The following is a 71400-nucleotide window of genomic DNA, read 5'->3' on the forward strand; positions in this document are numbered from 1 at the left end:
TCAAAGGGGTTTGTTCACCCTGTCCTCTAACTCCCTCATTTCTGAGTGAAGCAGCTGCTAGGTCTCTCCCTTACTCTGACTCCCTCCCCTTGCCCAATGTTGCCTCCTCTCTCAGTGGCTGTTGCCACAAGGTTGAGAGCTGTTGGACTCTAGTTCCCTTTTGCCTTCGCTCTCCATGTGTTAACATTTTTCAGCTGAGCCAGGTGTTCATTAAGCTGCCCCCCACCTTGCGGATGGGGGTTCCATTCACAATGCAGAGGAAGGGCCTACTGAGCTGCTGCTCACTCACAGTAATGCAAGTGTTGCTGGCAGAAGCCTAGTTCCTAGCAGTCAGAAGTCAGTTATGGGAAACTGGCATTTGTGGGGACAGTGTAAGTGGGGAAACAGCTCTAAAGATGGTTCTGCTGCTAATGCAGTTCACTGGAGGAGGATATAATGAGAGAAAATGGAAGTTAAGACAGAGGTAGGATAGCTGGTCTAGTCTGTTATAAAGCCATTGATCTGGTCATTGCTCTTGACTGGGAAGCTGGGTGAAGGGGTAAGCTCATTCCAGTGATCTTTAGGTCCAGACCCATGGAAAGGAAAACCATCTTAATTTCACTCAGGTGGCCAATGGAAATTCCTATTCCCTCATGTTTATCTAAATGGTGATTTTAATTTTTTTTTCCACCCACGTCAGAGGACATAGTAAATATACAAGCTAAGCTCTGGTCAAAAAAACCTTTGCCTAAAGAGTACAGGAGCAAAAATATGCAGCCCAATCTTGCTGTTCCTAATGAAGTATATTTCCTACTTACTTCAATAGTACTTCCAGTGCAGCCAGTCCTGCAGGCTCTACTCAGGCAAATCTCCTATACAAATGTCTTTGGTATTGCAGAGGAATTGGTAATATTATTTTATATAGTGCTTCATCGTTACAGCATCTGAAAGACAGTCAGAGGTTTTACTTTTATTTAAAGGGTAATTTAAACAAAAAGAAATACACATGATACTCCCCAAGTTCAGTCACGACTTGATTTATTGCTTCCAATTGATTCAGTTGTTTTCTCAGAAGTGAATGCATGGTGTTAGCTTGTTTTAGAAAAGGGGGAAAAGTCTTTTATTTCTCAACAGAAGCTATTTTTAGATTCTGCCCAAGTTACAGACATTATATCTGCAGATCAGGCCTGCTCTTTATTCTTCATCAGGTTACCATCTTGCCTATCTCAGTGGAAGGGCATGGAGAGGAGGGAGATTAGATGCATTTTGTGCAACACTTCGAAAATAAAAATTGCAATAAATTCTAATTTATTAACATGAGATTAACTCAGCAGGGACTAACACACAATCAATACTTGCTTACCTTATCTACATCACATCTGTGTTACAATGAACAAGTCTAAGACTAAAACAAAAAAAAGTTCTCTAGCAACTGAAAAAAAGGGTTTCCACTTTAATGTACACAATAATACCCCTACGCTGTACTAAAGAATTCAGTGCCCACAAAACACAAGCTCATCAAAACCTTTTGTTTTCTTCCTACAGCTTGGAGACAAATATCAAATAGCTAAGAGCTGGAAGAGCATTCTGGGTATTGGCATGCAAATGAACATACCAAGCATCCCACTTTGCTTAAGAATTCCCATGTCTGAAAAAAGTAGACATTTATCAAACAACTTGTCCTCAGGCAGCCTTAACAGCTGTACCATTTTTATAGAATATTTTTAACATTTTATTTCTTTTTGTTTTTTGTTTCAGTTCTTCAATCCAGGTCACTAAAAAAACAAAGTTAGAAAGAAATAGTTGCTGCATTTGCCATGGAAAGAAACAGTTGCTCTATTTACTATGGAATCTCTAATATGTATGCGAATGGAAAACTGTGCAGAACTAATAACCCCCTCTAAAAATACAGGAATTGATAGGTAATAAACTCCTGTACATTTTGTTACTTTAAGGATAAACAGATGTTTTCCAATAAACAAATTTTCTTCCAATTCTATTTTTTAAATTTTTTAACTTGAAGCATTTTGGCAAACATGTTATAAATGTTTTTATTGGAACAAAAAATATATTAAAAGTAAAATATTGCCTGCCACCACATTTTTAGGTGGAAGGAAGTGGGGGTAAGATGTTATAGCTGGTATGTCTTGCAAGAGGGCTGTGGTCTTCTGCTGGTGGATTTGTCACCAGTTCTGATGTGGGTGAGACAGTCTGGATTTTCTTGTGGCTGTGCCACATTCCAAAGATATGTTTGCCTTGTTTTCCTCCCTCTGGATCAAGTGTGTCATACTAGAACAGAGGCCAACATTTGATGTGACCCAGTCAGCTAATCCCACATACAGAAGACAATTGTCTAATTATATCAAGGGATCTTCACAATGGCTTCTGAACAATATTCTTGAGTGAGATTTCAAGTGCTAGCCTTACCAAATGGGAGGAGACAGGTCTTTAGGAGGTGTGACCTCCTTTACAAAGAAAGAAGAAAGAGGTTTTAAGACTCCTAATTATTTATCATTTCTATAGCGCCAAAAAGTCAAACAGCAAGTTTATATATGGAGAATGCAAAAAATGTAATCCCTGATTTGTGTGGGGCGGGGGAGGGGGGGCTGGCTATAATACAGTGCAAAACCAATAATGCCAAGTTAATCAGAGGTTGGTGTGGTCAGTGTAGTTTGAAGGCTTCCCAGAATAGGTATGTTTGTAGGAACTTTGTGAGGCAGGAGCCTTGTCCTGTATTAATGGAAAACTATTCAAGACATATGGTAGTAAAATTGTAATGAGAGAGAAGTTACAAAGACATGAGAGGTGGAATGATCAGAGAGAGGCTTGGGTGGGGCTAAGGACAAGAGAAGGGATATAGGAGTAGATAGTATGATATGTAGGTAGGCACAAGTGCTTTAAGGTTAAGATGTTTTAAACCAGTTTTAGAAGAATGGAAGCCAATGCAGAGACTCAACAAGGGGCAAGACATACCATAGACTAACGGGAGAAGATGTTGATCTTAGCAGCATTCTGGATGGCTTAGATCCTGGGGGACCAGGACTCCAAAGAGCAGGAAGATGCAAAAGTCAAGTCGGCAGATGACAAGAATTTGAGCCAAAATATTGGCAGGTAGCAATAGAAGTGAGGGAGACTGCCTGGACTGAGGACAAGAGACACTGGGTGAAAAAATAAATTTGATTTCACATAGTAAAAGTGAGATGGGAATGAATAAGTTTACCTTGAGAGAGAGAGCACTGAGGGAGAGAAAGGGGCTGAGGATTGAGCTCTCAGGAAAACCAACAGATGGATGGAGCAGAAACCAAAGGGAACCAAGACAGAAGTCTGGTCAATGAATGAGAGCAATGAATGAGAAGGGAGTGGTCAGCAGTGGCCCAGGCACCACAGTGACCTAAAGATGAGGACAGAGAAGAGGCCATTAGATTTGACTAGGAGAAGGCCATTTGATACGTTAATAAAACCACTTTTTGTAGAGTGTGGTGGGCAAAAGGTCAAAAAGACAAAAGCAACAGAGGATCATAGAGCTGGAAGGCAGGACCTTGCAGGCACAGGAACAGAATACTTCCTTGAACAGTTTAAAAGCCTCGGGGAGAGGGGTGGCCTCATTTACACATCAAAGATAGAGAGGCCTTAGGGGTGTGGCTTTATTTACATATCAAAGAAATAAAGGCTTTTAGCAGGGAAGGTCTTAGTTGCATGCTGCTTACTCTGAACTTTCTAAGCGCACACTTGACTTTTTATTCTTTCCTTTAGTTGTAAATTTCATTTCTGCTGACAGCAGGAGTAAATGCTTTTATGGCAAATAAAACTTATTGCTTTAAAAGGTTGTCAGTCTTCCTGTATGTGCGCTTACAGACCTAGATCAAAAGGAGAGAGAAATTCTTGGTGTGTTTTTTTGTTTTGTTCTTTGTTTTGTAAATTTCTGGTGCCAAAGCAGATAGAATAAAGTATGTACTACTGTAGCAATGTAAAGGGGAGTTAAGGCTTTCTGAGAGAATAAGCATCTTGTTTACTTCCTATTCCTTTTTACAGTTATTGCTATTAAACTTTTCTGTCCTTTTTCAGGGAAAGGGGCATCAGGATTACTGTGTTTTTTGGGGGGGAGGTGAGGTTGCAAGTCAAGCAGTTTTATTGCTCAGTTTTAAAATTAAAGTTAAATTAAATTTAAAATTGATTGCTCAAATTTAAAATCTCTCTGCTTGAGAGAGAGAGAGAGAGAGTTCAATTGCCTTTGCTTTGAAAGAGTGGCAGGAGCTAGTCCACATGCACACAAAAAAGCATCACAGCATTTCCCATAAGGGGCAGACTTCACCGTTGCTTCTTACCTTCATCCTCCTGCCATTATTGGGAGAAGAACAAAGTACTGAACCGAGCAAGAAATCCAAAAGCAAATCTGAGTCCAGCATGGGGCTACTCATTCTTTTTCCAATTAGGCTACACCTAGTATAACTCCAGCAGTTCCGACAAACAAATAGGAAAGCACTGAAATATTCCCAAGCACCATGCATGCATTGTCAATTATTCTATATTACTTTTTAAGTGAACATAAGTATTCTGGGTACCTTGCAAAAACAATTAAACCTCTTTCTTCAAAAAGCATATATTTGACATTAAAGAACTTAATTTGTATTCAGAACATAAGGAATTGCAGCACCAATGTACATAAAATAGCTTAATTAAGTGGTCTGCTGAGCAGACCAGAAGGCAGAAACTTCCTAGTTTTAATCCCAGTTTGCCACTGCCTCACTAGATGATCTTGAACAAGTCTCTGTTCTCTATGCCTCAGTCTCCCCTTCAGTACAAATGGGAATAGTATTTTCTTAGCTCCCTAAGTGGAGGGTGATATAATGATTGATTTGCAAAGGTTTGTTAAGATGCTTTGCAATAGTAAATTCTATGTAAACAACAAGTATTATCAGACAGTGCCAGCTTGTGTAGCCTTCTGGAGTGTGGAGAAGCCATCCTGAGGTGAGAGAATGAAGACTTTGAACCTGGGACTCCTCTGAGATGATACTATTTGCATGATAGGCAGGAAGGAGGACTGTAGCAAGAATAAATACATCCAGAAAGCAAAGCATTTTTTTCCCCAAAATAGACTACAGCCTCTCTGTTAAGGTCATCTATGGTGAGCTATGGAAGTAGAATTAGAAAAGTAAACTAGAAGGCATCATTATGCCTCAAGGTCAAGCATCAAGATTAGACCCCCATAGGAGGGAACCCTAGGAGGTTAAATCCTCTGAGGAAAAGGATAACCTAAGGTGCAGTGGTGAAATTCCTACAATGGGGATGGTGCCTGAGCATGGCTACCAGTCAGTATGAGGCTCATGGACAAAACCTCAAAACTAGGTCCTCCCACAGTGCAGCTAACCAGGCTAACTTAAAAACTAGTGCCCCACCCACCCATTCATAGCCCACATAAAGAATGCAGGATCAGCATAATATGATTGTAGCAGAAGTGGGGCTGTTCTGTAGTAATTTATGAACCCTGTATGTTGACCTGGTTATCGGGATGTCTACTGTATAACTACTGGGTTAAATCAATAGGACTGTTGGGAAACAAACAAGAAGGCTATACAATGGCTCGAGATGTCCACACTGAAGCGACAATGCAAGAGCCTCTGTCCCTCTGCTGAGCTCCCTGGACTAATTTGTCAAGGGGAGATCCAAGCTTGTGAACACCTCAGAACAAAGACCCTGTCTAGATTGAAAAGGTCACACTCCCTCAAGCAGAAGAAGAGATTGTTAGGGGAAACAGACTGACAACCAGACCCTAGAGGTGAGGCAGGGACGGATTAAGACCTTTAGAGAACCTAAGCACTGAAAAGATTATGGTGCCCCCCCATATGTAATTCAAAATAAAAACAATACTATACTGTAAAATAAAATTTTATTTTTTGAAATGACACAACTTACATGTATGCTGAATTTAAAATAGCTTCTTTCTAGATTTTCTGATTGCAAAATTCTGGATAAGTTCATCGAAGCTGACTTGACGAAGCATGTCCACTTCCATACACAATAGGGAAAGTGAATCAAGTCTGTCCTGACACATTGTTGTTCTCTGAGGGTTTTTTTTAATTCTTTTCAGCTGAGGAAAAAGAGCATTCTGCGGAGTTAGTAATTATCAATGTTAGAAAAATACATAGTATGATCTCTACATTTAGAAATACATATTGTATTCAGTCTTTCAATATTGTGTCATAAAGATCAATGTGACTGAATTTCATTTTTCTTGTTTCATTAAACTTTGCGCACATATAACAGTGGAACTGGTGTACTTCTCCACAGAGATTCATGTTCAAGTCAACAGGGCGTGAAAAAGCTCTGTCCTGGCTTCTGTGGGTCCTGCGTTTCCTGGCGGATTTCGCTAGCCTCAGAGGCTCACTGTGACCCTCCACATAACCCTTCTTTCTCTAGAGACAAGGGTCACAGTCTACTGAGCCATTTTCCTCATAAGCCAACGAGGGAAATGAGGAGAAGTTATCCTTCCTTGCACAGTCTCTGTTGTCTCCCAGTCTCAGTGATTAATCAGGGGCAAAGGTGGGGGGCGGGGGGGGAACCCAGGCCCACCCTCTACTCCGGGCTCCAGCCCAGGGACCCTAATAGTATCAGCTATGGTAGCTGACCTTTTAGAAACATGACACGTACAATTCTCTGGGCTACTTCCCCCACAGCAGCCCTCACTTCCTCAAGCTCCACTTCACCCTAACCTCAGGGCCTCCTTTCTTATGCCTGATATGGTGTGTACTACTCAGCCTCTCCTACAACACAACTTCCTTCCACAGCTCCTGACATGCACACCCACCTGACTGACTGGGAGGCTTTTAAATAGTTTCAGCCAGCCCCTGATTGGCTTCAGGTGTCCCAATCAACATAGCATTCTCCCTGCCTTCTGGAAAGTTTGGCCCCAGGTGTCTTAATTGACCTGGAGCAGCTGCCATTTAACTTATTCTGGTACCAGGGATTTGTTTAGCCTGGAGCGAATCTCTCTCTTTCTCTCTCCCACTCCCACTGCTCTCCCATAGCCTTCTAGCTTGGAGGGAGGTGGGAAGTTGCTACTCCTGCTGCTGGGCCCTGAGCTCTCCCTGCTGCTCCCCTGGCTGGGCCAGACACCCCCATTCTCTGCTACTTGGCTTCTGGACCCCCCACTCTTGGGTGCTACTACTGCTGCAACTGCAGCCCTGGGGGGGGGGGGCTGCTAGCCCACTCCCCAGAGAGGAGGAGTGAGGGACCCCAGCCACTGCTGTTGTGGATACCACCACCACCATCACCACCACCTGAGAGGGGTCCATTCTGCCTGCCTGGACTACAACCTGGAGTTCCTGCTGCTGCAGAGGCCGCTGCCTGGAGCTGCTGAAGCCCGAGGAGGAGAAGAAGAGGATCATCTGCCAGTGGGGCAGCACCTAGAGACTTTGCAGACCACCGTGGAGGGGGCCCTAAGACTGAGTAATTTTCAAACTGTGCTCTTGTGGTGGGGGTTTTGACTGTGTTTATAGGGACACAGGGGGTGTGGTGTGGAGCTGCCCCCCGATCCATCTGTGTCCCCCCCCCCAACCCCCACCACTACTACCACCACCGCTGCCCCCTCCACCACCCCCACTGGCTGTATACCATCTGCCTCAGCTCCTGCCTCTGGACTCAGCTGCTTGCTTGGCTTGCCACGCCCTATTTCCACCCTTTGGGCCAGAAGCAGCAGCAAGCTAAAAAAGACTTGTGCAAGTGCACATGGGCACATGTGCCCCCCCTGGACTGCCTACCCCCCAGCTTTGCCCTTTACTACCTGCCCCATTTGCCACTTGCTTTGCCTCCTCTTTTGCTCCAGCCCCCCTTACTAGCTTCAGTTTGTTTGCCTGCCCCGCCCATTTCCTTCTGCAGCCTTTGTTTGTTTGCCCCGCCCCAGCCTCTGAAGCTAGCCCCTTGGTTTCCCTGTTCTACCCCCAGACCGCTTAGCCCCTCGCTCCATGTGCCCATGCCCCCTCCCATGCGCTTGTGCAACTCCCCATTTCAGTTGCAACCCTCTTCACTGCACCTTCAATGTTGTTGAATCCCCCCCCCCCCATAGTGCACCAAGAGGAGCCGGAATTTCCACCTTGTGTCGGTGACTGACCCCAACCCCTGATTGCCCCCCGTCCAGCCCACCCCTTTTGGCGCCCTTCTCCCCTGCCTGCAGCCTAGCGGGGAGGAGTGGTCGACCTGCTTCCCCTCTCCCCTCCTCCTTTTGGTGTCCCCCCTTTCCTCCTTGCTCATGATGGCGGGGGATGAGACGGGTGAGACCCCTCCAGCAGCCCAAGCTCCCCCTCCCCCGCCTACCCCTCCGTCACCCCCTCAAGCTTCTACCTCCGCTGCCAAACCATCTGCCATCGCCCCCGCTGGGGCACCAGCAGCGACAGGCACCGGGGTGACCTCCACTGCTACCACATCTCTCCCCCCCTCAGATTTGGGGGGAGTCCCCCCAGCCGGCGGGAAGGGCCAGGGGAAGAAGAAGGGGAAGGGCCCCGCTAAAAAGACCAGGCCCTCCATGGCAGGGGCTGTCCCCGATGCCCCGGCCCCATCTCCAGCTGAGGCGCCCCTCCCCGCTGTTCCCTCCACCAGCTCTGCAGGTGTCCCTCCCCCGGCCCCGAGAGCATACGCCCAGGTGGCGGCAGCCCCCCCGCCTGCCGCTACATCATTTCTCCAGCCCACCGCCTCCGCTACCATCTATAGCGGCCGGGGCCCCTTTCCCACCATGACTAGGAAGCACGGCGTCCGTTGCCTCCTGGTGCCCGCATCACCCCACGTGGAGACCTATGTGCGGGCATTGGCGAGGGTAGTGGGGCCCACGACCATTGTGGCGGCCTCCAAAATGTATGGCAAGGTCGTCTTCTTCCTAGCATCGGAGGCCGCCGCCCAGGAGGCGGTGGAGAAGGGCCTGGCGGTGGGGGGCGTGTTCGTCCCCTTAGAGCCGCTAGAGGACCTGGGCGTCCGCCTGGTCCTGACCTCCGTCCCTCCCTTTCTCCCCAATGCCACCCTGTTACCCGCCCTTTCTACCTTGGGAAAGCCCATCTCTGTCATCAGCCCTCTCCCGTTGGGCTGCAAAGACCCCGCCCTCCGTCACGTCCTCTCCTTCCGCCGGCAAGTGCAGCTTCAACTGCCGCCGGCGGCGCGCAACGGAGAGGCACTCGAGGGGTCCTTCCTAGTCCCCTACAAGGGGACCCCTTACAGGGTTCATTATTCCACGGGGGAGGCCCGGTGCTACCTCTGCCGGGCGATGGGGCACGTCCGGAGGGACTGCCCCCTGGCCCGGGAAGAAGGGGCACTCAGAACCCCCGAGCCCCGGCAGGGCACCGGCCCCGTCATCGCCGACGCCCCTGGCTGCCCGGCACCTGAAACGGCCCCTCCTCCTTCACAATCCACCATTGCTCCCGCTCAGGCCCAAGGGGCACCTCCCCCACTATGCCCAGACGAGCGGGACAACCCCGCCACCGCTGCTTGCAATCTGGCGAGGCCTGTGGAGGAGGGTGCGGCAGGGACAGCGCCAAGCATGGGAGAGGGCCCGCCCCAAGGGGAATCTTCCCTCCCTTGTGCTGCCCCACCGTTACCCCCTCGAGTCCCTGAGCCATCGCCTCTGCCCCCTGACACAACCCCTGCTAGCCAGCCCCCGGATGATGCCATGGAGGGCTGGGCCTTAGTCAAGGGGAAGCGGGGCAAGCGGAAGGCTCGAGCTCCGCTCCTCCCATGTGACGCGGAGGCCCCCCGGAAGACCAGGAAGGGGGGCACCGATGCCGAGCCTTCCGCTCTACCCACGGGTGTGTTCCACCCACCAGAGCCGGCTGGGGAAGACGTGGCAGCACTAGAAGGCGGTATCTCCCCTCCACGGGAGTCCCTCCCCTCCAAGACCCCCGAGGCACCATCTGAAACCCCAGTGTGCCCCAAAGTAACCATCGCGTCAGGTGCCGGCGGGGAGAATCCCGGGGTAGCGGAAAACAATTTCCCCTCTATATATGAGGAGATCGAGGCCCTGGGTCTGACCCTGGTCACCCAGGGGGAGGACGATCCTATGCCAGCGGGCCTCGATCTGGGCGACTTCTTTCCAGCCCCCCTTTCCCCATACTCCCTCCCCCTAACCGTCGCTTCTGCTCCCACCTCCGAGGAGCCCCTGGACTCCTCCATCAACCCGGCTGCAGAAGGCACCCTGCTGAGAGCCACCGAGCCAGTTGAGGCGACGGCCAGTGCCACGCGGCTGGAACCTGAGCCACCAGGGGCATCCCTCGCTGGTGAGGAGCATTCGACCTCCTTTCCGGGAGAGGACCCTACAGAAGAAAGTCCACCTCCTGATGCCGTGGCTGCCAAATCCACCAGACAGCTTGCGCCCGGCATCGGTGAGAGCCCTCTCCCGACCCAGAATCTCACCTCTACCCCTGCCCCTGCCCTTCTCCCGCCCACCTCCCGAGATATTATTGCCACCCCTGGAACAGTCTCCTTCCCCTTTCCAACAGATGACTCCCAGGGAATGGCCTTTGTGTTTGCCCGTCCCGACCCACCAGGGGCTGCTATCCTCCCTCCGCCGCCCCCTATCGCCCCAGCATTCAGGTCAACCCATCAAGAGCCCCGTCGGGGGTCCGCACCCTGTCTGCCCGTCTCGCTGGGCCAGGGGGCTGTACCAAGGGCCCCATCGGGAAGCAACCAGACCATAACCCCAGCCCCCCATGCGCTGCGAGAGGAGTTGCGGGAGTTCCTAGAAGACGTCCGTGGCTCCCGCAACAAAGTCCAGCTTGCCCTCCAGCGATGGGGGGACTTTAATCAAATCCTCCGGGCCGCAAGGGCCCTCATGGGGGAGGGGAAAAGGACCGGGAGACAGGGCGCCGCGGCCTACCAGCGGGTCCGCCACTTCCGTGACTCCTTACTCACCTACGGGGTGGGTCACGGACTGCTACGCGGCCCGCCGGGAGCCACGAGCATCCCTGCCGGCGAGGATCCCCCCCAGCCCTCCTCATGGCACCCTTTACCATCGCAACATTGAACACCCGTGGCTGTAAGATGGGTCTCCGCAGGTCCCAGGTGCTCTCCTTCCTTCGAGAGGGGAGGTACTCTGTGGTTTTCCTGCAGGAGACCCATACGGATCCGACCGCCGAAGACAGCTGGCGGCTGGATTGGGGGGACAGGGTCTACTTTAGCCACCTCACAGTTCATACGGGTGGAGTGGCGACCCTGTTCTCCCCCGACCTACGGCCCGAGGTGCTGGGGGTCGCCGAGGCTGTGCCGGGTCGCCTGCTGCACCTCCGGGTCCAAATGGAGGGGCTCGTAGTCAACCTCGTCAACATCTATGCCCCAGCAGCGAGCCCGGAGCGGCTGCAATTCTATCAGCAGGCATCCGCCTTCCTCGGCACCTTGGATCCTCAGGAGTGCCTGGTCCTGGGAGGGGACTTTAACATCACCCTTGAGGAACGGGACCGCTCAGGAACCGAGAAGAGCCAGGCCGCCGTGGCCGTCCTCCAGGAGATAGTCGAACACCACTCCCTGGTGGACGTCTGGCGCGACCACCACCCGGATGACGCTTCCACGTTCACCTTTGTCCGGGTGGAGGCCCATCGGTCGCGCCACTCCCGGTTGGACCGCATTTATTTATCACGCTTTCATCTTACACGAGCCCACTCCTCCAGCATCCGGCCGGCCCCATTTTCTGACCATCACATAGCCACCGTGACAGCCTCCCTCTGCGCGGAGAGGCCGGGGCCGGCCTATTGGCATTTTAACAACAGCTTGCTGGAGGATGCGGGCTTCGTGGCGTCCTTCCGGGAGTTCTGGCTGGCCTGGCGAGGGCAGCGGCGTGCCTTTCCCTCGGCACGGCGGTGGTGGGACGTAGGGAAGGTGCGCGCCCGGCTCTTCTGCCGTGACTACACCCGGGGCACCAGCCGACGGAGGGATGCAGCGATAGAGCAGTTGGAACGGGAGGTCTTAGAGCTGGAGAGGCGTCTGGCCGCCAGCCCCGAGGATCCACCCCTCTGCGGAGCGTGCCGGGAGAAGCGGGAGGAGCTCCGGAGCCTCGAGGACCATCGGGCCCGGGGTGCCTTTGTTCGATCCCGCATCCGTCTCCTTCGGGAGATGGATTGCGGCTCCCGCTTCTTCTAGGCCCTGGAAAAAAAGAGGGGGGCTAAGAAACATATCATCTGCCTACTGACTGAGGATGGCACCCCCCTCACGGATCCGGTGGAGATGTGCAAGAGGGCGAGAGCCTTCTACGCAAGCCTTTTCTCCCCGGAGCCGACCGATCCTAACGCTTGCAGAGTGCTGTGGGAGGAGCTCCCGACGGTCAGCGTGGGCGACCGAGACCGGCTAGAGCTGCCTCTCACTCTGGCCGAGTTCTCGGAAGCCCTCCGTCGCATGCCCACCAATAAATCTCCGGGCATGGACGGGCTGACCGTGGAGTTCTACCGCGTGTTCTGGGACGTCCTGGGCCCAGACCTAGTCACCGTCTGGGCCGAGTCTTTGCAGAGCGGGGTCCTCCCTCTTTCGTGCAGGCGAGCCGTGCTCGCCTTATTGCCGAAGAAGGGGGACCTCCGCGATTTACGAAATTGGCGTCCCGTCTCGCTCCTCAGCACGGACTACAAAATCGTGGCAAAAGCCATCTCCCTGAGGCTAGGGTCCGTGCTGGCGGACGTGGTCCACCCAGACCAGACCTACACCGTCCCGGGCCGCAGTATCTTCGACAACCTATATCTGGTCCGGGACCTATTGGAACTTGGGTGTAGGGATGGTCTGTCGTTCGCCCTCCTGACTTTAGATCAGGAGAAGGCGTTCGACAGGATGGATCACGGGTATCTAATGAGCACTCTGCAGGCATTTGGCTTCGGACGCAGGTTTGTGAACTTTCTCCGGGTGCTGTACGCTTCCGCAGAGTGTCTGGTAAGACTCAACTGGACCCTGACCGAACCGGTCAACTTCGGGCGAGGAGTACGGCAGGGGTGCCCCCTCTCAGGCCAGCTCTACGCTCTGGCGATCGAACCCTTCCTCTGTCTCCTCCGAAGGAGGTTGACAGGGTTGGTGCTGAGGGAGCCGGAGCTGCGGCTGGTCCTGTCGGCGTACGCTGATGACGTGCTCCTCATGGTCCAGGACCCGGGCGACTTGGTGCGAGTGGAGGCTTGCCAGGCCATCTATTCAGCAGCCTCCTCTGCGCGGGTCAACTGGGTCAAGAGCTCTGGCTTGGTGGTAGGGGACTGGCGGCAGGCGAGCCCCCGCCCACCCGCGCTTCAAGCCATCCGGTGGAGCACGGGTCCGCTGCTCTATCTGGGCGTTTACCTTTCTGCCACGCATCCCTCTCCGCCGGAGAACTGGCAGAATTTAGAGGGCGGGGTGATAGAGCGGCTCCGGAAATGGACAGGACTGCTCCGGTGCCTCTCCCTTCGAGGGAGAGCGTTAGTGCTTAATCAACTAGTCCTGTCCATGCTTTGGTACCGGCTCAACACCCTGGTCCCGGCCCCGGCTTTCCTGACCAACCTGCGGACATCGATTCTGGAGTTCTTTTGGTCAGGACTGCACTGGGTCCCTGCAGGGGTTCTCCATCTACCTGTGGAGGAGGGAGGGCAGGGCCTCAAATGTCTGCTTACTCAGGTCCATGTCTTCCGCCTCCAGACCCTGCAGAGGCTCCTTTATGGTGCAGGTAGTCCGGCGTGGAGCATACTGGCGCACGCCTTCCTGCGCCGCTTCCGAGGGCTCCGATACGACCGACAGCTCCTTTATCTCCATCCGAGAGGTCTTCCGCGAGACCTCTCCGGGCTGCCGGTCTTCTACCAGGACCTCCTCCGGACCTGGAAACTCTTTACAACGAGCAGGTCCGTGGCGGCCACCGAGGGGGCAGATCTCCTCGCGGAGCCCCTGCTACACAACCCCCAGCTCCGTTTGCAGGTGGCGGAGTCCCGCTCGGTGCGCCAGAGGTTGGTCCTGGCAGAGGTCACAAGAGTCGGAGACCTCCTGGACTATGACCGGGGAGACTGGCTGGATCCCCTAACCTTCGCTCAGCGCATGGGGCTTTCCAGACCTTGTACTCCCCGATGCATACTTCAGGAGGTGAAGGCCGCTTTGCCGCCCGCTGCTCGGGTTTATCTCGACCGGGTCCTGCACGAGGGCACGCCCCGCCCACCCACTACCCCAGGCCCGCCGGACCTTTTAATTGGACCCCTCCCCCGTGGACCCAATCGATCCCTTCACCCCTTCACTAGAAGCCGGCTGCACGAGATGCAGCCGGTCTGTTTTCAAACCGTGCCAAGAAAACATCTCTACACGCTCGTGTTCCACACCCTTCACGCCCGCACCCTCGTGTCCCGCCCCGATACAAAATGGCGGGACCTCCTGCCACCTTTGGAGGGTGAAGAGCCCCGGTGGGCCAGCCTATATTCCATCTTAGTCCCAAAGCCCGCCGGGGATGTCAGTTGGCGGCTCCTTCACGGAGCCGTGAGCACGGGCGTGTACTTGGCGCGGTTCACCACAATCCCAGACACCTGCCCCTTTTGCGGCGTGAGGGATACCCTGGCACATGTCTACCTGGAGTGTGCCAGGCTGCAGCCCCTATTCCGGCTCCTCACCAATATCTTATTACGTTTTTGGTTGCACTTCTCCCCTCACCTTCTCATTTATGCACTCCCTATCCGTGGCCCCACAAAGCCCCGGGATCTCCTGGTCAACCTCCTCCTGGCCCTAGCTAAAATGGCCATCTACAAAACCAGAGTAAGGAGGTTGGCCGATGGAGTCTCCTGTGACTGTGGGGCCTATTTCCGATCCTCGGTCCGTTCACGTATCCGGGCAGAGTTCCTCTGGGCGGCGTCCTCTGACTCCCTTGACGCCTTTGAGGAGCAGTGGGCTCTGTCCGGGGTTCTCTGCTCGGTGTCCCCGTCCGGTTCCCTTCTTTTGACCCTTTGACCGCACTCCTGTCCCTGTTATTTTATTAGTTGTCCCCCGGAATTTTTTGGGTATCTAGGTCCTGTAGATCCCCCTTTTAGGCTGGGGGGGACCCTTTAGTAGTGGACGGGCTTCGCCCGCCCACTTCCCGGATCCCAATAAGACTCCCACTGCTCTCCCATAGCCTTCTAGCTTGGAGGGAGGTGGGAAGTTGCTACTCCTGCTGCTGGGCCCTGAGCTCTCCCTGCTGCTCCCCTGGCTGGGCCAGACACCCCCATTCTCTGCTACTTGGCTTCTGGACCCCCCACTCTTGGGTGCTACTACTGCTGCAACTGCAGCCCTGGGGGGGGGGGGGCTGCTAGCCCACTCCCCAGAGAGGAGGAGTGAGGGACCCCAGCCACTGCTGTTGTGGATACCACCACCACCATCACCACCACCTGAGAGGGGTCCATTCTGCCTGCCTGGACTACAACCTGGAGTTCCTGGAGCTGCTGCTGCTGCAGAGGCCGCTACCTGGAGCTGCTGAAGCCCGAGGAGGAGAAGAAGAGGATCATCTGCCAGTGGGGCAGCACCTAGAGACTTTGCAGACCACCGTGGAGGGGGCCCTAAGACTGAGTAATTTTCAAACTGTGCTCTTGTGGTGGGGGTTTTGACTGTGTTTATAGGGACACAGGGGGTGTGGTGTGGAGCTGCCCCCCGATCCATCTGTGTCCCCCCCCCAACCCCCACCACTACTACCACCACCGCTGCCCCCTCCACCACCCCCACTGGCTGTATACCATCTGCCTCAGCTCCTGCCTCTGGACTCAGCTGCTTGCTTGGCTTGCCACGCCCTATTTCCACCCTTTGGGCCAGAAGCAGCAGCAAGCTAAAAAAGACTTGTGCAAGTGCACATGGGCACATGTGCCCCCCCTGGACTGCCTACCCCCCAGCTTTGCCCTTTACTACCTGCCCCATTTGCCACTTGCTTTGCCTCCTCTTTTGCTCCAGCCCCCCTTACTAGCTTCAGTTTGTTTGCCTGCCCCGCCCATTTCCTTCTGCAGCCTTTGTTTGTTTGCCCCGCCCCAGCCTCTGAAGCTAGCCCCTTGGTTTCCCTGTTCTACCCCCAGACCGCTTAGCCCCTCGCTCCATGTGCCCATGCCCCCTCCCATGCGCTTGTGCAACTCCCCATTTCAGTTGCAACCCTCTTCACTGCACCTTCAATGTTGTTGAATCCCCCCCCCATAGTGCACCAAGAGGAGCCGGAATTTCCACCTTGTGTCGGTGACTGACCCCAACCCCTGATTGCCCCCCGTCCAGCCCACCCCTTTTGGCGCCCTTCTCCCCTGCCTGCAGCCTAGCGGGGAGGAGTGGTCGACCTGCTTCCCCTCTCCCCTCCTCCTTTTGGTGTCCCCCCTTTCCTCCTTGCTCATGATGGCGGGGGATGAGACGGGTGAGACCCCTCCAGCAGCCCAAGCTCCCCCTCCCCCGCCTACCCCTCCGTCACCCCCTCAAGCTTCTACCTCCGCTGCCAAACCATCTGCCATCGCCCCCGCTGGGGCACCAGCAGCGACAGGCACCGGGGTGACCTCCACTGCTACCACATCTCTCCCCCCCTCAGATTTGGGGGGAGTCCCCCCAGCCGGCGGGAAGGGCCAGGGGAAGAAGAAGGGGAAGGGCCCCGCTAAAAAGACCAGGCCCTCCATGGCAGGGGCTGTCCCCGATGCCCCGGCCCCATCTCCAGCTGAGGCGCCCCTCCCCGCTGTTCCCTCCACCAGCTCTGCAGGTGTCCCTCCCCCGGCCCCGAGAGCATACGCCCAGGTGGCGGCAGCCCCCCCGCCTGCCGCTACATCATTTCTCCAGCCCACCGCCTCCGCTACCATCTATAGCGGCCGGGGCCCCTTTCCCACCATGACTAGGAAGCACGGCGTCCGTTGCCTCCTGGTGCCCGCCTCACCCCACGTGGAGACCTATGTGCGGGCGTTGGCGAGGGTAGTGGGGCCCACGACCATTGTGGCGGCCTCCAAAATGTATGGCAAGGTCGTCTTCTTCCTAGCATCGGAGGCCGCCGCCCAGGAGGCGGTGGAGAAGGGCCTGGCGGTGGGGGGCGTGTTCGTCCCCTTAGAGCCGCTAGAGGACCTGGGCGTCCGCCTGGTCCTGACCTCCGTCCCTCCCTTTCTCCCCAATGCCACCCTGTTACCCGCCCTTTCTACCTTGGGAAAGCCCATCTCTGTCATCAGCCCTCTCCCGTTGGGCTGCAAGACCCCGCCCTCCGTCACGTCCTCTCCTTCCGCCGGCAAGTGCAGCTTCAACTGCCGCCGGCGGCGCGCAACGGAGAGGCACTCGAGGGGTCCTTCCTCGTCCCCTACAAGGGGACCCCTTACAGGGTTCATTATTCCACGGGGGAGGCCCGGTGCTACCTCTGCCGGGCGATGGGGCACGTCCGGAGGGACTGCCCCCTGGCCCGGGAAGAAGGGGCACTCAGAACCCCGAGCCCCGGCAGGGCACCGGCCCCGTCATCGCCGACGCCCCTGGCTGCCCGGCACCTGAAACGGCCCCTCCTCCTTCACAATCCACCATTGCTCCCGCTCAGGCCCAAGGGGCACCTCCCCCACTATGCCCAGACGAGCGGGACAACCCCGCCACCGCTGCTTGCAATCTGGCGAGGCCTGTGGAGGAGGGTGCGGCAGGGACAGCGCCAAGCATGGGAGAGGGCCCGCCCCAAGGGGAATCTTCCCTCCCTTGTGCTGCCCCACCGTTACCCCCTCGAGTCCCTGAGCCATCGCCTCTGCCCCCTGACACAACCCCTGCTAGCCAGCCCCCGGATGATGCCATGGAGGGCTGGGCCTTAGTCAAGGGGAAGCGGGGCAAGCGGAAGGCTCGAGCTCCGCTCCTCCCATGTGACGCGGAGGCCCCCCGGAAGACCAGGAAGGGGGGCACCGATGCCGAGCCTTCCGCTCTACCCACGGGTGTGTTCCACCCACCAGAGCCGGCTGGGGAAGACGTGGCAGCACTAGAAGGCGGTATCTCCCCTCCACGGGAGTCCCTCCCCTCCAAGACCCCCGAGGCACCATCTGAAACCCCAGTGTGCCCCAAAGTAACCATCGCGTCAGGTGCCGGCGGGGAGAATCCCGGGGTAGCGGAAAACAATTTCCCCTCTATATATGAGGAGATCGAGGCCCTGGGTCTGACCCTGGTCACCCAGGGGGAGGACGATCCTATGCCAGCGGGCCTCGATCTGGGCGACTTCTTTCCAGCCCCCCTTTCCCCATACTCCCTCCCCCTAACCGTCGCTTCTGCTCCCACCTCCGAGGAGCCCCTGGACTCCTCCATCAACCCGGCTGCAGAAGGCACCCTGCTGAGAGCCACCGAGCCAGTTGAGGCGACGGCCAGTGCCACGCGGCTGGAACCTGAGCCACCAGGGGCATCCCTCGCTGGTGAGGAGCATTCGACCTCCTTTCCGGGAGAGGACCCTACAGAAGAAAGTCCACCTCCTGATGCCGTGGCTGCCAAATCCACCAGACAGCTTGCGCCCGGCATCGGTGAGAGCCCTCTCCCGACCCAGAATCTCACCTCTACCCCTGCCCCTGCCCTTCTCCCGCCCACCTCCCGAGATATTATTGCCACCCCTGGAACAGTCTCCTTCCCCTTTCCAACAGATGACTCCCAGGGAATGGCCTTTGTGTTTGCCCGTCCCGACCCACCAGGGGCTGCTATCCTCCCTCCGCCGCCCCCTATCGCCCCAGCATTCAGGTCAACCCATCAAGAGCCCCGTCGGGGGTCCGCACCCTGTCTGCCCGTCTCGCTGGGCCAGGGGGCTGTACCAAGGGCCCCATCGGGAAGCAACCAGACCATAACCCCAGCCCCCCATGCGCTGCGAGAGGAGTTGCGGGAGTTCCTAGAAGACGTCCGTGGCTCCCGCAACAAAGTCCAGCTTGCCCTCCAGCGATGGGGGGACTTTAATCAAATCCTCCGGGCCGCAAGGGCCCTCATGGGGGAGGGGAAAAGGACCGGGAGACAGGGCGCCGCGGCCTACCAGCGGGTCCGCCACTTCCGTGACTCCTTACTCACCTACGGGGTGGGTCACGGACTGCTACGCGGCCCGCCGGGAGCCACGAGCATCCCTGCCGGCGAGGATCCCCCCCAGACCTCCTCATGGCACCCTTTACCATCGCAACATTGAACACCCGTGGCTGTAAGATGGGTCTCCGCAGGTCCCAGGTGCTCTCCTTCCTTCGAGAGGGGAGGTACTCTGTGGTTTTCCTGCAGGAGACCCATACGGATCCGACCGCCGAAGACAGCTGGCGGCTGGATTGGGGGGACAGGGTCTACTTTAGCCACCTCACAGTTCATACGGGTGGAGTGGCGACCCTGTTCTCCCCCGACCTACGGCCCGAGGTGCTGGGGGTCGCCGAGGCTGTGCCGGGTCGCCTGCTGCACCTCCGGGTCCAAATGGAGGGGCTCGTAGTCAACCTCGTCAACATCTATGCCCCAGCAGCGAGCCCGGAGCGGCTGCAATTCTATCAGCAGGCATCCGCCTTCCTCGGCACCTTGGATCCTCAGGAGTGCCTGGTCCTGGGAGGGGACTTTAACATCACCCTTGAGGAACGGGACCGCTCGGGGACCGAGAAGAGCCCGGCCGCCGTCGCCGTCCTCCAGGAGATAGTCGAACACCACTCCCTGGTGGACGTCTGGCGCGACCACCACCCGGATGACGCTTCCACGTTCACCTTTGTCCGGGTGGAGGCCCATCGGTCGCGCCACTCCCGGTTGGACCGCATTTATTTATCACGCTTTCATCTTACACGAGCCCACTCCTCCAGCATCCGGCCGGCCCCATTTTCTGACCATCACATAGCCACCGTGACAGCCTCCCTCTGCGCGGAGAGGCCGGGGCCGGCCTATTGGCATTTTAACAACAGCTTGCTGGAGGATGCGGGCTTCGTGGCGTCCTTCCGGGAGTTCTGGCTGGCCTGGTGAGGGCAGCGGCGTGCCTTTCCCTCGGCACGGCGGTGGTGGGACGTAGGGAAGGTGCGCGCCCGGCTCTTCTGCCGTGACTACACCCGGGGCACCAGCCGACGGAGGGATGCAGCGATAGAGCAGTTGGAACGGGAGGTCTTAGAGCTGGAGAGGCGTCTGGCCGCCAGCCCCGAGGATCCACCCCTCTGCGGAGCGTGCCGGGAGAAGCGGGAGGAGCTCCGGAGCCTCGAGGACCATCGGGCCCGAGGTGCCTTTGTTCGATCCCGCATCCGTCTCCTTCGGGAGATGGATTGCGGCTCCCGCTTCTTCTACGCCCTGGAAAAAAAGAGGGGGGCTAAGAAACATATCATCTGCCTACTGACTGAGGATGGCACCCCCCTCACGGATCCGGTGGAGATGTGCGAGAGGGCGAGAGCCTTCTACGCAAGCCTTTTCTCCCCGGAGCCGACCGATCCTAACGCTTGCAGAGTGCTGTGGGAGGAGCTCCCGACGGTCAGCGTGGGCGACCGAGACCGGCTAGAGCTGCCTCTCACTCTGGCCGAGTTCTCGGAAGCCCTCCGTCGCATGCCCACCAATAAATCTCCGGGCATGGACGGGCTGACCGTGGAGTTCTACCGCGTGTTCTGGGACGTCCTGGGCCCAGACCTAGTCACCGTCTGGGCCGAGTCTTTGCAGAGCGGGGTCCTCCCTCTTTCGTGCAGGCGAGCCGTGCTCGCCTTATTGCCGAAGAAGGGGGACCTCCGCGATTTACGAAATTGGCGTCCCGTCTCGCTCCTCAGCACGGACTACAAAATCGTGGCAAAAGCCATCTCCCTGAGGCTAGGGTCCGTGCTGGCGGACATGGTCCACCCAGACCAGACCTACACCGTCCCGGGCCGCAGTATCTTCGACAACCTATATCTGGTCCGGGACCTATTGGAACTTGGGTGTAGGGATGGTCTGTCGTTCGCCCTCCTGTCTTTAGATCAGGAGAAGGCGTTGGACAGGATGGATCACGGGTATCTAATGAGCACTCTGCGGGCATTTGGCTTCGGACGCAGGTTTGTGAACTTTCTCCGGGTGCTGTACGCTTCCGCAGAGTGTCTGGTAAGACTCAACTGGACCCTGACCGAACCGGTCAACTTCGGGCGAGGAGTACGGCAGGGGTGCCCCCTCTCAGGCCAGCTCTACGCTCTGGCGATCGAGCCCTTCCTCTGTCTCCTCCGAAGGAGGTTGACAGGGTTGGTGCTGAGGGAGCCGGAGCTGCGGCTGGTCCTGTCGGCGTATGCTGATGACGTGCTCCTCATGGTCCAGGACCCGGGCGACTTGGTGCGAGTGGAGGCTTGCCAGGCCATCTATTCAGCAGCCTCCTCTGCGCGGGTCAACTGGGTCAAGAGCTCTGGCTTGGTGGTAGGGGACTGGCGGCAGGCGAGCCCCCGCCCACCCGCGCTTCAAGCCATCCGGTGGAGCACGAGTCCGCTGCTCTATCTGGGCGTTTACCTTTCTGCCACGCATCCCTCTCCGCCGGAGAACTGGCAGAATTTAGAGGGCGGGGTGATAGAGCGGCTCCGGAAATGGACAGGACTGCTCCGGTGCCTCTCCCTTCGAGGGAGAGCGTTACTGCTTAATCAACTAGTCCTGTCCATGCTTTGGTACCGGCTCAACACCCTGGTCCCAGCCCCAGCTTTCCTGACCAACCTGCGGACATCGATTCTGGAGTTCTTTTGGTCAGGACTGCACTGGGTCCCTGCAGGGGTTCTCCATCTACCTGTGGAGGAGGGAGGGCAGGGCCTCAAATGTCTGCTTACTCAGGTCCATGTCTTCCGCCTCCAGACCCTGCAGAGGCTCCTTTATGGTGCAGGTAGTCCGGCGTGGAGCATACTGGCGCACGCCTTCCTGCGCCGCTTCCGAGGGCTTCGATACGACCGGCAGCTCCTTTATCTCCATCCGAGAGGTCTTCCGCGAGACCTCTCCGGGCTGCCGGTCTTCTACCAGGACCTCCTCCGGACCTGGAAACTCTTTACAACGAGCAGGTCCGTGGCGGCCACCGAGGGGGCAGATCTCCTCGCGGAGCCCCTGCTACACAACCCCCAGCTCCGTTTGCAGGTGGCGGAGTCCCGCTCGGTGCGCCAGAGGTTGGTCCTGGCAGAGGTCACAAGAGTCGGAGACCTCCTGGACTATGACCGGGGAGATTGGCTGGATCCCCTAACCTTCGCTCAGCGCATGGGGCTTTCCAGACCTTGTACACCCCGAGGCATACTTCAGGAGGTGAAGGCCGCTTTGCCGCCCGCTGCTCGGGTTTATCTCGACCGGGTCCTGCACGAGGGCACGCCCCGCCCACCCACTACCCCAGGCCCGCCGGACCTTTTAATTGGACCCCTGCCCCGTGGACCCAACCGATCCCTTCACCCCTTCACTAGAAGCCGGCTGCACGACATGCAGCCGGTCTGTTTTCAAACCGCGCCAAGAAAACATCTCTACACGCTCGTGCTCCACACCCTTCACGCCCGTACCCTCGTGTCCCGCCCCGATACAAAATGGCGGGACCTCCTGCCACCTTTGGAGGGTGAGGAGCCCCGGTGGGCCAGCCTATATTCCATCTTAGTCCCAAAGCCCGCCGGGGATGTCAGTTGGCGGCTCCTCCACGGAGCCGTGAGCACGGGCGTGTACTTGGCGCGGTTCACCACAATCCCAGACACTTGCCCCTTTTGCGGCGTGAGGGATACCCTGGCACATGTCTACCTGGAGTGTGCCAGGCTGCAGCCCCTATTCCGGCTCCTCACCAATATCTTATTACGTTTTTGGTTGCACTTCTCCCCTCACCTTCTCATTTATGCACTCCCTATCCGTGGCCCCACAAAGTCCCGGGATCTCCTGGTCAACCTCCTCCTGGCCCTAGCTAAAATGGCCATCTACAAAACCAGAGTGAGGAGGTTGGCCGATGGAGTCTCCTGTGACTGTGGGGCCTATTTCCGATCCTCGGTCCGTTCACGTATCCGAGCAGAGTTCCTCTGGGCGGCATCCTCTGACTCCCTTGACGCCTTTGAGGAGCAGTGGGCGCTGTCCGGGGTTCTCTGCTCGGTGTCCCCGTCCGGTTCCCTTCTTTTGACCCTTTGACCGCACTCCTGTCCCTGTTATTTTATTAGTTGTCCCCTGGAATTTTTTGGGTATCTAGGTCCTGTGGATCCCCCTTTTAGGCTGGGGGGGACCCTTTAGCAGTGGACGGGCTTCGCCCGCCCACTTCCCGGATCCCAATAAGACTCCCACTGCTCTCCCACAGCTTTCTAGCTTGGAGGGAGGTGGGAAGCTGCTACTCCTGCTGCTAGGCCCTAAGCTCTCCCTGCTGCTCCAGCTGCTCCCCTGGCTGGGCCAGACACCGCATTCTCTGCTACTTGACCCCCCACTCTTGGGTGCTGCTACTGCTGCAACTGCAGCCCCGGGGGGGGGGCTGCTAGCCCACTCCCCAGAGAGGAGGAGTGAGGGACCCCAGCCACTGCTGTTGTGGACACCACCACCACCACCACCACCTGAGAGGGGTCCTTTCTGCCTGCCTGGACCACCACCTGGAGTTCCTGGAGCTGCTGCTGCTGCTGTGGAGTCTGCTGCCTGGAGCTGCTGAAGCCCGAGGAGGAGAAGAAGAGGATCATCTGCCAGTGGGGCAGCACCTAGAGACTTTGCAGACCACCGTGGAGGGGGCCTAAGACTGAGTAATTTTCAAACTGTGCTCTTGTGGTGGGGGTTTTGACTGTGTTTGTAGGGATACGGGGGGTGTGGCGTGTAGCTGCCCCCCGATCCATCTGTGTGTCCCACCCAAACCCCAACACTGTTACCACCACCGCTGCCCCCTCCACCACCCCCACTAGCTGTATACCATCTGCCAAAGCTCCTGCCTCTGGACTCAGCTGCTTGCTTGGCTTGCCACGCCCTATTTCCACCCTTTGGGCCAGAAGCAGCAGCCAGCTAAAAAAAAGACTTGTGCAACTGCACATGGGCACATGTGCCCCCCCTGGACTGCCTACCCCCCAGCTTTGCCCTTTACTACCTGCCCCATTTGCCACTTGCTTTGCCTCCTCTTTTGCCCCAGCCCCCCTTACTAGCTTCAGTTTGTTTGCCTGCCCCGCCCATTTCCTTCTGCAGCCTTTGTTTGTTTGCCCCGCCCCAGCCTCTGAAGCTAGCCCCTTGGTTTCCCTGTTCTACCCCCAGACCGCTTAGCCCCTCGCTCCGTGTGCCCATGCCCCCTCCCATGCGCTTGTGCAACTCCCCATTTCAGTTGCAACCCTCTTCACTGCACCTTCAATGTTGTTGAATCCCCCCCCCCCCGTAGTGCACCAAGAGGAGCCGGAATTTCCACCTTGTGTCGGTGACTGACCCCTAACCCCTGATTGCCCCCCGTGCAACCCAGCCCTTTTGGCGCCCTCCTCCCCTGCCTGCAGCCTAGCGGGGAGGAGTGGTCGACCTACTTCCACTCTCCCCTCCTCCTTTTGATGTCCTCCATTTCCTCCTTGCTCATGATGGCGGGGGATAAGACGGGTGAGACTCCTCTAGCAGCCCGAGGTCCCCCTCCCACGCCTACTCCTCCGTCACCTCCCCAAGCTTCTACCTCCGCTGCCAAACCATCTGCCATCGCCCCCGCTGCGGCACCAGCAGCGACGGGCACCTGGGTGACCTCCACTGCTGCCACGTTCCTCTGGGCGGCGTCCTCTGACTCCCTTGACGCCTTTGAGGAGCAATGGGCGCTGTCTGGGGTTCTCTGCTCGGTGTCCCCGTCCGGTTCCCTTCTTTTGACCCTTTGACCTCACTCTTGTCCCTGTTATTTTATTAGTTGTCCCCCGGAATTTTTTGGGTATCTAGGTCCTGTGGATCCCCCTTTTAGGTTGGGGGGGATCCTTTAGCAGTGGACGGGCTTCGCCCGCCCACTTCCCGGATCCCAATAAGACTACTTTTCTATAGCCAGCTGGCCTTGCCCCGTCACAAGGGTGTGAGTCAACTAGCTTTTGGGAACCTTGTGAATATTGTTTGTCCGAAGTCCATATCATTTAGAAAAGAAAATCTTCTTGATACTACTTTGTACACTTCCTCTCCTCTTCATATGAGCTTCAAGTGTATCAATTATAGCATAGTAAGTAGATACATGAAATTTGTCTCTAGTGCTGTTTCTGTTGCACTGCTATCATTTGCTTGTTTTTTCCTGATTTGCTTATGGGACTGGGCTTCTTTGTAGTTAATATCAGGCAAGATATCTTTTGATATGTCTTCAAATCTTTCGAAATCATTTCTCAAAGTGTGTAAGTGGTCTGCTAATGATTGACAGAGGTATGCACATGTGTTCAAATCCAGTTATTTTTCTTGGAGAATTTTACTTGTGTGGTAAAAGTGTTGTAAAATATCATTCCATATGGTCAACATGAATACAAATTCCAGTTCTTGCATCTTGTTTGCAATATTTTCTGACTCTCGTATAGTATCTCCCTTTTTGTGATTGGTCTTCAGCTATACTTTCTAATGCATCCACAATCTTTGAATAGGACTCCAGAATTGCACTTGTTGCCACTGCATGTGCCTCCCAGCGAGTATTAGAAAGAGATTTCAACAAACGATCATTGCCCAAATATGTTTTAAGAACTGCCCATCGGTGTGTTGAGGCAGAGAGAAATGTATAAAGTAACTGGACTGTTGAGAAAAAACTTACTGCCACTGGACAACAATCAACAGCACTGCAGCCAACAAGATTGAGAGAGTGTGCAGCACATGGTATGAATATGGCATATTTGTTCTGTTCTAAAAGCTTCTTCTGCATTCCTTGATAATGCCCTGACATGTTGGCAACATTGTCATAAGATTGACCTCTGCACTTTGAGAAATCTGTTTTGCAAACTTGGCACAGATAATGCAGTACTTGATTTGCCATTTCTTCAGCAGAGTGGCTTTTCAAATTGAGAAATATTATAAATCGTTCAACTCGTTTTCCATCTGTGGTACACACATCTTAGTACAATACTCAATTGATCAATATGTGAAAGATCAGGTGTAGAGTTGACAGATAAACTGAAGTACCCAGCAGTACTTATTTCATCCACAATAGCTGAACGAACTTTGTCACTCATTAGACCAATGAGTTCATCACGTATTGTTTGTTTGCCATTGGTAAAAGTCTGACATGATTTCTCAAATGGCCCAGTGTGGTGGTGACAGTCATTTGGTCCACGATCTATCCAGTAAGCTACATCATCGGTACTGAAATCAACCCACATACCAGGATCTTTTCTCCTATTATTTACAGCATGAGCAGGTTCAATCTCTGACACATCCACACTTTCTAGAACAATGTCCGTTTTACCACCAGGAGTAGGATGATCAGTTACAGTCTCTGACACATCCACATGTTCTGGAATGGTGTTTGTTTCACCAATAGAAGAAGGGTCAGTCTCTGAAACACTTACAGGTTTTGGAACGAAGTCTGTGCTACTGAGAGAAGATGTTGCTTCTAATGGATTCGCTTTGAAAAACGATGTCAGCTTTGGAAGATTTTGGAAAATGTCACTTATTTTTGTTTCTTTTCTTCCGCCAGTTTAAGTTTCTGTGCTCCACTCGGTTACATTTCATCCTGCCCCTTATCTCAGTTAACTGAACTTAAAAAAACAAAAACAAATTACACAACGTATGCTATTTTTCTGTGTGTGTGTGTATATATATAAAAAAGAAAAAACGAATCAAGTACATATAACTTGGAATAATGTATCAATAATAAAACATAAATTTATTGCAATACATGACAGGACCTGATTTCCTCACATTATTTCGATCTACGCTAGTAGGACGCCCCCCTGGTTTAGGTGGGGGTAAGTAATAAAAAGAGAAGAGAAAAATGGGGGAAGAGCGTGGAGCGTAAGGAAGTCTAACAAATTTTCTGATTTTTCCCATGATGACTACTTCGATGGTTTTTTTGGTGGTGGTGTTTTTTTTTTTGGTGCCCCCTGCTTTACTGGTGCCCTAAGCACGTGCTTAGTCTGCCTATTGGGTAATCCAGCCCTGAGGTGAGGGGTCGCTGGAAAAGTGAGGCCTGTGTAGGGTCTCTATCCAAGGATAGTAGGACTCTAGGTAAGATAGACATATGTGTAGACCACTTGCTGTATTAATATCCGTTCTCTCTTTAAAAATCCTTATGCTTTTGTGACGTTATATGATTAAAATATGACCATGTAGATGACTGTTGCTACCACGGTTATACGATTGCAACAAATCTTGTACAAAGTATGTCCTGTAAGGTGTCAATGGAAAAGTTATGGTTTGCTGAATATGATTATCCTATTTGCATACATCATTTTTGTATCAGGAGTTATGAATATTGACTATGTACCTGTATTTCAAATGTTTGCTCCTGGGTAACACCCGCAAGGTACCTACATCTAGTTTAGCCAGCAGAGTGTGAAGGGACTATTCAAGTTGAATGGCCCATTGAAGAACACTTAACTCGCAATGCACTATAGAAGAGGCTTATCCCTACCTGGTGGGCCTTCCTGTGGATGTTCTAGCTAGAATATGGGTAATGGCCTCTGTGACTCATCGAAGCATGCAAGGGCATGTGACTAGACTGAACTCCATCTTGTGTGGCTGTAACTTTCCACAAACTGAAAATGAGAGCTTTCCCTCCATGTGGCAGAAGCTATAGAAGGCTCTGGAAACATCTCCATTTTGCCTCTTTCCTGCTCTAACCTCTGGACTATGGATTTATACTAATGGGAGCATTCTAACCAAGGGACTAGGACCTTCCAATTATTTGGAAGCATCCACAGACTTGACTTAAGCCAGCAGTTTATTCCTTTAACCAATTTTAACTCTCACCTCTTTCTTTTTTTTATAAATAAACCTTTAGATATTAGATACTAAAGGATTGGCACCAGTGTGAATATTGGATAAGATCTGAGTTGTTTATTGATCTGGTATGTGGCTGGTCCTTTGAGATCAGAACTCTTTGCTTGATGAAATTGATTTTAAATAATCACTCATCATTAAATCTGGGTGTTCAGTCCAGAACTGGAATACCTAAAGAGGCTTCATTTCTGACCTCTTGTTAGCTAATGTGGTGTGAGAGAAGTTTACTTTTATTGTGGTTTGGTATATCTTATGGAAGAATAACCACCAGTTTGGGAGTGTCTATTTCTCAGCAGTTTGTTCTGAATTTGGTATTCTCAGTTGTGACCCACTGAGTCACGACGACAGCTTTAGTCCTACTTTCAAGATTAAACAATACTTTTGGTTTAAGAAGGCTGTCTGGTAATTCTGTTCACCACTGGTCACAGATTACCAAGCATAATAATCGTAGGTAGTATATCCAGCCAGATCTGCTGGGTAACCATGCTTGACATACAGAGTACTCGCAAAAAGAAAAGGAGTACTTGTGGCACCTTAGAGACTAACAAATTTATTTGAGCATAAGCTTTCGTGAGCTACAGCTGTCTGATACAGCGTACTGTTAGCCCAGGACCTGGTCTAAGAGTGGGAGAATCAAGTGATTCCACCTCAGGAGCGGTAAAGGCATGGGGACTGACATCCAAAAGGATGCACTCAGAGGGATCAGAGAGGGGGCAGACGTGCAGCTATCCCTGTAACTGTGACGGTGATCACTGTGGAATTTAAAAACAAAAAACAGGCATGTGTGTGCATTCTCCGTTAGCTTTTTTGAAAGCCTTGCTAAGAAGGCATTAAAATAATCAGACCTTATGGTTCCAAGGACATGTGAGGGTCTTATATGCAGATTTAGTCCTTGAGACTTGTTAATAGTGAGGGTGCAAATTGCAGCCCCAGGTGGGCCCGAGTTGTGAGGCTGGAAGTGGCAACAATAAAGTAAGTATTTCCTCCCCCTTTTCTAAATAGGAAGAAGATGGAAAAAAGGGAGACCACTGGGAGCTTCATAGAAAGAAGTGTGTGTGTGTAAATGCAGAAGCCACTTGGCAGGGAAGATGAGGAGAAATATTAAAGATGATGAACCAATTGCCCATATTATTGCAAACTGTGAAAAAGCTGGGGAAGCAGTGATTTGTGCAGGAGAACAAATAAGTTGTGTTTTTATTTTCCCCACAAAGAAAGTGGGAGTCCATCCATTTGCCCCTCATTATAGGCTGTGAAGCATGGTAATCCTTTTATTGGCCTGGGAAAGTTGGACATAGCTCCCTCTGGAATCCTCCTACCCTATTCCATATACAGGAAAAGCTGTGTTATCTGACACTTCACAAACCGGAAAGCTTTATAAACCGCCATTTTGGCAGGAGATGCAGGGCACAGGCTCTGGCAGAGGGTTGGGGCACAGGAGGGGTTTCGTTGTGCCAGATTCGGGTGGTGCTCACCTCGGGCCACTCCCCACAAGCAGCGACATGTCTGGAGAGGTGTGGGCCGGTGGCTCTATGCACTGCCTCTGCCCACAGGCGCCACCCCTGCAGCTCCCATTGGCTGTAATCAATGCTCCTAGGCAGAGGAATGGCCACAGGGGCTCCATGTGCTTCCCCCACCCGAGCGCTGGCTCCGCAGCTCCCATTGGCTGGGGACCGCAGCCAATGGGAGTGTGGGGTGGCGCCTGCGGGTGGGGCGGCGCGCAGAGACACCTGGCTGCGCCTCTCCGCACATGACGCTGCTTGCGGGGAGCCGCCCAAGGTGAGCACTGCTTGGATTTGGCACCCCGAAACTCCTCTTGTACCCAAACTTCTTCCCTCTTAGTTAACTGAAATTTTTGACTTACTGACACCCCTCCATTCTCTCAACATGCTGGATAACAAAGCTTTTACTGTAGTAGCTAATACTGAAGTCACTCAAAATCCCATTTTAGGGCTTCCTTGAACTAGATATGGGCAAATTCCTTACATATGAACTATAGGATCTTGCAATAACTTTCAACTTCAGAATTATTTTTTTAAGTCTTTGTTCAAATATTTCCATATGAAGAGGACACAAATAAAAAAAAACACCTTTTTTACATAACTGGCAGTGAGCATTTAGACAAGATTCACTGAGCAAACTGTTATATATTGCTTTGATGCTGTTGTTTGCTCAGATGCAGCTTTCTCTCTCTCTCTCTCGCAAAAATGTTATTGGAATGCTTCCATGAAACATCATAATAAAGCCTGTACATGAGATGATCACCAGAACATTTGAGTCATGGCTAAAAAATAATCCAAGAACATGCATTGCAAACAAAATATATTTCATTGGAAATGTCTGGAACAACAACAACAACAACATGAATACAATAAAATAAAGGTTAAAAGACCCTAAAACCTAAAATACAAGATCTTTCTCAGTATTTTTAGGGAAAACATCACTTTAAACAGCAAATTGCGTATGCACCTGAGAGAGAGGACTCTGTTCTCAGTGCCTGGACTTAATTTCTAACCGTAGTGAGCATAATAAAGAGAATTTTGGAAAAGTCATGCCCATGGAAGGTGCCAGAGTGACAGCTCAGGACGCTAAAGTCTGTATTTATCCACATAATGTGTTCAGCTTCTATAATAGTATTACCATGCTACTGTGCCTCCACCCTGATCTGGATGGATTTCCTTGAAAGAAAGCCCTGTGCAAGGGAAGTTGTGTGGCCTGTGATATACAGAAGGTCAGATTAGATGATCACAATGGTCCATTATGGCTTTGGAATCTGTAACTCCATGCCATGTCAGTCACCTGTCTTTTTATGAAGACTGCCAGCTAGTGTCCATTATGATGGGATTTTATGATATGAACACTTGTCCATTTGGAACTGGACCGAGGTCACTAAACTTGCTCCCCAGACACTAGACCATTTGAAACAAATGTTGTGAAGTGGAACTGTGAATATTATCTTATTTTTCTACTGGTATCTAAAGTTAATTTTTTTATTTTCCACTGGTTATAACTCTACATCACTATAGCCAGCTAACAAGATGTAGAATTATAAGAGTGTGGGAAGTAGAAGTTCTTTACATACAAGAATTTCTCCTAGTCTTTCCTCAATGTGTGAGCAGCACTCCCGTTAACCCATCTGACACCCCATGTATGTTCTATCTTTGACCATTCAAATGCAGTAATATTCTATGGTGGTTTAGCATACGTTGTCATGCAGCAAGGCCACACTTGAGAACCAAAGGATTAATAGGCCCCACTCAATAACAATACTTTCAGTACAGGACTGGTAATAAAGAATTAGATGTGGATTAAATGTGAAGCCCTATTGTCTTGTGGAACAAGACTTTCCTTTTTGTTGGTGTTATTATTTAAACATTTCCACTGTGGTCCTTTAGTGGGACTCAGAAAAGAGATCTGTTTACAGCCCATCCCAGAAAAAAAGATTTCAAGAATATCTATTGGGGGTGGGGAGGGAATGGTTATCAGAAATCAACAAAGTTCCATTACCACAAAATCAGTAATAAAACCACACTTCTTAACTTTAAACACAGAGTTACACAGTATGAAGAAGCATAAAGAGCCAAATACTGTGGTCAGAAAAAAATATCTCAGTTTGGGGTTAAAAACGTTTACTGAATGTAATTGGTTGCACCCCATTTATGTGCAGGGAAGCTTTGTTTTTGTAGGATGATTGGTGATGCTGAAAAGTATACAGTTTGCTCTCGAAGTTAGGCAGTTTTTAAGTGAGGTAAGAAATAGTAGGGTGTGCCACAGAGACAGAAGGTGGGGTTGGGGGGATGAGGAGAGAAAATTTAAATTACGTGTTTGGAATTGTTTTGTTTTAATACTCTAACAGGATTAAAAACATAGTTAAGGACCTTTTTAAAAAATATATACCAACTTTTTAACCTGAGAGTGTCATTTTAAGTGATTTGCCTAGGTCACACAGTGAGTCAGTGAAAATATAGGGGAAATCCAGAAGTCCTAAATCTCACTTCCCACAGTCTAAACATAAGATTCAAAGTGCATAATGGCACCCGGAGAGCCACAAACGGGTATATTTCTGAAACCAATCTCCAAAAGTTAATTTTTCTAAAATGAAAAACAGAAATAAAATCTCCATCTGGTGTTTCTGGGTGTACATTTTAATAGAAAACTGTAATAATTTGTTGCAATACCTTTAGGACTGGATTCTATAGTCACCCTGCCCATCAAGCTGCAACTGATGTAAAAACAAAACTGGACCCTTTACTAATATAAAAGATTAGCTATTTATCTAATGCCCCTAAGACACCACTGCATTAATGATTCAGAGGACTCAAAAAGGTGAATTAAGAACAAAAGATTAGGCTTCATCTCTCAATATTCCTAATGTATACCAGTTTAAACTAGACCCATGAAGTTATTTTCACATAGGTGCTTAAGTGTCAGTTTCCTTTGGGTTTTTTTTGTACTTCATGTATTGTTAAAGCTCCTTCGATGTTTATTCTTTCATTTCTGCCTTACTGGCATCATTCAGAGAGGCCTTTCACCTTATCAAACCAGCCCAACCAAAGATAACTCACTAAAAACTGGACAAAAGAAACAGTTCACTCCTGACTCGGACTCTGCTGTTTCATATGTGGGCATTTGTCTCGGGTGGGGGGGAAGGGCACATTATAGATGCCACTTTACAGAATAGAGCAATGAAAATAAATAATAGAATAAGAGTTATGATATGAAGTAGATTTTAGGTGTCTATAGTTCCTGGCTATTTGCAGACTCCAGAGCACAACTCTGCATCATATTCCATTAGAAGGTTCACAACCATAAAGGCAAGAAGTCATAATTAAAAACTCTGTATTTTAAAGACGGAATCCTAGATTTTTGACACTAAATTCAATGGGAGGGTGGATTCAGTAGCCAGTCCAGCAGTGAGGGGCTCATGGAAAAGACCAAGTCCTGCCTGAAGTTACGTACTGTTAACACTAAGTAGGGATGGATGAATTTCATGGAGTTCAGCTTTTTGCAAACTTTTCAAATATGTTCTTGTTTGCAAAACTAGTGGGAGTTTGTGAACCTTTTCTTCCTTGAATCCTTATTCTTCCTACAAGGATGCTTCAGTTTAAACCAAACATGAAAACATTCAAATATGTTTTTCTACCTACAGGGAAGCTGTGCTACGCAGATTAGGCTAAAAGGATCCCCAAAAGAGGCTGGTACAAGTGGGTGGCCTGGGTATGTGGTATCTATTTTTTTTATTAAAATGTTTACCTCTTCCCCATTTCTTCACTCCCACTTCCCTTGCCCCAGTCTCTCTGTTTCACAGTCTCATTGCAATTTTTCTCCCTATTATTTCACTGGCTTTTTTTTTCTTGGCTCCTTTTTTCAGTCTCTCCTAAGCAGAATGTGAACCCAATAACATTCTAATTCCAGTCAGTCTTTCCAACCACAACTTTTAAGTGAATTTGACATTAGGCAAAACAGGCCAGACACTCAGCTGGTAATAATCATCATAGCTCCATTGAAATCAATAGTTACAACTATTTATACCAACTGAGGTGCTGGATCAATTAATTCTCCCATCAGTAGTTAAACTGCCTGAGTGTGAGGTGAGAAATGTAATCGTACAAGAGCTCAATAGTTTTTGTTTTTTTATCTCAGAAATAGCGTTCTCTGAATCCAATGTCATAAACAGGTCGCCCCCTTGAACCAGTTTTATACGCTGAAGAAACTTGCATCTTTGCTGCCATCTTCTGACAAAATAAAAGTACATTTTTCTGCCAACGTTAACATTTAATTATCTTTTGTCCATTTTTTACTGACCATTGCACAGTTTTTCTTTTCCTTACTTGTCAACATAATTTTTGGGGATGTTACATTAAAGTTTTTATCTTTTAAATCAGCTGTCCTGATCGGTTTTAGTCTGAAAGGCCACCATCAAACTAAACATCAACATTTTAAAAACTTCATTTCTTTTCACCATTTATGCTATATATCTGGCATTTGGTCAGTGATAAAGTGAAGGGGTTGATTGTTTTTGGTTCACGTGTTCTACTCAGTGAAACAATTTTGGGGTTGTAAACACTGCAAGAGAATGTGTAAATCCAAGCCACTGCCCCTCCCCCCAACCCATTTTTAATTAAAAAAAATGCAAAAATATCTGTATTCTTCTCAGGTTCCTACATTTATGGCTAAACTATTGGATAGTAGTCTTATTAATTGCCTTTTTTTTGTCTGTGTATAGATAAGTATAATTTTACTAATGTTAATCCTCTTGGATTGTCTTTTAGCATTTCATTAGGTCTGTAACGTCCAGCATGGTCTAGTGCCTATCACAGTAAACTTTACTTCTGAATCAAACACCAAAAATCTAGAACCCCAAATCACTGCTGCAAGGGGCCAGAAAGCAGCAGACACAATAAGGATTCTCTGTGCAATGTAGGACTTGCATAACAGCCCTATCCCTATCTTATGGTTCCAGGGCGAGCTGTATCTTTGAGACCTCAGGCCTCGTCTACTACACTACAAAGTTAGGCTGATGTACGTTGTCTTGCATTGACCTTATTTGTGCATATGTCTGCTCTAAAGCTTGTTGTAAATGCCCCATTACAATGATATAGTAAAATCACCTCCCTAAAGGGTTAGAGTCACAGTCAACCTACTGAGGTCATTACAGTGCAAGTGGGATTCAACCCTAACAGTCTTCCAGCTGTTGTCCCACAATGCCTATTCGCTGGGATAGTGACTGCTCTGGTTACAATTGAAAACTCCATTGTCCAAGAGTCATAGAGACGGGAAGCCATGCCACTAAAAACGTCCCATGCATTTTTGAAATGTCTTTTCTTGATTGCCATCTTGGCAAGTACACCTAGCAGTTCTCCCTTGTTGTGTGCAACTGCCCAACTGACCATGCCAACTCCACACACTTGCAGTGCTCCTGCCTGGAGAACACAGGAGATATATTGGCCTGTGGGGAGAAGAGGCTGTGGAAGCACAGTTATGGACCAGCTGTAGAAAGGTGGGCATCTAGGAAAAGATTGCACAGGGGATGTACATCAAGGGTTACAACAGGGATTATCAGCTGTGCTGCATGAAAGTGAAGGAACTGCAGCAGGCATTCCACAAGGCCAGGGAGGTCAACAATAGATCTAATGCTGAGTACACGATTACTACCTTTACAACAAGCGGCATACTATTCTCAGCAGAGACCACACCAGCACCCCCCAAACTACTGTGGATTCCCTGGAGGACCACAAGACAGAGACCCCTGCTAAACAGCAAGGAGGAGGAGAAGAGGTGGCAGACATGGGGACTCAAGCCATGCCATGAGCCAAGACCTGTTTGATAGTCCTCAACAGTCTAACCAGCCAAACGTGGATGAGACCGATAAAGGGGAAGGGACCTTTGGTAACTGTGTACAGTACATACAATTTTCCTTAGCAAATTATAATTTAAAGATGGTGCCTGGCCCATCCCCAAGTTAACAAGCCGTGGTATCGGCTTTCAATTGTTTTGCTCATACAAGAAGAGGTAGAATAGGTATCTACTTCCCTGTTGGGTTAGGCTGGGGGAAGGGGAATAGGGAGCAGTTTGTTTATGTACATGGTGATGTCCCTTTTATCTTTCTGAGAGATCTCTACGAAACTTTCATGGAGATACTCTGCAAATTCTCTTAAAGATTTCTAGGCATGGTTGCCTTATTTCTTCCTCTGCCATAGGACACTTTACCATGCCACTTTACAATATCTTCAGCAGGCACCATTGCAGTTAACAAGTTAGTGACATGTGGGCACAGGTGGCTTTGGGATGCCAGTAGCAGCTATGCTTTCTGTGCCTCTATTACCCTCAGGAGTAAGATATCATTAGTGATCCTAGTTTACCAGCATTAAAAAAAGAAATCAAAATTCTAAAAAAAAAAACAAAAAAACCCCCAACCATAAAAATCCATGTTTTTCCATGATTAAAATGAAACGCTGAATTTTACTTTAAAGTTATGAAAAGATGCCACAATATATATAGTTATCAGTTGAACACGGTGCGTTATTGATATATTTACAATTTTTAAGAAAGTTCAAAGCCTACCAGTGACATCAATTATTATAATCAAATTAATAGAGTTGCAATTTGTATTTGTCTGCCTTCAAACATAATCTACAGCGTTGTTGCATACAGTACAGAACAGAACATTACCGTCAACTTGAAATTTGACCTTGACAAACTCAGTGACATGGTCTTTAGGGGTGATTTTAAGTTTTTGGCATCTTTTCATAACTTTAATTATTAACATCTGGAGGCTGAAGTGAACTTTGAGATGCATTGAAACACGAAGCCCTATACGCCGCAAGCAGTTTATTGGAATATGTTTAGCTATGTAAATTTAAAACACATTCAAAAATCAACCTCAAGAGGGGAAGTTGCGCGCATTGAAATAAGTGACACTGGTACTTACAGTAAAATGTAGTTAATAGTTAATATATGATTTTATATTTCAAAAATTATAAAAACTAAAGATTCTCTATAAAAATGCAAATTCCATGCTTTTCCGAGGCAAACAAGTTTCTAGGATCTCTGGATATCAGCTAGAACCAGCCCTGACTGCGGAAAATAGTTGCAATGTTCAGTGCTGTTGCCCTATGCTTGCACCTGTGGAATAGAGACTGAAATTTTATTGTTTCATGCAGCCAAAATGTCTTTCTGCCCCCTCATCCCTAATGGGCACCACGGCTGGGACTGGAGAGAGATGCTGGGCAGAAGTGCTCCAAAGCTGAAGTGTCAACAAACATGTCTTATTAGAAGTTGTTATGGGAATAAGGGAAGGGAGTTTTGAAACTTATCTTTCTCTTTCTATTGTGACTATAAATCCAACAATATATCTGTGTATTTTTATCAGCAGCTGCTGCCTTTGCAGTCTTGAGGGGTGCCTCCTCCACATCTGTAGAATGCAAGACCCTGTTGAAGCAAAGAAAGAAGATGACAAAGGAGGGCATGTTTTGCAAGATCCTGCAAGCCAGTACTGCATCAGACCTTGAATGAAGGACCTGGAGGCATAGGCGCCAACTTTTGCCGGTGCTGGTGGGTGCTCGCCCCGGTCCCGCCCCGCCTCCACCCCTTCCCCGCCCCCACGCCAATTCCAATCCCTTCCTCAAAGTCCCTGCCCCAACTCTGCCCCCTCCTGCCCCTATTGGACTCCTTCCTCAAATCCCTGCCTCAGCCCTGCCTCTTCCCGGAGCGCACCACATTCTCCCTCCTCCCCCCTCCCTCCCAGCACTTGCCGCCACAAAACAGCTGTTTGGCGGAGGCAAGCGCTGGGAGCTAGGGGGAAAAGTGGAGACACAGCATGCTCGGGAGGAGGTGAAGACGGAAGTGAGCGGGGGGGGAGTGGGAAGCTGCCGGTGGGTGCAGAGCACCCACCAATTTTTCCCCGTGCGTGCTTCTGCCCCGGAGCACCCACAGAGTTGGCGCCTATCCCTGGAGGACCAATATGACCAACAGCATGGACAAAAGCTCAGGGGTCCCAGCAGGAAAAGGACAGGGAGATGTACCAGGACATAATGTGACAGATTTATGTTACCAATCTGCCTGGCGCGTCAGGTGATCAGGCTGAGGCCGCAGGATCTTTAGGGAGGAGATGACGGAACACACCATGTAACTGAGTTTTAAAGCTTTATTGATAACAGTGGAGAGTGATGGGTGCTCCTCACATCACTCAGAAGAAGGAAGAAAGCGTTAGCGCTCCAAGCCCAAGTTCATACTCACACATTCACTACCTGAGGCTGGCCAGGCGTGGGTGTAACGTAAGAAGAGGGGGAAGGGTGGTTGAGAGTTCTGTCCTGTGCACACAGGTCATCCAGGGTTCGCTGCCAGTCTCCGAATTGCTCCAGCTCTCAGGAGGGTTTTAAGTCCTGGGCTCCTTTTGGGGGTGTTCCATTTCGCAACCTCTGTTCCTGGTGCTCTTTGTGCCAGTCCAAACTGGCTTTCTGTGATCTTCTTTGCTTTCCCAAAACACAACGGCTCCATGGATGTGAAGGTCTGCCCCCCCCATCGTCTCACCTGTGTTTTCCATCTCTGCAGCCCTGGTTTTCTCATGGCTGGCTGTGGCTGGGTGAGGGATAAACTTCTTGTCTAGTGCCGTGACCTTGAACTGGGACCAGCATCTTATCGTTGGACTGAGCTTGCTAGCTGCAGTGTTGAATTAACCCATTCTCTGCTCTCTTTCTCCTTCCCCCTTTGGTCTCTTGCAGCCTGCAAAAGAATCTTCCATTCCTCACTCACACCTTTGACCCTTCCCAAAATGCTTTGCAATGCTTGCAACAGCGTTAGCAACATGCAGTGCTGATCTGCCTTCCTCAGGGGAACCCCTGAGGTTGTGACAGTAATGGGTCCTCTCAGGCAGAAAGCCCAAATGCTGCAGACCCTGGTTGACCTACTGGTTTAAAAATCAGACTCCCCACTCTTTACAATCTTTGGAGAACTCCATGGTAGCAGCTCATTACCCCTCCCAACATACCACGTGACATCACGATGCATGTAAATATCCCCATCACTCCACACCAGGGGACAACAAGGAAAACTACAGATTCATATACACTGACCTGTGAGAACCATGGCAAGTGTACGTATAGCCACAAGGGACTACATTTGTGGACTGATATGAATAGAAATGTTTGCTGCCTTTCCAATTTTTAAGTTCTGTAAATATGTTAAAAGTTTGTATTGCATTGCCTTTTGCACGTTGTTCTTCTATCCTGGTTTTGCCACTCAAATTTCTATTGATAGAAAATAAAATTATTTTTATTAGCTTGCAACACACTGTGGAATGCATAGTGGTACTCAAAGCACACAATACTTGTACTGAAATAAAAAGGTCAGGAAAACACCCAGTCACATTTATAAATGTACAGAAAGCACCACATAATTCATAGCTTCACTAAAACATACAGTAATAGTTATAACTTTAAGTACCCAAAGCTTCGGGCCCAGAGAACAGTACAGAACACAACTGTGGCTGACTGTTCTGGTGCTCTTTTAAAGTTTCCCTCAAATGCATAGCTCCAAATTGAGCCCTTGTGGTTTGTTGCTCTGTGTCAGCAGACAAATGTTCCACCATCATCCATCTGGTGGCAGCTTTCCCCTCTTTGCCTCACAGGTTATGCAGCACAACAAAAGCAGCTATAACCATTAGCATATTTTTCTCACTGAAATCCTATCTAGTATCCCTTCAATCTACCAAAAGCACATTAAACTGTCATTCTGTACCTGCAGAGCCAGTATTCAAACCAGTGTATGGTTTCATGAATGAGGTAAGCAAGGGGTAGGCTGGGTCCCCCAGAATAACTATTGGCTTTTCAATTTCAAGTGGTAAATGATCAGAAAAGATGTCCCTTGCTTGCAGCTTTCTGAACAGTCCTGTGTTCTTAAAAGTTGTGATTGTGCTATACTTTCCCTGACCAGCCCATATTAATATAGGTGAAGTGTCCCCAGTGATCCACCAGTGTTTGCATAGCCATAGAAAAGTAGTCCTTTCAGTCTTTTATCCATTATAAAGTCCCTTTGCATGTCCTGGGACACTAGAACCTAGTTAATCTGGTTTATGCATCTCCCCAGGTGGGATAGAAGCAGACTTCCAGAAGTGGATTCAGTGAAGTCTCCATCTGAGCAACAGCAATTGAATTAGAGACACTGCCTGTTTCCTGGGCTACATGCGGAAAGTACCAGTGGGAATTAACCCTTAGTGTTTCATAGAGCCAGCCACACCACAGTGCTCAAGCAAACAGAGATACACAAAAATATTTATAAAATATAATGCAGAATTCTCCTATGTGCTTCACAACCTTCCCTCAGTCTCCAGCCCCAAGGCATGCCCAGGGCTAGCAAGACATATTGGTGGAGGGCGGTGGTGGGTGGAGTGCTCCAGCTATGCTGCTGGATGGTTCTTTGTGGACTTCCGCAGCTCAGGTGTAAGTTAGAACAGCCCCTCGGGCCACTCTAGTTTATGCCTCTGGCCCATGCAGTATCCTAGTGGTGTAAACCACCTTGTCCCTCATCCTCTGGACTCAATCAGGGCACGTGATCATGGTAGTTCAAAATGGAACAGTCCTAGTACAAGAGAGTAGTTGTAGCCGTGTCAGTCTCAAGATAGTCTAAAGACAAAGTGAGCTGTAGCTCACGAAAGCTTATGCTCTAATAAATTTGTTAGTCTCTAAGGTGCCACAAGTCCTCCTTTTCTTTTTGGTGGAGGTAATATCTTTTATTGGACCAACTTCTGCTGGTGAGAGAAACAAGCTTTCAAGAGCTCATCTTCAGCACGGAGCCAGGTTCCAGGGCGAGGTCACACACAGGCCTAGCCAGCTCAGGCAACAGAGGCACGGCTGCTCCCATCCCCGAGCCAGGAGGTGGGGCAGGCAGGCCATGGCTAGGCACGAAGAGCTGTGCGGCTCAAAAGTGTCTCTCAGAATCATAGAATCTCAGAGTTGGAAGGGACCTCAGGAGATCATCTAGTCCAACCCCCTGCTCAAAGCAGGGCCAATCCCCAATTTTTGCCCCAGATCCCTAAATGGCCCCCTCAAGGATTGAACTCACAACCCTGAGTTTAGCAGGCCAATGCTCAAACCACTGAGCTATCCCTTGGGCAAAATACCATTATTACCTCATCCACCCTGTCACTGGAGTACAATAGAGTCCATCTCCCTGACAAAATGGGTCCAAAAGAGGCCAGGCCAAAACATCTTTTAGTAACCCGAGTTTGGTTTGGAGTTCAGCTCTGCAATCCCACCGTAGCATGACGGGGTGGGAACAAGGGAGAGGAAGGGGCCAGCTTAAGAAGCTCCCTGGGCAAGGATCTCTGCGTAGCTGACAGGTTTCAGAGGAGCAGCCCCGTTAGTCTGTATCCGCAAAAAGAAAAGGAGGCCTTGTGGCCCCTTAGGGACTAACACATTTATTGGAGCATAAGCTTTCCTGAGCTACGGCCCACTTCATCGGAGGCATTCGGTGGAAAATACAGTGGGGAGATTTTATGTACACAGAGACCCTGTTACCACACCCGCTGTAACCAGAGCGATCAGGTAAAGTGACCTAGTCTGGCCTAGTCAATCCTCTGCTCCCGCTGCCGGCCTGGCTCCCTAGTTTGTCATCCCCTAGCCCAGGGGCTGGGGTCCTCACGCCCATGCTGCGGCAGGAGGCTGTGGCCGGTAGGGTGGGAAAGACAGGCCCGGGCCCCAGGCCGGCGAGGGGCTCGCCCCGCGCACACCTCCGGGCTGGCCACGCCGCTCAGGCAGGAGGCCGGGCGGAGCGATGGCGCCGGGCCCGGCCCTTTGACAGGCCAGAAGCGGCGGGGCGGTGCCCACGCGGGGCCGGGCAGCCCCGGCCCGTGCGGTCCCCGAGGTCACCCCGCGCAGGCTGGGTGTTCCGCCCGGCCCCAACCCGCTTCCCGCTGCCGGGGCGGGACCAGCCGCGCCTCCGCTTGCATCAGCTGCCAGATCCGGCTGGGCCTGCGCGAGGGCCTCGCTCCGACCGGCACCCGGCCCGGCTGCGTGCGGAGAGCGGCATGGCGGAGGCAGGGAGCCTGGTGAGCGCCGCGCCCCTCCCCTGCGCTCTGGACTCGCGGCCCCTCTGACCCCGGGCTGGGTTTGAACCGGGGGCGGGCGAAGAGCCCCTTCGCCCCGACCCCGGCCCCGGCCCCGGCCCCGGCTCGCCCCTGGGGGCCGGCCCACCTCAGGCAGCTCTCCCCCGCCCTCCGCCCGGCCCCGTGGCGGGCTCCCCTCTCGCTGGCGCCGGGCGTCCCGCCGCGGCCCCTCTCCTGTGGGGCGGCTGGCCGTGGCCGGTAGCGCCCGGCCGCAGCACGGTGCGGTTCCTGCCCCGCAGGGTTAGGGGCTCCCCTGGTCCTGCCAACGTGGATCCCTGGTAAAATCAGTGGGGCTCGGTGCGGGCACAGGGGCTGCGCGGGACCCGCCCCGAGGAAATCAAAAAGCCGATGGAAAGCCTGCTAAACAACACGTACAGGGTATGGCCAGGGCACAGCGAAACCTCCAAGTAACTGTCGTGTCTGTTTCTATCCCCTCCAACCTTATTCCCCTTTCCCGTGTAAATGGTCATCTCTTAACCAGTGATTTAAAAGTGATGTGAGCTTGGGACTCTTCACGCTGGCCCTTCAGCTCTAGGCGGCACTAACTTTTAAAAATGCCTAGAACCATAACCGTGCAAGGTGCCTTGCAGGTGGATAGAAAAAGAAAGTCCCTGCCCTGTGGAGCTTGCTGCCAATTATAGTGGCACCTTGCCTAGTTCGTCAAGGGTAAAGCAAAGCACAGAAAGTGTGTCTCTTAGAAATGGGGGGTTACTGACTGTTCTTCACAGCAAGTTGGTAAGTCTTATAGGCCCAGTTAGAACTGGAGAAACTGAGGTAGTAAGATGAAGTGACTTATCTGAGGATATGCAGAGTCCTTGTCAGAGCTGGTGTTCGGTTTCAAGACTTTCTGAAGCCTTTGAATTGTGCTGTGCTTAAACCAATGGGCATCTTTTCCCTCACCTATACAGTTAGATACAGCTATAAACTTGACATTGAGAAAGGAGAGTAAAGTAAGATTAGTTTATTTGTCTTTTTAGATAGCTGCTGGGGAAGAAAAGAAGGAATGGGGAAAGAAGAAAACCAAAGAAGGATCTGGTGATGGAGGTTGCACAGAGGTAAATTTCCAGTTCATTTATGTGCTTTTAAACGGTTTAATTTCATTGCTGGATATTGGACCGAGGACCTCAATGTATTACACCAGGGTTCTCAAACGTAATTGCACCGCGACCCCCGTCTGACAACAAAAATTATATCACGAGCCCAGGAGTGGGGGACCAAAGCCTGAGCTCAGCTGCCCCAGGTGGCAGGGCCAAAGCCTGAGCCCCACCATCCTGGGCAGGGTGGCCAAAACCAAAGCCCAAAGGCTTCAGCACCAGGAAGGGGGCCTGTAACCTGAGCCCCACCAGCTAAGGCTGAAGCCGTTGGGCTTTGGCTTTGGTCCTGGACAGTGGGGCTCAGGCTTTGGCCCCACCCCCACCAAGTCTGAGCTAGCCCTGCAACCCCATTAAAATGGTGTCGCAGCTCACTTTGGGATCTCAACCCCAGTTTGAGAACCGCTGCATTACACCTACTATTGTAGGTGCTCTTGTGCTCCAGCTGATTTATAGTAATGACATGCAGCTGCGAAATAGTTACAAAATAGTTTTTGTTTCTTTGATGCTATTACAACAAGTTACATTTGCAGAGCAGTCTGTAGTAATTCCCTTTTTACTATTAGTCCTCGGGTTTGCACCAGGATGAGGGATGCATTTGTAATGATGATGTAACCTTTGTCTTTCTAGTGGCTAAGTTTTCTAACTTTGAGTAAATGAGAATGCATAGTAGTATAGACATGAAAAGCATATTTTTTCTTAACCATGTATTTTCTGAAATCTTTATTATTTGGCATATTAGAATTTTAAGCAAATTATTATAAATGAGGTACAAGTCAATGTTTATTTAATTTAAATAATCTTAATCTTAATTTAGCTAAAGTTTTTTTGTCTTAAAATTAATTATGATTACTTAGTGTTTAAATTACATTAGCCACACTTCTGGAGGCAGACTGTTGAAGGAGTAAATGGGAAGAGTGGAAGAGTAGCAGGTTACAGGTGAAAGTGGGAATGGAAGAAGGAAGTGGAGATGGATAGGGAAGGTAGAGCATCAGTACAGGTTAGCTGTGATGTTAGTAGGATTTGATTTATTAGAATAAGGTCAAGTCAGCATTTGTATACCTCTAGGAGGCGGAGGTAGGAGATCTTGAGATGCATATGATTATAAACATTTTTTGTTTGTAATTGAAACAGTGTGCTGTTAGTTCCCCCCCACCCCCATTTATTATTGTGATGATAATGTCAGCAGCTTGCTTTTTCTAGTGTATTTTAAGCTACAGTAGAATTTGTGCTTCTCAAACTCTTGTTGCATTGCATTAGCTGCTTTTTTTTTTTTTTACCAAGAAACTAGCCTGGCCCCTCTCTCTCTCTCTCTCTCTCTCTCTCTCTCTCTCTCTCTCTTTTGAAAAAGGATACTGACTAAAACTTTCATAAGGACCCAAATGACTTGAAAATCAATGAGATTCAGATTCCTAAATCACTTAGACACTTCAGAAAAATTTACCTTCTTTGCTTAATTTTTAAAGTTATTTGTCATTAGAACTGCAAGTCTTTGCTAAATGCTCCTCCTTCTCTCCATACTTTTACATGTAGCTGAATCCCTGGCCTGAATATATCGGTGAGCGTCTAGAGAGGTATCATAAACTTAAAGCAGAACATGATGCGCTTCTAGCAGAAAGAGCTGCCAAAGACAGCAAACCCATTAAAGTGACATTACCTGATGGCAAGCAAGTTGATGCTGAATCCTGGAAGACCACTCCTTATCAAGTTGCTTGTGGAATTGGGTATGACTGACTTCTGTGACCTATGCTATCACTTTCAGACAGAACTACTGCAAATTGCATCTGTGATCTTTTATAGTCCTTAACGTGATGGGTTATTTATTTCTTAGCACAACTTAATTTTCTTCAAGGCATTATTTTTAGCAATCTTGCTTTTACTATAAATTCAAACTAAACAGCTTTCTCATTTCAAAACGTAATTCTTTGCCTTATGAAGATGCTGTTTCTAAAATTAAATCATTTATGGGCTAGATCCTGTAAATAAATAAACATGTGAGTAACTTTTACTAAGTGACTACTCCTGTTGAGTTGGGAACTAATCAACTATGCAAATAATGTTACTCACATGCTTGAAATGTTTGTAGGATTGGGTGCTAGTGTATAACTTAATCTATTCTGCATTGACATGTGGAGGACTGGTGGGTGAGAGTCACCCATAAAAATATCTTAATTAAACCATTTTCCTACATATGTGTGGCACACATCAAAAAGAGCACTACCTTAACTTTGGATGTATATCAAATGGTTAAACTTTTATTGTAGTTTTGGGCAATGTAGTAGGCATCTTGGAAAACTTCATGATCATATTTTATGATGCTCAAAATTAAAATGAGAAGACCTTAAACTTTAAAATAGAAACACTAACCCTATTGTGGCTATGTTATTCGTTGTACTTAAAAGCTTATCTCTTTGCTTTCTTGGTACATATGTTTAAGGCTGTCAGTTCATGCCCATGCTGTTTGCATGCTTATTCATCTGTCAGAACCGTTAGTCTCTGAAAATTTGGCCTCAAACTTTAATTTAGTGCCCTTTATCATAAAAATAAAGATTGTACCTAATGTTCATTTAGTGTTTCCATTAAGGTCAGGGTGAGTTCGATATCAGTGGGTGTTTCTGAACAATATTGGTAGGGTTCTTAGACGTCAAATAATCTCCAGTAGAGTTGGTTTCTTCTAGGTTGAGATGAAATAAACTAAGAAGGAAAGATTAGTTCTTTCTTGGAGACTTGTTCAGCTCTAAATGAAGTGTTTTAGAAACACTCATGGTGTGCTTCTTCTCTTGCAGTCAATCCATCTGAACCGCTGATCTGCTCAAACATTTAATAATTTCAGTTTAAGGTTCAAATGACTGCCAAATTTATCATCTTTAAGAATTGTTGGGGGTTTTTTTGTTAGTGGAGTCAAATGTAAAAGAAATAGTACCTACCTGAAGTTTAAAAAAAAAACAAAAACTGATCTCATTCATGTACTTGCTTAAAAGAGCTGCATCTCCTATTGCAGAAGGATCATATTAGCAAAGTCAGCAAATACAGCCCTAAGTAAGTCAAATATGTTAGTAAGAGTACTTCTCAATGGGAAATTTGCTAAATAAACTACATTTAGTTTCTTCCTGCTCTTTGCCAAAATATATATATATATTGTGGGGGGGATTTTCTTAAGTGCTTAATGTTGGTCTAACTTTGCTTCCATTGACGTCAGTGGGTGTTCTACCACTGACTTCAGTGGAAGCAGACTTAAGTCAACACTAAGCATCCTGAAAATCCCATCCTGACTGTGCAGGGGAAAGGTTATGAGGGTGTGTCTCCATTTGTTGATTCCAATAGCTGACATACAAATTATTTATTTTATAGTCAAGGTTTGGCTGACAACACTGTTATTGCTAAAGTGAACAAAGTGGTTTGGGATCTAGATCGTCCCTTGGAGGAAGACTGTACCCTGGAACTGCTTAAGTTTGATGATGAGGATGCTCAAGCAGTAAGTATCTTCCACTAAACTGTTTCTCCCCTCCCTTGGATGACAACTTCAAAACCTGAATTTAGTCCTCAGTGAGCGTAACTGCCTTTAACATTTGTAGAATAAAGAATGAAAATCGTTGTACAGTACGTACCTTATTTTGTACTAACTAATTCTTAAGAAAGGTGTGTGCTTCTGCAGATATATGTATGCTGGCAATTGTGGTAATTAAGCCTATGTTAGGACTCTCCTGGTGAGAATAAGACTCTAAATCTGTAATCTTAATCTTAATATTACATTAATGTTTTTTGTATTAGTATCTTTTTGCACATCATAAAAATGTAGCTCTTTATTTTAATGCTTGCTTATTCAGATTAATGTATATGGAAAGTAGTATTAAGTACACTTTAAAAATGATATTCAGTATGAGCAGCACTCACACTATAGCTGAGATCTTAAATTCATACTTATTGTTCCCATATCAACTAACTCTGCCATGTTGCAGACATGTAGTTTACATACAAAATAATGCTATTTATGTGCAACATGGACAAGTTACACTTATGGTGAGATGCATAATTTTGCATTTTCAGGTATGTACATTTAAAAACATGCTGCAGTTGTATAGATTTGGTTTTAATTTATCAACAAAACTAAAAATAGTACCTTTGTAAAATTAAAGTGCAAGTGTAATTTTTGTCTTCATTTGATTTTTAATTGAAAACATAAACTAACAAAAAAATCTTATCATGTGGAAAGACTGTTTGCTATGTATCCCATGTTGTATGTGTAAAACTTATTAACAATTTAGACCCTGATTTTGCAAACTCCTGCACAGGTGCAGGATCAAGACCTTATGTTCCAATTGTATCTTTCAGACTAAATATTGTGGGGGTACAATACACAAAGTAACAGAGGTGCTTAAACTCCAGTATTAAGCACCTAGTTCCTGTGCGCAGCACCGCTGTGATCCATGAAACTCCCACTTGGCTGCTGCCTAGCCCTCTAGGCGCCTAAATTCACTCAGTGTTTTAACTTTCAACAGTAGAAGTTCCCTAACTTTTAGGTCCTGTGGCATGAACACTGCCGCCACACTCTAAGGGTCCAGACAACTGTCTCCTGCCTTAGCCCCAGAGCAATTCATGAACCTGGGAGGCATCGGGGGGAAGCTTAGTGTTTGGCTTCCTAAGTCATATGTGGGACCCAATCCATTAGGTGTCCCTTGAGCATGCCTAGCAGATTGGGTCCCATTCAAAATCTTGGATGGAGTGGGAGGATGGGGAGAGAGAGAGAAATACTGAAAGAGGGATTGGAACAGGGGGACTAGACTCAGGGGCTCCCATCTCCCAGGTGGGTGCCCTAACCACCGAACTACAGAGAGTGTCTCTCTCTCACCCACCTAGTCACACTGTCAGTATTTATCCTCAGCAGAACAGCTTAAACGGGCGAGACGGAGGGTGCCCCACATCAATCTCCCATTGCTCAGTTGTGTCAGCACATTCCTGAGAGGTGTGGGAGACCCTGTTCAAATCCTTTCTCCCCTTCAGGCGGAGAGGGGGGAATTGAACCTGGGTCTCCCATATCCCAGGTGAGTGCTCTAATCACTGGGCTAAAAGGTATACCACAGATGGCGGCTCTTCCTCCTCCGGCCTTTTTGTGTAGAGTGAGGCAGGCACTTAACTCATTCCTGCAAGACGCAGCATAGGTGCCTAAACCACCTGACTCTCCAGGAGGTAGGTTCCCATTTGTGGAAAGAGAGGCGTTTCCCTGCAGTAGGGAGGAGCGGGATTTGGCACACTCTCTGTCATTGGCATCTCCTGTTGGCTAGCTTGGGAGGCTCAGCACCAAGTGTGCTGAATTTTTGTGGATCACATTCTAAGGTGCCTGTCTCTCCCCACTCATTGTATAGGAGCCTAGACACCTAACTTGGCTATGTTAATCACAGTGTAGTTTTATGATTTTCTGGGCCCCTAAAAGTTAGGTGCTGCAATGCTGTGTCACAGCACCTAAGTCCCTTCATGGATCCCAGCCTGTATTACCACTCCATTGCTGCTATTTTAAAATAGATTGATGATATCTGAATGGAGTAAATGAGGCTAGTCAATTAACATTTGTGCAACTTACAAAGTGAATTTTCTCTCCTCCCCCCAACCATTTGAGAGAACTTTTATGAAATAAATTTTTCCAGTACTTAACAGCTGTAAAGATGTACAGTTTGTCAGATAATTACTCATGATTTTTGGGGGGTAAATTGGCAAATTGATATGTGAATCATTTCCCACAGTGCAACCGTCTGTAATATTAGATTAGATTAGATTGCCTCCTTCAAATATCTGTAAAAACAAATCATCAAAAGACTTCTGTACGGATTTCAGAGGATCTTGAAATGCTTTGTACATAAATACTCAAGCTGATCCACTTTTTATCCCTCTCATTAGGTATACTGGCACTCAAGTGCTCACGTAATGGGTGAAGCTATGGAGCGAATCTATGGTGGATGTTTGTGCTACGGCCCACCAATAGAAAATGGATTTTATTATGACATGTACCTCGAGGATGGGTAGGTTCTTTCATTTCACTTCCAGAAGGCAGGATTGTAACCCTATATTCCAGACCAAGAAAAAGGCAGAATGCGTAGCTGTGCTGTGCCAGGAGCAGGAGTGGGTGGAGTCACAATCTGGGGAGTTTGAGTCACAGTCTAGTTCCTGCTTCCCCTTGCTGCTGGGGCAAAGTACTCTGTCTAGCCCTTTTTCTGATGAAAATTATGTCCCTCATTGCGGTGACTCTAGTGCATGAGCTGATACGTTGTGCGTGTGGATCTACAGCAGAGATTACTAGTAAGAGATAATGCAAATTTATTTTTGTCTGGTGTAGAGGTGTGTCCAGTAATGATTTCTCTGCTCTGGAGACCTTATGCAAGAAGATCATGAAGGAAAAACAACCATTTGAAAGACTGGAAATTAAGAAGGAAACTCTACTTGAAATGTTTAAGGTAGGTTGTGCTTGACTGTTGTTTCATATTTACTGTAGCTGCACAATAACATTAGCTGTGGAATGTTAGCTGTGCATCTGTTATTAGCATTAGTGAAAATGCACCACTGATGATGTGTGCAGCAAATTGACAGAATTCCAAAGGTGTAGGTTTTTATATGGGTTTGCTTGGGATATTTAAAGATGAGCACATATACCAATTCATTTATTTAAATGACGGGAATGAGGGTTAATCATGGGACTGTGTTCCTGAAACACCAGAGTTCTAATCTGATTCTTCCACTGACGCACATCATGGCCCTGGGCAAGATGTCTTTCTGTTACTTCGTTTCCCTGTCTTCAAAATGGGACTAATAGCTTACATGGATGTTGTGAACGTGAATGGGATGGTTCTATAACTCTTTGAGAATATAAAACACTACTGATAGTTTTCAGAGTAGCAGCGTTTTAGTTTGTATCCGCAAAAAGAACAGGAGTACTTGTGGCACCTTAGAGACGAACAAATTTATTAGTGCTGGCTTTGCAGATGTTTGAAGCTGTATTCAGCGAGCTTTTAAAATCAATTTTCACATGACAGCACTAAGCCTGAGTATGAAATAATTTCTGTACTACTTTAAGCAACAAGGACTCTTGTGTTATCCTGTAATGTTCACTAGATGGACATACGTGACATACACAATGATTGCTACTAGTGCTGAATTAGACACAAGCATTTTCCAACATTGTAGCATTTTTGCTTGAACTCCATTTGCTCAGTATTAACAGCGAATAGACCTTAGAAGAAATGAAAATCATACAATCACAGAATTGTAGGACTGGAAGAGAACTTGAGAGGTCATCTAGTTCAGTCCCCTGCACTCAAGGGAGGACTAAGTATTCTCTAGACCAGTGCTTCTGAAGCTATCTGATATGGGGGACCGGCAATTTTTTTTCCAATGTGCGTGCAGACTGACAGCAGATGGAACAGTCCGCAGACCACCACTTTGAGTAGCACTGATCTAGACAGTGGTTCTCAACTAGGGGACTGGGACCCCTTGCGGGGGCTGCAAGCAAGTTTCAGGGGGTCCACTAAGCAGGGCTGGCATCGGACTTACTGGGACCCAGGGTAGAAAGCCGAAGCCCTGACACATGGGGCTCAAGCCTGGGACCTGCCACATGGGGCTCAAACTGAAGCCTGAGCAACTTAGCTTCGCTGGGCCCACTGTGGCGTGGGGCCTCCTGCAGTTGCCTTGCTTGCTACCTCCTAATGCTGGCCCTAGCTTTTATATGCAGAAAAACAGTTGTTGTGGCACACATGGGCCATGGGATTTTTATGGCATGTTGTGAGCGGCTCAGAAAGAGAAGGTTGAGAACCCTGATCTATACCATCCCTGGCAGGTGTTTGTCTAATATGCTCTTAAAAATCTCCAGTGATTGAGATTCCACAACCTCCCTAGGCAATTTATTTCAGTGCTTAACTACCCTGACAGGAAGTTTTTCCTAATGTCTAACCTAAACCATTCTTGCTGCAATTTATGCCCATTGCTTCTTGTATTATCCTCAGAGGTTAAGAACAACAATTTTTCTCCCTCCTCCTTGTAACAACCTTCTATGTACTTGAAAACTGTTATCATGTCCCCTCTCAGTCTTTTCTTCTCCAGACTGAAAAAATTGGGTTTGTTTATAGGTCATGTTTTCTAGACTTCTGTTGGCTCTTAAGTTAAGTGCTTGTCAGCCGAATTACTTTTCTTTCAGAGATCAGCTGCAGTAATACTGGTGTATACACAAGGATTGGGGGGCGGGGGAGAAGCTTCAAAGGAAACAACATAAATATAGTTGGTTGCCCTATTTTTAAAAGAAACACCACGGTCCTCCTTGTGAATAGAGTCCCGAGTGTTTTGTCTAAATACTCGTATATACTGTACAAGTTATTAAATTCCAAGTGATTTGAATGAACTTTGCCACTCCTCAGAAGTATGTCCATCCAAAACTGATGCTGATAAAAGCTTCATACCACACCATCATATGTTCCTTGAGTGAGAGAATAATATGGGAGTTGCATGTGTTTAAGACCTCTCAGAATTTAGCATTAGAAAGGCTTTTTCAGAAGAGTGCCTTTAGCTGTGGAACCCAACGGCCAGAGATCAAGATGAATCTGTGTTGTTCCATATAGAGCAAAATGCAAGTTGCATTTCTCTGTGAAGATATACCTGGAATAGGAGGCCATACATGAACACTCAAGTGCCACAAAAAGCTGGTCTCCATCCTTTAATCTCTATATCTAGCCCATTCTGTAGGATACTCTTCCATCTGGGATAGGAGGAGGGGAATTAGTTTGTTCATGAACATGCATTGAAGGGTTCTTTTAAATTAGTAGAATAGATTCTTTCATACAGTGGCAATAGCACATAACAAATACTTTTGAATATTTGATATTTGAATCTCAGTTTCGAATCGTGAAGAATTAACATGGACTCTACCATTCTATTCCCTCCCAGTATAATAAGTTCAAGTGTCGGATCTTGAATGAAAAAGTCAACACTCCAACTACTACAGTGTACAGGTAAAAAAAAAAAAAAAAAAAAAAAAAAAAATTATATCTATATATACACTATAATGTCAGTGTCTGTAGTATTTACTAACATAATGTGGGCTAACTGAGCATTGTCTTTGCATTTTCACAGGTGTGGTCCCTTGATAGATCTATGCAGGGGCCCTCATGTCAGACATACCGGCAAAATAAAGGCATTAAAAATCCATAAAGTAAGCACTGAGATTCTGTGCCTAATTCTAAACAAAGATATTTATCTGTAGACATCTTGGGCCAAATCTCCTGGGGGTTGGGGTTGGAGGGGGTCTTGCACTTTGTGTGACACTGCTAGTATAATCTGATCATAAACTTAGTTTAGCCCAGTTGAGGGAGGATCATCCTGATGTAAGAATGACCTTCTAGTGGTGCAGTCAAATTATGGGGGCCTAAGCCTACGCTCGTTGCTGATAGCAAGCAGAAAAGGGAACATGACTCAGGAAAAGAGGTGTAGCCAGGTACCCCATATGCTATGCCAATCCTGGCTTATAATTTTTGCCCCTTGTAACTGCTCCTTGCAGTTTACTGTAAATTGGAGCAGCCAGAGGGAAACTGACCATGCACAGAGCAGTACCAGGATAAAGGGTACCTTTTCACACAGCCAGCCAACTTGTGTTTGTGCATCTTTGCTACAGTCAGGTAATTTTTTAATGTGTAGATTTAGCTTTCATCATGATTCGAAATCTAAGAGCTCTGTATTCATGCTTGTGTTCTTTTTACATAGTGCCTTTATCAATTTCATTTTTTAACTATGGCTGTTTAGTTTTTAATTATTGCATGCCTCTAAAGAACATATCACAGACTTGTACAGTGGCAGTTACAATGGAGGGTGCTGTTGTCCTTGTTATACTATACCGTTTTGTCTGTCTTCAGAATTCCTCAACATACTGGGAAGGCAAGTCTGATATGGAAACCCTCCAAAGGCTTTATGGAATTTCATTCCCAGATGTAAAAATGTTAAAGGAATGGGAGAAGTTCCAGGAGGAGGCTAAAAATCGAGATCACAGAAAGATTGGACGGGTAAGACAAACTTGCTGGTAGTGTATTTTTTAAATTCTGTCTAGAGACTACTCAGGGCATGTGAAAGACAGCACTTATCTGCTGACACTTTCAGAATTCAGATGTGATGTATTTCACAGAAAATACAGTAACAAGTTGCATAATTAAGTGATTATCCTCTTCAGAACAGAGTCCCCAAACCCCTACAATGGACTGTAGACAAATTAAGCATCTTTTTAGAGAGTTTTTGGCTATTTAGTGCTATGCTGAAGCCCAAGAGGAAGCTCGTTCCTAGAGGGGGCTCTTACAGCTTGTCGTTGCTTTGAGTTTTTTCTTTGTACAGCTCTAGAATCCATTATATACTCTTATATTTTTCTTCTTGATTATTGCTGATGATTTCTAGTGTTCACAGTTGCGCCATGTTTTTTATTCTTTGTCTGCCAATAAAATAAAATCATCTTCATGAAAATGCATTGTTTTAGACAAGGTGATTAATAGAGTCCTGAATAAACTGTTACAGAATCTGCTGTTTCTACTTGAAGAAAAGAGACCACAACACACTAAAATATCTCCTGCTCTAAAGCAGGAACACAATCTAGCAAAGTATCAGCTTACTGATTAATTGTTTGTTTAGTGCTTTGGAGATGTAAAATGTCACAGCAGGACTAGTTATTGTTAGTAGTAATAGCAGATTAGATGAACCTTGAGGGGTGTAGTTAACAAGACATCGCACACAGATACGTGAAATGACAGGTATATATAGGAACATCTATATTAAAATAGAAAACTAAACGCCAACCATCAGATCGCTCATGACGGGGGATATTTACACAGGGAAGCATATCAGATCTACTGCACCTTGCTACTTTACAGTATTTTAAGTTCAAAAAATTAAACAAAACTGTAGTCTGGATAGTGATATGTAATAAGAACTAACGTTTCAGGCCTGACTTTAGCTGTAACACTGGGAGAGGAAAAGGGTATGATCAGAATCTAAACATATCTGATAAAACTAAGATGTACTAATGTTTTCCTACAGGACCAAGAACTATATTTCTTCCATGAGCTCAGTCCTGGCAGTTGTTTTTTCTTGCCAAAGGGAGCTTACATCTATAACACATTAATTGAATTCATCAGGGTAAGTAATATCTTTTGGTTCTTCTTCAAGTAGTGTCCCTATGGGTGCTTCACTTTAGGTGTCTGTGTGCCCCTGCACCTCTAATCAAAGATTTTTGGTAGCAGTGTCCTGCATGTGCTTTTGGTCTGCCTAGAGGCTATTTAGCACTGCACAGGCGGGAGCCCCCCTCACTTCCTTCTCTACCGGCTTTGGCCTTTGAGGAAGGAGGAGTCCTCCCTTCCTTATCTGTGTCATTAGCATAAGTATGCATAAGATGCATCGGATGAAGTGAGCTGTAGCTCACTAAAGCTTATGCTCTAATAAATTTGTTAGTCTCTAAGGTGCCACAAGTACTCCTTTTCTTTTTGCGAATACAGACTAACACGGCTGCTACTCTGAAACCTGTGATTAGCATAAGTAGTGTTTGTTTTGTTACCTTTGTTCTCCCTAAAAGTACTCAGGCTTGTGTTTTGTTTTATTTTATTTTATTCCTTTGGTTTAAAGAGAAAAAGGAAAAGAACTTCACTTTCCTTCCCTGTCTGGGGACATTTCTCCCCCCCCCTCCCCAGGCATCTAATAGACTCATAATTATTTTCTTTTTCAGTTTAAAAAAAAAAAAGTAAAGACAATGTTCTTCTGCATATTCCTCCCTGCTAGAGGATGACAACCCCCTGTCCAGGGGCTTGCCTGGCTCTCTGCTCCAAGCCGTGCCTCTCCTGCCAGGAGTCAGTTCCTGCAATGGCCAGACACTCACTGTGCTTGGGAGACCCTCACAGAAGTGCTTTACCTGCCACACCTAAAACTGCAGCCTCACAGGAGCTGGGAGCTGAAGTCAAAATTCCTCCCAAAAGAGAAAACACTTCAGTGTGCAGGGGACTCCCGGTGGGTGTTGACCCCGGATCATCCCCGGAGCCTTCATTTCAAAAGGGGTCGAGTAGTGAAGAGGAGGAGAGAGAGGGGAAAAAAGGCACCAGCAGACTCCCCCTGGAAACGAACAACTGGCCAGCCAGAAGGGTGTTCCCCAGTGCGGCCGTCTCGGCACCGGGCACCAAGTAGCTGGCCAGCCAGTGGGATTCCCTAGAGCGAGCAGCCACCTCCGTAGGACAATACCAGCAGAGGAACCTCCTGCTGTGAGCTCAGCTGCCGCACAGTTCTGGAGGAAGCTCTGGAAGCTGAAACCTGAGAAGGGGCTTCCTGCTGTGAGCTCTGCCCTGCTCTGAGCTCTGCTCTCAGCACTGACAAGGGGCTTCTGTAAGCTCTGTGCTGCTCTGAGCTCTTCTCTGGGCAACTACTGCACCCAGAGGGGACAGTTACCGTACCATCTCTAAAAGAGCGACATAGAGAAACCCTTTGCTACCAGATGCAACAAAACTCCCATCTAGAAAGTGTTCTGCACTTCCCAACACTACAAGGGTCATCGCCAATTCCATCACGCCAACCTCCCGTGCCTGCCTTCCTGCCTCTCCCTCCCAAGGCCATATTGTAACTCTTCGGGTATATATACACACACATGGCGCGACTGTCTCCGGTGTCTCTCAGGGAGAGTCCACCAGAAGGTTTGCTACAGCCTGGCACCTGAGCCAGGGCAGGAAAGCACCTGAGCCAGGACAGGAGAAAGCTTTTTCAGAACCAGAAAGAAGGGAGAAGGGGGGGGGGAACCTGAAGAGGAAGTTACCTCTTCAGCACACTTCTCCTCATCTCTCCCAAATGAGACTGTGCTGCCCATCCCTCATCACTAGGTAAAGATTTAAGAACTTTCTGGATCTTACCAAGAGGGTGGCAGACGAGCTGCAGATTCCCTTACAGGAGGTAGCAGATACACATCACAAGTTGGTGGAAATTCTGCCCACTACGTTCTCATCTAGAAATGCCCTCCCAATTAATGAGCTGATTCTAGATTCTACCAAAATCATCTGGCAGAGCCAACCTCCATCGCACCAACCAGCAACAGAGGGTAAACAAAAAAACCCTACATCTCTACCCAAAGAGGCAGACTTTTTCAACATCCACAACCCAACTCCATCATAGTGGATGTGGTTAATGCATGAAGCAAGCAACATAATGCCAAGTCAACTCCATATGATTAGGCTTCGCAAGATGGCGTATTCATCAACAACATTACTGTTTAGAGTCATAAATTACCAAACTGTCATGGCCAAAACAATTTTGTTAATCTTGGGAAACCCAGGATGTTTGAAACGTTACTGGAAAAACAAAAAGAACGGATTCAGACCATTCTTAGAGAAGGTCAGTTAATAGCCAGATCGCTCCTAGAGACACCACTGGATGTAGCTGTTACAGCTGCCTTCCCAGTCTCCACGACAGTGGTACTGAGGTTGGTTGTATTTTTTTTTTTTTTTTGCTTTTGTTCACTACAGTTCTCTAGATTACCCAAAGAGCTACAGACTTCCAATTTGAAGGGCCAAACTCTTTGCGGAGAAGACAGATTTTTCTCTCCACATCCTGAAGGATTCTTGGACCGCACTACACTCCTTAGGAATCTACACTGTAGAACAGAAGAGAAGATATACCTCTCAACCACTCTACAGATCACAATCTTCTCAATATTCACCATCCTTGTGCTGTTATGAGTCACAGTGTAAGAGGCCCAGGGCTTAAAAGTGAGAACAGTCTGCACCCCAGTCCATGACTTCTCAAACTGCCTCTTATAAGCACTTCGATGAGCTGGTCAGGGACCTGAACAATGATACTTACAGTATCAGCTGCCATCTATACACCTGTCACGCCACTCAGAAGTCACCTTACTTACTTCTCAGCATTTTGGACCAGCTCTAGAGTAAGGAGATTGATTTCTAGCCCTGAACCTACAGGGTGTCTACCTCCATATCTCAATACAACCATCGTACAGGAGATTTCCTACAGCTTATCTTTGGGGCAGGAGCATTTATAGGTACAGACTGCTCCACTCAGGGTAGTCTCCAAGGTTCACTTAGTTGTAGTGGCATACTAACCCCGGTCCAGTGACTGGACTTTATCAGCACCAACCTGATGCAGTACAGGCGAGAGCGCTCCTCTCACTACCCACGTTCACCACCCTGGGACATGTCTCCCAAATATGGTGGGGAGCTCACCTACACAACAACAAGGTTCAGGACAAATGGCTTTCCACAGAAATGACCTTCCATATCACTCTTTTGGGGCTAAGGGCTGTCAGCAGTGCCTGTGCACAAACTCTGCCTTTCATCAAAAACAACACACAAAGGTTATGAGGGATTTAACGTGACCTTTATGTTTTGTATAAACTGCCCAGGAGCTGCCAGATCTCCCTCCCTCTGCAAGACAGCATTCAAACTTTGGAATTGATGCACCCATCCCCATATGCTCATCTCAGCTGTCTGTCTACAAGGTACACAGAATGGGATAACCAACAGTCTCAGTTGGAATTTTCTCACAACAATGAGTGTATACTGAATTCAGAGGTGCTTCAAGATATAGCCACTCTTTGGGGATCCCGGCCTATGGATCTCTTCGCTACTTATTGGAACAAGAAAGGTTCTTGTTACTGCTCTAGGGTCGGCTTGGGGAAACATTCACTGGCAGTTGCCCTCATCTTCCCAGCAGACAAGGCCCACTTGTATGTCTTTTCCCAGTTTCCTACCCTATCCAAGGTTCTGTTGAAAATTCAACAAAACAAAGCGAGAGTTATTGTGATTGCCCCTCTTGACTATGACAAGTCTGGCTCCCTTACCTGACGCAGATGGCAATATGCCCTCCTGTTCTGACATCAGCCCATTCCTCACCCGCTCTCTCAAAACAATGGGCTGACCCTTCACCCCAACCCATGGGTCCTCCGCCTCCAGGCTTGGATCTTTCTTTGTTCCAAGGCATAGAAGCAGAATGCTCTGACAAGCTGAAACACATGTTGCAACACAGCCACAAGTTGATCACTCCACATACCTATCTACAAAATGGAAACGACTCCCAAGTTTGTAACATTCCAGACGGACAGACCCAACCTCGACTTTCCTCCCTTTGATTTTGCACTACATTTTAAACTCTCACTCAGCTCCCTTAAGGTACATCTCATGGCGAAAATGGCTTCCCACTGGGAGTTTGCTCAACAACTAAGGCGAAGATTCTTTAAGGGCATTGGGACTCTCTTCCCCCATGTGACACCACCCGCTCCAGCCTGGGACTTTAAACTAGTTCTCAGGGCTTGGACTAGACCTCCCTCTGAGTCCAGGGCAACTTGTTCTCTCTTACACCTGTCCATGACGACAGCATTTCTAATTTCCATCACCTCAGCTAGGCACATAGGAGAAATAGCGGCCCTGATGGAACACCCATCATTCATGGCCTTTGTCTTTTTTTAAAAAAAACACAAAACAAAAAAAACAAAACAAAAAACTCTCTAAGGCCATATCCCAAGTTTCTCCCTACTTTTTCTGCACTTTCCATGTGAATCAACAGGTCCATCTCCCTGTTTTTTCCCAAAACCACATTGACAACTGGGAGACAATTGTGCATATGCTAGATATTAGAAGGACATGAGCATCCTACTTGGACAGGACTAAGGAACCTCTAATCTAACATGCCATTCTGCTGTGATATTTGCATTGTCACCGTACCATGTTTTGTATTAGTGCTACACTACTGTGCAAACATTGCAATGTAATATCACGAGGCACATCCAATTATTTTGTGACTCTAAGAAATGGAGACTGATTCTCAATTGCTTCTGTGGTTGCTGGGATGGAGAAATGTTTCTTCTCTTATTCCCCACCCCTTCACCCTCTCTGGCTGCTGCAAAGAATGAGAAGTAATCTTGGCAGCCCCTGCCTGTTTAACTAATTATTGTCTTGCATGTTTCAGGGGAGAAACTTTGTTTGTTTTTAATTAGTCATACACTGCAAACACTGTCTTAAAGAGACAAATTTGGCTTTAAGCCACAGGTTGAGCATAGCTATTCTAGTCTGCTTTATTAATTCTTTATTTCTTGGGTCTATTCTTTCAGAGCGAATATCGGAAACGAGGATTCCAGGAAGTTGTCACTCCAAACATCTACAACAGCAAACTCTGGATTACATCAGGGCACTGGCAGCATTACAGTGAAAACATGTTTTCATTTGAGGTGGAGAAGGAAATCTTTGCTCTGAAGCCCATGAACTGCCCAGGACACTGGTATTTATATAGCACCTGTTTAATCAAATATTGCCAATTTTTTGGACTAGCTCTAGCTTTCATATTTTCTACCCAATTTCTGAAAAAAAATCCAACCAGGTGCACTCTGGTATTTTTTTAATAATTTATTTTAATACTATTGCTTAATTTGATGCAAGATCATCTATGAATTTCTAGCTGTTCACAAGTCTCCAGTGCAGACACACATTCTTAATTGATATCTTCAGTTCAGCTCTGTAGCTTTCTCTTTCTCATGTTTTCTCTGGTTGATTTTAGTTGATGCCAAGATGTACACATTTCTGCTTTAGTGTTAGTTTTGAGTAGTCTGCACTCTGACATACAGACCTGTTGCTTAGGCACCCACATTTGAAACACTATCAAGCGTGATATAATCTGATAATTAAGGACCATATAGTCTGTAGTGCCTAAGTTCAGTGAGATACAGTTATGAATGCTATTAACCAATAATTTCAAGGGCAAGATTTTCAAAACTGGCTGCCTTCTTTGATCCCCAAAACATTGTATGCCTGATATAGGTATTTGTGCATAGGTGCAGTGCCAGTTTGTAGTGTATGCAGTGGGTGAACTTTATGGTAAGAATATGACTGGCATTGGTTAGTACCGTAAGGAAGCCCGTGTCCTGAGAAGTCCTGTGTTGAAGACCAGATCAATGATGAAAATTGGATTTTGGAATATGAGAACAGTGTAAGAAGCTACTAAAGCTGCTCAAGTAATTAAGAAAATGGATAGATACCATCTTGATGTCCTTGGAATCAGTGAGTGTAGAGGGACAGGTTTGAACAAACTACACTTTTAGAGAAACAAATATGGCCATCATCTACTGCAGGAATGTAGATGGTAGACATGAAGCTCACATAGCAATCATAACGTCAAAGAAATAGAGTAGGCACTGACTGAGTGGGAATCAATCAATGAAAGAATTATCCCGGTTCGCTTTCTAAATTTGTTGTCATACAATGTTATGAGCCAATTGATGAAATGCCAGATGAGGAAAAAGATGCTTTTTATGATTTGTTAAAGAATGTGTTAACCAAGGTCCAACAACATAACATGACATAGTGACTATGGGTGATTTTTAACACAAAGGTTAGAAGTAGTAATGATGGATTGGATAAAATTATGGGCAGCAGGGGTTTGAACATGAACCAGAACAGTGAACAATTGGTAGAAATTTTCAGCGTGAACAACCTAGTGATACGTAGAACAAAATGTTCTCGTAAAGTGACATGGAACTCCCCAGGTGGTATTAAAAAAACAACAACAGATCACTTCTGCATTTCAGGAATGTTTTGCGGCTTGCTGGAAGAGATATGTACAGGGGAACAGATGTGGGCAGTGACCATAACTTTTGTATCGCTACATTGAAGATCAAGTTAAAGAGGAGGATGAAGGTTAAAAGAAGACCGCATATCAACAGCACACAATTAAAGTCCCAAGCACAAAAAGTGCTTTTCAGTTTGAACTGAATAACAGGTTCAGTGTTCTAATGGCGTTAAATGAAGAAGATCAAGACATTGATACTCTGAGGGAAAACTTCAGAGTGGTTTCTACAAAGTGCAAAGAGTTCTAATAAGAATGAAATCTAAAAGCAATGCTACTTGGGCAGCAGTGGAAAAGAGAATAAGTGTAAAGCCAGAAGCTCGTGTGAAGATCTAAGTTGTGAAGAGACAAGCAAATGGCAAGAAGCATACAGAGCTCTAGACAGGTAAAAAGGAGTGCTAGAAGATATAAAAGGGTGTATGTTAATGAGAAGAGACTGAATATGGTAGCCAAAGAGGTGACCTTAGAACCTTGTATAAGATAATCAAACAGCGAACAGGAAACTTTAGCAGTCCTGGAGGGCATATTAAAGGTGCAAATGGAAAGATTTTTATTACAGAAAAAGAGGAAAGGAAAAGATGGGTAGAACATTTTCAGGCTGTTTTAAATTGACTAAGCCTAAGTGAACTACTAAAAATACATGATGAAGACCTACCACTAGAGCTTGATATTGATTTAGGAGCATTACAGTGGAAGAAGTTAAAAAGCCATCAGTAAACTCAAAAATGAGAGAGCAGCTGGAAAGGATAACATTACCGGAGAGATGCCTAAAGGAAGTGACAAAATAACTGTCCAGACTTTCCTTCTATTTTTGGGTAGAATATGGAATGAAGAAAAAGCCCAACCCAGTGGAAGAGAGGCCTTATAGTAATATTGCCGAACAAGGGTGACCTTACCAAATACAATAACTGGAGAGAAATCGCATGACTCTCAGTACCTGGGAAAATCATGTGCAACATCATCCTGGAACATACAAAGAAACGAATAAACCTTCAATTTAGAGAGGAACAAGCAGGTTTTAGACTGCTGAGATCATGTTCAGACCATACTGTTCTTTTCAGACATATGGAACAAAGTGTGGTGTGGCAAGTACCTTTTTGTGACACATTTTATAAATTTCCAGAAGGCTTTTGACAGTGTACCCAGAGACCGTCTCTGGAGAATTATGGCATATTATGGAATACCAGCAAAAATAATTACAATAATCAAGGATTTATATGATAATGCTGAATGTGCAATCAGAGATGGTGATAATATCAGCCAATAGTTTGCAGTGACAACTGAAGTAAGAATCATAGAATCATAGACATCAATCAAGACAAAGAGTGTATTATGTTCCTACTATTGTTTGTCCTGGTCACTGACTATGTCATGAGGAAAGTAACTGCAAAAGGCAACCAAGGAATTTTATGGACAGATGATAAAGCGCAATTGGGTGGCCTTGTTTTTGCTGGTGACATTGCCTTAATGGAAGAGAAGTCATAGCTTTTGGCAGATACAGCAAAACAAGTATGTGGCTATCGTTGTTCCAAAAGTAACTGTTTAGAGTGAATGAAGAAATGCTGAAAGTAGTCATTATGTAAGGAATGAGATGTGTTTATGATGGTGATACCAAGCAAGATGTGAAGCAATGAATATCTAAAGCAGCCAACAACTCCATAAACTTTGGAAAAATTTGAAAAGTGGTATAATTATCACTGACGCAAAAGCATGTCTGTCCTCCTTTATGGAGCAGAGGCATGGGTATATACACCAGAGATTGATAAGAAGATCAACTCATTCCAAAGTAAATGCCTGTGGAAGATCTTCAGAGTCCATTGAAAAGAGTTTCTTGCCAGATCAGAAATTCTAAGTCAGGGAAGGGCAAACTACAGCCTGCAGGCCGGATCCAGCCTGTGAGGGCTTTCAATCCCGACCACGGGATTGACAGCCCCATGGCGCAGCGGGGCTAAGGCAGTCTTCCTGCCTGCCCTGGCCCCGCGCCACTCCCAGAAGCGGGCAGCACCACATCCCTGCAGCCCCTGGGGGAGGGAGGGCAGAGGGCTCTGTGCACTGCCCTCGCCTGCAGGCACCGTCCCTCGCTTCTCCCATCGGCCGGAAACAGGAAACCGTGGCCAATGGGAGCTTTGGGGGTGGTACCCACAGGTGAGGGCAGGGAGCAGTGGAGTCACCTGGCCCACCCCAACCCCCAGAAGCCATTGCAGGACATGCTAGCCACTTCCGGGAGCCTGCCTTAGCCCCACTGCGTGCCGCTGCCATCCCAGAGCCGCTCAAGGTAAGCGGTGCCAGGTTGGAGCCCGCACCCTGAACCCCTCCTGCACCCCTAACCCGCTGCCCTGAACCCCCTAGCCCTCTCACACCCCTCCTGCACCCCAATCCCTTGCCCCGAGTCCCTTCCTGAACATCGCACCCCCTCCCACACTCCTTCCCCCATCCCAACCCGCTGCCTCAGCCCTACATTCATGGCCCTGCATACAATTTCCCCACCCACATGGGCCCTCAGGCCAAAAAGTTTGCCCAACCCTGTTCTGAGTAGAGCAAACCAATCTAAAGAACCAAATATAGGATGATGATTGATGGACATATTGAAGAGACGCTTTAAGGATGCCACCAACACTACTTCCATGAAAAGTGACAATATTTATACCATCTGGAGAGAGGAAAGAGGGCAACCTAGAGAAACGTTATACAGAATAGAGAAAAGCCAGATCCATCAACGTGATATTCAGAAGTCTGAACAGACCAGCACAAGACCAAAATAAATGGCAGAAACTGGTGAATGTATTATGCATCTGAGATTGAGGAAGGATAAGGCGGGGGGGAATGCATATATATCACCATTTCACAGGTGTTTCACAGAAGTTTAGGAAGCCAGCTTTTAATATTTGACTTAGATGTTGTATGGCTCTTTGGAAGAATGATAAAGGTTTTTCCTAAGAGCCCTGAATTTTTTTCCCCTGAAAGTTTTCTCTGGGTTTGGCTGTGTGTTGTGTTATAGCTTGTCAGTATTACTGAAATTGCTAGCATCTGGCTTATCAGAATGCACCCTGAGGATCTTTAATAGTTTAATCCTGAATAAATTTCAAATAATGAACCTTTTCCTTCAGCCTTATGTTCGACCATCGACCAAGATCGTGGCGTGAGTTACCGCTGCGTATGGCAGATTTTGGAGTTCTCCATCGTAATGAACTGTCAGGAGCCCTTACAGGACTTACTAGAGTACGGCGGTTCCAGCAGGATGATGCTCACATATTCTGTGCCGTGGAGCAGGTAAAGCATATTGTTGAATAAGAGGATATGTGTTAAAATGCAAACAACACAAAACCTTAAATGTGATTTGTCTTCATGTAAAGATTGAAGGGGAGATAAAGAGCTGTCTGGATTTCTTGCAAGCAGTGTATGGTGTGTTTGGATTTTCCTTCAAACTGGATCTCTCCACTCGTCCTGAAAAGTTCCTTGGAGATATTGAAGTGTGGAATCAAGCTGAAAAGGTAATAGGTAACGTCAGGGGCCTGGTGCAGAGGTTTTAGCTCTGTCTTCAAGTAGTGGGAAACTGAAATGTCTGAGGGGGAAAACATGGGCCTCCAGATGGTCTCGTGACAGCTGTGACGGTCAGCAGTTCAGCTCGTACAGCCATTTTAAATTCTTTCTGCCCCCGGCTAATAATAGCTCTCAAGGTATAGAGATCATGGTGGATGATGATATAACAAGAACTTGAATTCATTTTAAAGAAAGGGCCAGAAGATGTAACTACTTAAAATGGAGAAGAAAGCAAGATAGGTTTTTCTCAAACATGTGTGTGATTAGAATTTTGAGCCACCATCCAAGAGCTGAGCTGCACCTTAATCATGACAGTAATACTGCTGAATTCAACTCCACAAGTAAGGGAAGCAAGATTGGGTCCCCAGTTATAATTGGGCATTGTTGACAATTAGGTAGTGAATGACCTAGTATTCAATATATCTCTGGGTGGGTGGGTGGGTGTGATCTGATACTGTACTATGTGGAAGAAAAAATATGGCACATGGAAATAAATACAAAGTGAAACACTAAAAACACATATCCTTTTTCCAGCAACTTGAAAACAGCCTCAATGAATTTGGTGAGAAGTGGGAATTGAACTCTGGGGATGGTGCTTTCTATGGACCTAAGGTTAGTATGCTTTCCTGGGATGTAATTTTTTCCCTCTCGTATGTAGCTTGATGGCTAACTCTAAAGCAGTGAGGCAGAGTTCTTAGTTGTTTTCATGTTAGATGCTACAACTTCCAAGAACTTGTTTTGTGCTTAACGTTTTTCTATTTCATCAAATCAACCCAATTTACACAGACAAAACAATCAGGATTAATGTTATCATTGTAGTGAGCAAGTAGATAACTCATTGGGAAGCATGAACAGAAGGTGGCACTATCAGGCCTGGTATGAGACAGTTTTACGTGTATTGGGAATATTCAAGTTTAGAGATCAGTAACTTTTGGGGTGGGGCGGGGGGTGTTGGTTTTTTTAAGCAGCAGTTTAGTTTGGTTTCTCATATTAAAGTTTTAATTATACACTAGCCATGAACAATTTTACCTGAAGTAAAATATCACTTCTGGTATTTGCAATTTTGTAACTACTATAGTGTGCTTCTATTCTTCTTGTATGAATAGTTTTTGAATGCAATACTCATGTGAAATTATCTGGAAAAGTGGAGTTAGAATCGTATTGACACCTCTTTCAAGGAAAAATAAGCCCCTTACAGGCATCTGAGTAAAACTTGTCAAATTACTTGTTTTGAATAAGCTATTCAATAAACACAGCCTACTTTTCTGTTCACAGATCAGTAGCAAACTGATTTGATTTCTACAAATGTATGTTAGTGGTAAACATTCACTAAATGATTTGAACAAATTTCACCTTGTGGACTGTTAGCAAACTATTGGTGGTTACAAATGTTCATTGTTAACATTAGATCTTGTCTATATACAAGCTTGCACCCACATAATTAAATGAGTTTAGACTGGTGCGTACAGCTGGGTGAATACATTTCAGGTTAGCTTAAGCCTGTTCCTAATAGACTAAAGCTAAATTGAAATAATTACCCATGTAACCTTTTGCACTGGTTTAACTAAAGCAGTTTAAAATTGCACCTTCAGTTAAATTGGTGCAGCTCGGCATGTAGTTAAGCCTTAAACTAAGTGGGATTTTTTTTTAACTTCATGATTGGATTACTAAATTAATGAGACTAGCAACAGCACACTTCTGTTAAGAATTTTGATGAATAACTATAAAACTTGATAAACTTAGTGTTCAAAAATCCAGAAAAATCGACTGTTATCCAAATACTTGAACAACAAATGGCACCATGTTTATTTGCCTCACCCCCAAAAATAAAAATTAAATCACTTTTTGTTTTGACCAGCTGATTCTGAAGGTCACTGAGGAGTTTGTTCAGTAAAATAGTTAAACTGATTTAATAGTTTTGGCTTTGTATGTAAATAAACTAAACAGGGTTTCTTCCCCTTCCCCTCTTTAGTGGTAGAGTGCTGGAATAATAGGGACCATTTGCTAAATTATTAAGGCCCAGATCCTGCAAATACTTGCTTACATGCTTAACTTTCAGCCAAGGGTTTTCAGGATTGCAGCCTGGATTTAAAAGAAAAGCATAATATGCATGTATTCAGATCTGTGAGCCAAGTTACTTTGATGAAACTGAGCAATCCAAAATAAAGGAGTATGATCTTCATTACTCAGTGATCTTTTCCTCAACTGTTAGCCTCACTTATGGAGGTATGCCCTTTAGCATGTATTGTAGGCTATGAAGCTAACACCTTTGATTATCTAATATTTTAAGTGAAATAGGCCTGAGATTTGTTCAGCTACAGGTTGCAGAAGTCTTGGTTTTGATGATTGTTCAGTTTGACTTTTTAAAGTTATTCCCATGTACAATTGGATAGATTCAATGAGCACCCCATGGAAAGTGAAGTAGCCCCAAATTGGTGCAGTGCACTGAATCAATGTGCAAATTTCATTTGAATTAGTGAACCTCCTGCTATATTCATTTCTGTCAGAAAGCTCAACCCAGGCCCTAAAAGTCATTTATGTCTTACCGTGGCCTGAAGAGAGGCATAGATGATATATTCACATGGTTCCGTAGCGCTGGGATAGATTTCACTCAGTGTGAAGTGTTTGAAAATCTCTTTGCTATAAGAGGGCATTGCTGTATCTTATAGATCCTACTAAAAGTTTGATTTGTTTCTTAGATTGATATTAAGATTAAAGATGCCATTGGCCGATACCACCAGTGTGCTACAATCCAGCTAGATTTCCAGCTCCCAGTCAGATTTAACCTTACCTTTGTGAGGTGAGTACAACTAAAAATGTTAGTATATAATAGGTACGCAATCTAGTTTTCCTGTCACTAATAGGCATATTAAATAAGTTTGCAATATTTCTTTTATTTACAGCCATGATGGTGATGACAAGAAAAGGCCAGTTATTATTCACCGGGCCATCTTAGGATCTGTGGAAAGAATGATTGCTATCCTAACCGAAAACTATGCAGGCAAATGGTAATGTTGAAAAATAAACTTATTGTCCAACTTGGGAGTGAGCACTCTGGATGGTGCAAAAGGGGTTAAATCATGTCTAAAAGAGTTAAAGAACACTAAATGCTACATAATTGTTTTTTTTATGAAGGCCTTTCTGGCTGTCTCCTCAGCAAGTGATGGTGGTGCCGGTGGGACCAACATGTGACGAATATGCACAAAAGGTGAATTCATTTGTCCCAAGATAAATTTGTGATTTAGTTGAGTTGCTTAATTGTCATTAAGTTCTGTTTTTAATTAAGGAATTTATATAAATTCCTATTGTAAGTAAGTTGTATTGTATTTGGCTGATAAATTAAGCTGCCTGAATTCTAAATGGACCTTAATCATCAGAAGCATGAAGTTTGGATATCCAGAATCCAGACAACAAATGTTGATGCTGGAGAGAATGTTTCTGGTTGTGGAGGCAAAGAAAATTGCTCAGCTCTGCAGCTAGAGGGAAACCCCATGGAGAAAGTATCTTTGCATTTATATGCTGATCCTGCAACTGACTCCATTCGGGCAGACCCTCAATGCCCACATGCATTTTGAGTAATGATGATGGGGGAGGAAAGGACAGGGGTCTTTGTTTGCAGTATTAAAATACAATCCACACAAATAGCACTATGTATGTCTTTCAAACACATCAGGCCTAAACTTTAAAGGATCTTCTGATCACAAAGACCTATAGCTCTCCTGGCTTCAACATTGCTAAATTCTCATAGAGAATCCATCCTAATGGATCTGGGTACTAGATTGCTTAGTGATTTAGTGTGTGCAAGGCTCTCCTGCCATGTCCAAGCCATTCTTCCATATTTCAGTGCCCTGTGCACTTTTTTTGCCACTACCAAAGGGTAATGTCAAAATGTGTCTGCCTCTGAATGAGAGCAAAACAGAGATCTAATTTTAATTTTTGGCTGTCAAACCTCAAATGGTCCCTGTCACTCAAAATTTACGTATTCTCTCATGGTTAAGGGTTCAAATAATATTTTGTCCTTTTATTACTTAGGTCAGACAGCAGTTCCATGATGCTGGATTAATGTCTGATGTAGATGTGGATCCTGGGTGTACGCTGAACAAGAAGATCAGAAATGCTCAGCTTGCACAGTATAATTTTATCCTAGGTAAAGAAATAGTGTGTGGTGGTCATGCAATACAGTGGCTGACTTGTTTTTCTTGTACGCAGCTGAAATTTGGTCTAACCAATTTTCCCACTGAGTGAATGAGTAAGGCAGAGGCAGCACTTATACTGTAAATTTCTTTTTAAGTTTCTTTCATAGTCAGCATCCTTCCAGCTGTGTGTGATTGGGCAGTAGATGCTGTGAAGACAATCTCTGCTGCTTTATTAGCTGAAGAGATTGCTGTGTAGTGACTCGATACGTTGACACTGCATCAGGAAAAGTATTTTGGTGCCTTTGTCAACGGGGCAAGACACTGGCTCAGTCAAAGATTGCATTAAATGATTTGCAATAACTTGATCTCATGTCAAGTGTATGCTAGAGGAGGAATGCCACATTCTAATCTCTGATTTCAGGCTGCATTCCAAGATATCTCGGTGCATTAATGAGTCTATGCACATGTGCCCAAGAACTGAGTCTTGATGTTGTGCAGCAAAGATGAGAATCTGACCCTAGAAGTATAACACAGTATTGTTAACAGAAGCACCATCAGTCATGGGGTTTTCATTATTCAGTGTCTCTGCTGGAATTACTAACGGTAGCTTTAAATGTAGGGATGGGGCAAAGGAGGATGCAATGTAGGATTCAGTTGTCTTGTCAAGCATTAGTATGTTCTTAATTCTTATTTAATTTTTATTTTATTTTTTTAATCAAGCCTTGAGCACAAATTATATTAATCTGTGGATTTTGGCTTTGTTTAGTTGTTGGTGAAAAGGAGAAGGCAAGTGGAACAGTTAATATCCGTACTCGAGATAACAAGGTGCACGGTGAACGAACAATTGCTGATACTGTGGAGAGGCTGCTACAGTTGAAACGCCGTCAATGCAAACATGCTGAAGAAGAATTCTAACAGATTTTATTTCCCTACCTGGTTTAGTATAAAAAGGATGATAGGTTTTATAAAGCAGTTAAATCATATTGTAACATCCTATGTGCACTAGGTTGCGTTTGAAATAGATGGTCAAATGAGCCAACAAAAATCAAATATGAAACACCTTTCTATATTATTCAGACATTACATGTGTCTATGGAAAGACCATTTTACACAAATAACGCAACAAAGCTTCTTGGTATCTGATCACAAAAAATGAAGCCAGGTGACTGAGGGGAAATGGAATTGTTCATGAAGGATTAAAATATTGTAGTAGTAGTTTAATATTGTTCTAAGTAGACTACTAAGAAAAATAAAATTTTGGTAACTATGTCTTTCATCAGGTTCAGCTTGGGCATGTAATGGATTGTAGTGTATAGCAGAGTGACCACATTGGTAGCGTTCGTTTTACATCTCAATACAACTGAACCTAAAGACTTGGAACCTAAAAATGAGCCCCCTTTTAAAAGAGGTGATTCATGAGGCTGCAAAGGCAAAACAAAAGATTGAGGTAGGTTGTGGATAGATTTTTAAAGGGCCTAGAAAGGAAGAGGGGAGAGAAGCATAAAGAGAATCATCAACCCTGTTAATAGAAAGAGCAGGGAGGAGAGGTCAGAACAATCAAGAAGCATGCAATACTTGATGGACACTGTACGACTAAGTAACTATCGCCCCATCCCTAGTGCTATTGGAGGGGAAGTTCAGTAGAGAGAGCAGTGGGTGATGAAGACCAAGTCAAGTAAGCAGCCCTTTTGAGGAGTAGGGGAGTTGATCTAGGGCTGCAGGTTGAATAATGAGGTAGGGGTGAGGAAATGTGCAGCTAAGAGGTTGGATGAGTTGTCAGCATGGAAGTTGAAGTGGGGGTGAAAGGGAGGGAATTGGGAGAAGAGGAAGAGGTGAGCAAGCCAGGAGTTGAAACCAGAAAAAGGCTGATTGTGAGGAGCTGGGTAGATGACCTCAATGTGGAGGGGGAGAGGATGACAAAGACTGGCGGTGTGGTAAATACTGATGAGGACAGGGCAGTCACAGAGCAATCTGGATTGCTTGGTATGCTGAGCCTATTCAAACAAAATGCATATTAATACAGTCAAAGGCACAGTTGTGCATCTACAAACAAGGAATGTAGGCCACACCTACAGAGTGGGGGACTGTACCCTGGAAAGCAGACACTCTGAAAAAGACGGAGGGACTGGCATAGTGAACAGGCCACTGAACATGACCGCCCCGTGTGATGCTGTGGCAAACCATGCTAATGCAATCACTGGCTATATAAGGAGGAATAGAGAGGTGAGAGCTAAGACTGATGTTGGAATACTGCAACTAATTCTGATGGCCTATGTTTTAAAAAGGATGTTGGGGAAAAAATGGAAAGAGTGCAGAAAGAAGTCACAAAAATTATTTGGGGGATGGAGAAGATGCCTGACAGTGAGCGCTCAATTCGTTTAATTTATCAAAAAGGGGACAGAGATGTGACTTGATTACAGTGTGTTAGTTCCTTAATGGGGAAAAAATACGGAGTACTTAGAGGCTCTTTAGCAGAGAAAGGCATAGCCAGAATCAATATGGAATCTGATGCCAAACACATTCAAATTGGAAATAAGGCAAGGGTGATTAACCACTGGAACAAACTGGCTGGGGAAGTGGTGGTCTGTCAATCTCATGATGTTTGCAGATCAAGACTGGATGTGTTTCTGGAGGATCTGCTTTAGTCAGACACAACTTGTGAGGCTCAATGCAGTGGTAACAGTGAAATTTAACTGGCTTGTTGTTTACAGGAGATCAGACTAGATTATTATCTAATCTTCCCTTCTGGCCTTAAATTCTGTGAATCAGTCTGTAAAAGGGGAACCAAGTCTCTCAGATTTTATAAATGTAATGTAGTTGAGTATAATACGTGTAACTACATTACCTGAATAGACAACACCATGGGGCTGCCGCTACAACCTGTCAGGAAAATAGGAATTGATTTTTCTAAGGGAGTTCTACTACAGCCAAGAATATTTTCTACGAGGCTAGTTCGGTCTGTTCACCTACATGTTTACTGGCTGTATTGTAACTACTTTCAGTCCATGTGAGAAGTTTGTCAGACCAAGTGTCAGTGGGGAGAAAAAGTGAGAGTTGACCAACAGGGCATACAGGTCTGCCTGGTCAAAAAAGATCGAGAAGAGGAGCTGGTGGGGAAGGGAGTGAAGATTGGGACTTGGATGGGGATCCCCAATAATGGCCTGGCTGGGCAAGGAGACTGGGACCAGGACAAGGTGCCTGAGACGTTTCACTGTGTAACCTTAAGTTGCCCCCCTTGTACATATGCATTATAACAATCTTCAATTAGATGACCAATGCTATATTTTCCACATGGCCTTGCCTCACTTAGTAGGCAGGCTGGACCTGCTCATGGGATGAATCAGGGTTGTGTAGTGAATGAGGCTGTTTTCTGTAGGACCTCTGTCATATTTGATGCAAAAGTTTAATGGTGCCTATTGGATGAAGCAGGGCAGTGTGGGAAGAGAAAGGATGTCCTCTTGGCTGCCCTGGAGAGCTGGTTCTATCCCTGCCTCTGCCATAGAGTTCCTGTACTGGGCAAGTCACTTAAACCAAACTTTTTATAAGAGGTCACTCGTTTTCTGGATGCTGAATTTGAGACCCTGGGGTCTGGTTTGCAGAAGTGCTGAGCACTCTCAGCTGGAATTACTGAGAGCTGTGCTTTGAACATATGAAGTGCTATATACTGCTAAGTATGCAAAAAAAAAAACCAACAGATCCTCAGTATCTTAAATTTGGCACCCCAAATTGGTGGCTACTTTTGCCCTTAAATTGTCTGTTCCCC

At 47.3% G+C, this 71400-nt stretch overlaps 1 protein-coding gene and 1 long non-coding RNA gene across 4 annotated transcripts; both read left to right on the forward strand.

Annotated features, from left to right (window-relative positions):
- The first annotated feature begins 894 nt into the window (after positions 1-894).
- On the forward strand, positions 895-35159 carry LOC122460382. Its single transcript, XR_006281647.1, has 3 exons — positions 895-1901; positions 32807-32874; positions 33930-35159. It is a non-coding gene; the product is annotated as an uncharacterized LOC122460382 (long non-coding RNA).
- Positions 35160-40757: 5598 nt separating this feature from the next.
- Positions 40758-68766, forward strand: TARS1 (threonyl-tRNA synthetase 1). Of its 3 annotated transcripts, none has more exons than XM_043514700.1 (19): positions 40758-41191; positions 42238-42315; positions 43885-44075; positions 45703-45826; positions 48244-48365; positions 48680-48797; positions 51274-51338; positions 51460-51538; positions 52236-52382; positions 53401-53499; positions 58454-58620; positions 63069-63231; positions 63315-63452; positions 64036-64113; positions 66201-66301; positions 66405-66509; positions 66637-66709; positions 67534-67648; positions 68404-68766. In XM_043514700.1, the coding sequence occupies exons 1-19, from the start codon at positions 40802-40804 to the stop codon at positions 68550-68552; spliced, it is 2502 nt and encodes an 833-aa protein (XP_043370635.1). In that variant the 5' UTR covers positions 40758-40801; the 3' UTR covers positions 68553-68766. The 3 variants fall into 3 exon arrangements, with proteins under 3 accessions (XP_043370635.1, XP_038258946.1, XP_038258945.1); XM_038403018.2 differs by having other exon boundaries at positions 40935-41203; XM_038403017.2 differs by lacking the exon at positions 40758-41191 and adding an exon at positions 41594-41638.
- The last annotated feature ends 2634 nt before the right edge of the window (positions 68767-71400 follow it).

The sequence above is a fragment of the Dermochelys coriacea genome, chromosome 5, assembly GCF_009764565.3.
Source record: "Dermochelys coriacea isolate rDerCor1 chromosome 5, rDerCor1.pri.v4, whole genome shotgun sequence".
NCBI classification, from domain to species: domain Eukaryota; kingdom Metazoa; phylum Chordata; order Testudines; family Dermochelyidae; genus Dermochelys; species Dermochelys coriacea.

What these genes read in the sequence shown, in the direction of transcription:
- TARS1 (XM_043514700.1), top strand. Translation starts at nt 40,802, where the DNA reads ATGCTGCGGCAGGAGGCTGTGGCCGGTAGGGTGGGAAAGACAGGCCCG. An exon ending in GTGATGGAGGTTGCACAGAG is followed by an intron (nt 42,316 to 43,884) that starts GTAAATTTCCAG and finishes TTTTACATGTAG; the next exon opens with CTGAATCCCTGGCCTGAATA. An exon ending in CTCTACTTGAAATGTTTAAG is followed by an intron (nt 48,798 to 51,273) that starts GTAGGTTGTGCT and finishes ATTCCCTCCCAG; the next exon opens with TATAATAAGTTCAAGTGTCG.